Source organism: Urocitellus parryii, chromosome 7, assembly GCF_045843805.1.
Source record: "Urocitellus parryii isolate mUroPar1 chromosome 7, mUroPar1.hap1, whole genome shotgun sequence".
Lineage (NCBI taxonomy): Eukaryota > Metazoa > Chordata > Mammalia > Rodentia > Sciuridae > Urocitellus > Urocitellus parryii.
In genome coordinates, this window is record NC_135537.1 from 122,580,533 (window position 1) to 122,646,266 (window position 65,734).

A 65,734-nucleotide genomic window follows, 5' to 3' on the forward strand; every position below is an offset into this window, starting at 1 on the left:
GAAACTTTGGGGCAAAATGATTTCCAATTCCCGCAAACCCCTCCTTTTGAGCAAAATTGGACTGTGACTCACTTTTTTACTGATAAAATACAACAAAGCCAACATTAGAATCTAATGCTTATCTTGGTGGCAGAATCGTCTTGCTGACTTTGATGAAGAAACTAGTGATATTGGGGAGACCACATGACAAGAAACTGAGAATGGCCTCTAGCCAACAACCAGCAAGAATCTAAAACCCTCGATCCCACAGCCTGCAAGGAACTGAACCTTTCAACATCCTCTTTGTGCTTAAAAAGGAATCCTTCCCTATAGTCTACCCATGAGAACCTGGTCCTATCTGATACCTTGATAGCTGGCTGCTGAGGACCCAAATAAGCTATGCCCAGACCCTCACCTATAGGAGCTGTGAGATAATAAATGTGTGTTATTCTTAGCCATCAGGTACATAGAAATATTATTTTACAGTGAAAAATAATTAATATTTTAATAAGTGGTTATCTCTTTTCTCAAAACCAAATTTTGAGACCCTGAAAAGTGAGGGAGAGGTTATTGGATTGAGAAACTACTGAAAAGTTGATTTGAAACCCAGTAGAAGGGCTGGGGATTGGCTTAGTGGTAGAGTATTTGTCTCACATCTGAAGCTCTGAGTTTAAATCCCAGCACCACAAAAACAAACAAACAAACAAAAACTCTCAAACAACTACAGTTCATCTGTGTATGTAGAGGGATGTCACAGGGTGTTGGTGGGGAGATGTGAGTTTTGTTTTTTCTTGTCTACTTTCCATATTACCCTGGGTAAACTTTGCCCATTCTTTTATCATTGCATGGGATATCCTTGAAAATAGGCTGGGAGAGGAGTGGATACCAATAGATAATAGACCCATCTCAAAGAGTAATGAGCCAAATGATTACTGCAAAGGTGGAGGGCTGGGGTTATGGCTCAGTGGTAGAGTGCCTGCCTAGCACATGTGAGGTTGGGGTTCAATCCTCAGCACCACATAAAAATAAAGGTATTTTATCTAACTACAAATAAGGAAAATATTTTTAAAACAAAGAGGTAGAGATAAAGAGGTTTTCTAAGGTGCAAGGTCACCTAATTGGAATATGCTGATAAATGGAGAGTTATATTGCCCAAATTTTAGTACTATAGATTATCTAAATAGGGAATAATTCATTGCTCCCCCATGTGTACATACAATTCATCATATATACGAACAACTCACCTTTCCTGGTGTGTTGAAGCAAGTGTGAGAAATTCCTGGAGTGAATTACAAAGCTAGAATATGAGGTCAAGGAACTATATTCTTCCTTAGAAGAAAGAAGGGATGAAAAGTTGAAAATGATTGAGCACAGTGGTGCACACCTATAATCCCAGTGGCTCAGGAGGTCAAGGCAGGAGGACCCTAAGTTCAAAGCCAGCCTCAGCAATTTAGCGAGGTCCTAAACAATTCAGTGAGACCCTGTCCCTAAATAAAAATTTTAAAAGGGGTGGGGATGTGGTTCAGTGGTTAAGTGCCCCTGAATTCAAACCCCAGTACCACCCCCCCCAAAAAAAAAGAAAAAAGTTGAAAATGGAGAAAGAATATTAGCAATATGGAGACTGACTAAATTTTATATAATTAGAAATATGGAAGGAAAAAAACAGTGAAAAAGACATTTTTAAAAACAATAACCAAGAATTATAGAGAAATAAGTCAGTGACCTTTATATGAAAATGCTCATTGAGAGTTGAACAAGAAAATTATTAAAAGACATCACACATTATAGTGAGCTCTGATAACATAAATAAAAAATAAATTCTAAAGCTTTCCAGAGAAAAAAATATAAGTCACCTGTAAACAGATCACAACTTTTGAAAAATTGGATCCCTAGTGTCAAAAGCAGTGCCTGGCATGTTGTGGCCTCTCAACAAATAATGATTCAATAAATACATCTGGCTTGCCAGAAGAGGCACAATCTACATGAAGAAAATGTAATAATATTTTAATTTGTAAAATATAAAACTTTGAATCTAGGATTTTACATTTTACCTACATATTATGTAAATGAGTCCAAAATAAAGTGGATTGTAAGTATAAAAGACCACAGGGAAAGTATTTCAGCAAAAAGAAAATTCTAGGAAGATGCTTCAAGACATAAAGGAAGACTAAAAATAATTTACTTTGGAATTTATTATCTTCTTAATAAACATAAGAGAATAAGAGATAGTGAGGCAAAGTGACACCAATTGCCTACATAGTAATCTAACTGTAAATAATTTTAGATGATACCATTGAGGATGAAGGTGAAAAGTAGAAATAAGAAAATGAGTAGGTAATTACTTATCTTGATGAGAGAGAGACTGTACACATCCACAAACTTAAGAAATAAATGGAGGGGGTGATGAAACAGGAATACACTTTAATAGATTAGGTTCAAGCAGCAGGGACTAAAAATTGATTGTATAATGTTAGAGCCCAGAGAAAATAATTGATAATTTGATATAAATGCAGACAAGAGGAAAACAAGAAATAAAAAGACATCTTGATTAGCAGAAAACATGAAATAGGATGTGTTATTATCACTTATCACAATGAATGTGAATGGATAAAATCTACCCATCAAAAGGCAGAGAATTTCAGTTTGAAAGAAAACAAATAAACAATAAAATCAAGACACAAAAATATATTCTTTACAAAATGCAACTTTAGAGCCAATCACTCCGAAAAAAAAGAAAAGAAAAACAACACCAACAACAAAAACAAAAACAATTAAAAACAAAATGATGCCAAAAAGTGGTAGAGCATGTGCTTAGCATGTGTGAGGCCCTAAGTTCAATCCCCAGCACTAAAACAAAAAAATCAAAAACACAGACCAAAACAAAAACTCAAAAACATGCCAGGCAAATATGTGAGCTAGAAGTAAAGTCAAATAACAATTTTATTATTAATAAAATGAAGTTTAAAATGAAAACATAATGGACAAAAGATGTATATTATATATTTGATTAAGGAGAAGGATCATCTATTGTATTTGTCCAAATTTCTATCCTTTCTTGATAGCTCCATGATTAGTTTCCTGTTTGAACAACTTTATCCTTCTTTAAGGGCAAGTCTGTTAGAAGCTGATTATTTTAGTTTCAATTCATCTCAGAATATCTAAATTCCTTCATTCCTGAAGGTTAGCTTCAATAGTTATGCAATGCATGTTTGACAATTCTTTTCCTTGAAGTTGACAGCACTTGAAAAATATTCGGTTTCCATTTTGCCTTCATTATTTCATGTAGCAAACCCACTGTCATTCAAATTGGTGTTCCTCCATAGGAAATGCCATGTTTCTGGTGCTATTAAGATCATTTTCATTGTATTTTATTTACAGCATTTTAATATGCCTCCATAGAAATTTATTTAATTTGGAATTTATTCATCTTCTTGAATCTATAAGGTTATGTATTTCTAAAAATGTGAGATATTACATATTATTCCTTTGAATATGCTGTCAGACTTGCTCTCTTTTTTATTTCTTTCTGAGACTGTGTTGGAGATGACTGGATCTTCTTTCATTGTCCCCATAACAGCTTGAGACTCTTCATCTTTAGTCTATTTTCTTTCTGTTGTTTAGATTGGGTACATTCTATTGATTGATCCTATGTTCATTGATTCTATTATCTGTCATCTTCACTCTACTATCAATGACAGTTTAATCTTTAGTCCTGTTTTGGTCTGTAGCTCCCACTGGTCCATGCTGGTGCTGCCTGAGTGGCTGGAAGGAGTTTTACAGGTTGGTCCAAGGTGGGGAAAGGAATTCTTCAGTCCATGAGGAAGACCCATGTGTTGGGATTCCCAGCTACCATTATTATCCAACTACTTGGTATTTCTAGGTGTGTGTGTGTGTGTGTGTGTGTGTGTGTGTGTGTGTCTAGGAGAGTGGGAATTCCCAGCTATGGCTGAGTCAGTAATTGCTGTGGTAGGATACCCTTTTTTTGATGCTGCTCGTTTACCTGTATTCTGGATGGGAGATATCTTAGTCTTGGTTAGGAAGAAAAATACTTCCTCTGGCTGCTTATTGTCAGCAGGCTTTTCAATTGTCCTCCTCACCAATCCTTGCCAGTTCACCTGGAATTGTCCCTGGGGCTGCAGTACCTTCTACCACTAGGGTTGGGGAAGTAAGATGCTTTGCTATCATAATGTTCCTCCAGTCTTGAATTCTCTTTCTATCTACTCCATCTTCCTTTGTCTATTCTCAGAGTTCCTATATATTATTTCTAATATTTTTACTGTACTTAGCATCTGGATCCATTTGTACTTATAAAAAGAATGAGAGATCAAGAAAGCATTTTAGTGAACTGATAGATAAATCAGTATTCATAATAGAAAACTTTTATATAATTTCTGAGAAACTGATAAAGTAGATAAAAGGATGGAGAATTTTAGACATCCTAATAGTAAGAATTTCAAAGTAATAAATCTATGTCACTTCTCATGAAACAGAGTACATATTCTTTTCTAGCACACATGCATTTTTCAGAAAATGTGACCATATGCTAAAGCGCAGCTGTCTCAATGAATTTAAAATAATTAACATCTAAACCTGTTTCTATATGTATTATAGATTATAGAAACATAATACAAGCCTCATATGCAATTTTAAATTTTTTTGAAGCTATATTTTAAAAATGTATTTACTTAAAATATTTTTATTTTAACTTATATTTTTGTCTTAACTTATTAGTATTAATCAATATTTTTATTTTAACTTAAGATCAATATAAAGCATTGTTTCTTTGATTAAGCCAAAGAAGCAAAAAATATAAAAATAATAAATGGTCAAAACTGGTAAAGTAATGTGCACAAATGCCGCAGTCTGTCTGGGTGATGCACAAAACCAATAGATTCACAAACTCATTCAGTGGATAGATTAATAAGGTATACAAGTCTCAGGTGAAAATGATGAGGCTATACTATAAAAATATCTACCAACCATTCAAGGAATAAAGTTTCTTTATCTCATAAAAGGTTCCCACACTGCCCATGTCCAGGGATTGAACTCAGGGGCACTTTACCACTGAGCTATATTTAGCAAGACTCTAAGCAATGAAACAAGACCCTGTCTCAAAATTTAAAAAAATAAAAAGGGTTGGGGGTGTGGCACAGTGGTTAAGTACCCCTGCGTTCAATCTCTGGTCCCCCCTCCGAAATTAAAGGACACTAAAGGAGAAAAGTCAAATAAAAAACTTGGTAAAAACAAAAATCATTTGATAAACTACGTGATCTTTTAATGACTAACTTTTTAAAATTACCAAGATTACTTTCTCAATTTGATAAACTTTATATACCAAAAGCTTAGAGAAAATGTGAATTTAACAGAGAAGCTTAGGAATGTTCTCTTTAAGCTGCTGTTGTTTAATATAGTACAGGAGGACCCATCCCATACGGTAGCAACAAGCAAACAAAGAAGGGTTGGGGCTAGAAGTCTGAAAGACAATAGACAAAACTTGTATAGCAGTCATTTGACAGGCAATCTCTGTAGATCCTAAAGCAAGGTGACCAGGTTTTAAATTTAAAATTTGGCTCTGTTGCTTGCTCTTTGACCTCCCTAACCTCTCTATACTTGAATTTCTCTCATCTGTAAAGAAGAGACAATAAATAATACCTACTTTATAGAGTAATTGGGAAGATTAAATGAACTATGCAGGTAAGGATCAAGTGGACTCATATTAAATAAACTCGTTATATATGTGTGTATCTACACACATATAAATATGTGGATATATATATATATATATTTTTTAAATTTACTTATGTCCTGGTGATAGACCCTGAGATAATTATCTACCTGAAAAACCTGAAAGAGTCAACAAATAATTAAAACTATAAAAAAAAAGTTTAACAAAGTTTCCATATTAAAAGTCAGTTTACTAATGTCAATAACATTTCTCTCTACACCAACAGAAAGTAATATGCTATCTGTAATATGACACTACTTGGATTATCATCCAAGAAGTGGCTACATGGGCATTTGCTTTATTATTTTTAAGCATTATGTATTCTTTTGCATGTCTGACATTTATATCATAATAAAAAAATTTAAGATGACACTTACATGCTCAACAAAAAGAACTTATAAGTTGCCTAATAAAGGAATACATAGGCAAAACAAGTATTTAGTAAGTGCTTACTTAGGATATATTGATCAAAACAAAAGAGCTTATATTGGGAGTGGAGGTAGAGAAAGAGCAAATAAATATATAAATATATAATGTCAAGTGGAGATAAGTGTTATAAGGAAATTATAAGATGGTGAGTGATATTATATAGCTTTTTTGATAGGGTGTAGGAGGAAAGACATTATGTTCAAGGTGACATTTAAGCAGAGATATGATGAAGATGAAGGAATAAGCTAAGTAAATATATGAGGGTGGAGCATGGCATGTGGAATAGCAAAGAGGCTGGAGTGTATTGAAATATGGGGGAAGAGGAAAGGTGAGTGATAGTACACAAGGGATAGGCTATGAGGTTGGAGACTGGATCATTATAGCAATAATTGACAAACTCCTTTGACCATTACCTGAAGAAACACCTAACCCCCTGCCCACAGACACTTTACATTGCAACCAAGTATACACATGCAAAAAAGCAAAAGTTCATTTAACAACTACTTATTTGCACTACATATAATGCACTCCAGTGTTTTTTCTTCTTTTCTGTTTTATTTCTTTAAAAAATGGTATAACCAGGCTTGGTGGCTCATGCCTGTATTTACAGGGGCTTAGGAGGCTGGGGCAGGAGGATCCTAAGTTCAAAGCCAGCCTCAGCAATGGCAAGGTTCTAAGCAACTCAGTGAGCCCTAAATAAAATTGTACAAAATAGGGCTGGGGGTGTGGCTCAGTGGTCAAGTGCCCCTGAGTTCAATTCCTGGTACCAAAAAAAAAAAAAAAAAGAAAGAAAGAAAAAAAAAAGGTATGTAGCACTAAGTAGATTACATAATTACTCAAATAGTATATACTTTGGATTTCAGCTTGTAAAGGGAAGCAAGTCTAACGAAAACTCTGAGCATAGGAAACGTAGATTCTAACCTGCCTTATTTTTTAATGAACTTTTTATTGTTGAAATTTACTTCATGGAAATTTTCAAACATACACAAAAGGCATAGTGAGTCTTCATTTATCTGTCAGGGTCAACAACTATCAACACTTTGATATTCCTGTTTCATCTACTACTCCAAACATTTTTAATAAATCATTAGACTCCAGAGGACTTTAGGGGCTTTTCTTGTGGTGGAGGGGGGAAGTCCAGCTGGTTGAGTGTCCTTTGGGATTTCCAGCTCCATCACTGAACCCCAAATTGTAGAGGCTTCAGCATTTCTTTTCCTTTGTACTAGGGATTGAATCCAGGGGCACTTAACCACTGAGCCACATCCCCAGTCCTTTTTATTTTTTTACTTTGAGACAGATTCTTGCTAAGTTGCTGAGAGTCTTGTTAAGTTGCTGAGGCTGGCCTGGAATTTACAATACTAGTGCCTCAGTCTTCCAAGCTGCCTGGGGAAGGCTTCTGAATAGACAGAACTGGAGAAGGGCAGATAACAACTGAGGGACAGACTTCACCACCACCAGCCATGGCAAAAGAAACTCCCACATCTACTAGTGGATGACCGGGTCACTCTCTTCTGAGAGGTATCTAGGAGTAACCTTGTCCTATTCCAGGATCAGCAAGAAGGTCCCCGGGACTTCTCTGATTTTGGAGTTACAAGTGTGCATTTGGATTCTGACTGTCATATATCAAATGTATGACATTGGGCCAGTTACTCAATCTCATTTAACTACTGTTTCTGTTCTACAAAACTCTACAGCATAAAGATTATATATACTCACTGCTCAGCACAGTCCCTGCACTGAATGAGTAGTTAGCCATGATGTTGGTGTTGCTGGTGGCAATAGTGGTGGGAGTGGTGGTGGCAGGTTTCAAAGACAGATTGCTCTCAAGTTCAAGAAGATAACATGAAAGAAAATCGCAGCTTGGAAGTTTTGCTTTCCGTACGTAGTATCTTTGTGATGCCCAGAGCATTCTGGCTAGAAAAATGCTTTCAAAGACAGTTATAAAGACAGGATAGACTGAACTCAGGTACAGCTTCACCTCAGGGGTTAAATTGGTGGTGGAGGCTTTTGCAAAGTGTGCCTATTCTAAAAAATTGTACGTGTCCTGCAGATGTCTCCTGATTCCGGAAGAGAAAAAGAAGAGACCAAGAATTCAACCATCTTCATTCTCTTTTCAGTAGAACCATCAAGGGGTTGGATGCGGAATGTATCCTTAATTAACTGAACCTGGGCACACAAAAATCCAATCACTTAGGTATTTGGAGGACTATGATCAATATAAAAGTGTCTAGGAAACAGGACATAACAAATAAGGGAACACTTTTCTGAACAGAGACATAAAACATGGTGGTGCAATGATGGTCTAGGGAAGCCCCACCTCTCCATGAATCAGAACCCAGTTCTTCTGTGACGGAAACCCAGATAGCCATGAAAGGACTGTGTCCTGGGCAAAAGGTGGGATCCGCTGTAGAATGAATGGGCCAGCTGATGTGTGCAATGGCAACCATAACGCGAGAGCTTGGTGCATAATTCCGAGATTGTGGCAGACTCTGAAGGAATGCTGCAGTCCAGCTTATTCTGTGGTCAGCGACCAAAGGGACAAAATCCACAATTTCTGACTTCCTATCTTTTCCTCCTAAAACACTCTGAATTGTCCTTCATGGTTCATTAAACGCTCCCAATGGCTCTAGTCCGCCTTTTCCCGACAGCCAACGACAACCTGTGCTTTCGGGGCCACAGGAGGGCTCCTCTCGGCCTTCAGAGACAGCTGAGGGTTACCGAGGTCTCAATTTAGCGGGGTCGCAGCTGTTCAAGTCCGGCAGCCGAAGGAGCCGGACTACATTTCCCAGGAGCCTCTGCGCCGACTTCCGCTTCCGTTCCCTTTTGCGAGCTGGGCTCTTTCCCGGCAGATACCCTCAGAGTGTCTGGAGCTGGAAGGGGCAGATGCTGGGCTTTTCCGCTGGATCTCTTCCCAGGCCCGCTGATCTGACCATAGTCTCTTCTTCTGGAGCTGGGTTGGTGTCCATGTAGGCTTGGCCACCTTGACCCACCCCTTCTCCTCTGGAGTTTTCTCTGGGTTTTGTGTGTGCCTGACAATGGGGTATGTGTGTTTCACATCCTGAATTACCTCTGGGTCCTTTGCCCAGAAATGGGTTAAGGGTCCATACCGCCTGGCTGGAAGGTGAGGCAGGTGGAGTCCGAGGCTCCCAGTGTTTGGGGGCAGGTCAGAGATCAAGCCGCGCGCACCCATGTGTCCCTGCAGACTACCCTGTGGTGGAACATTTTTTTGTTTGTTTGTTTGGTTTTGTTTTTTAAAGATGTGGGAGGGGCTGAATGTAGGAGAACATTCATAATCATTTGCGGAAAGCGGTGTCTCTTCAGTAGTAGACATCCATCTCATCGTTTGCACATACAAAGAAACTGAAATACAGGAAGGAAAAGTGCCTTGTTCCGGGTCACCCACTGGCACATAGAATACAGGTGCCCTCATTTCCGGCAGGGCATTTTCCATCAGGTCTTCTTACACTTATGTATTAATGGGGCTTGTTGATTACAGTATCTTTACCTTTGTAATTGTTTTATATTCCTAGGTATCTTTCTCTGCAGAGCCCCTGGGTAAAGGTATTGAGGCTTCCTGAAGACTAAGTGGCTTCTATTCGTTCGTTCATTCTTTCTTTTTAAATATTTTTTTTTAGTTGTCCATGGACCTTTATTTTACTTATTTATATGTGGTGCTGAGGATCAAACCCAGTGCCTCATACGTGGTGGGCAAGTGCTGTACCACTGAGCTACAACTCCAGCCTATGAAGTTCTTAAATTTAGCCTTATCTCAAAAGATACTGCTTCAGACTCCCTGTTTGCTTTGAGCAGGATCTCAGAGAATAGAAAAAAAATATATAACGAAAAAGAAAAATTCAGTCCAGAATCTTTTGCCAGGATTTCTGGGAGAATGGTGGAAATTCTCAGAAAGGAAGTGGAAGACTTGGGAATGGTTACTCTATTCAAGTGGTGGTGCAAAGGCTGTGATTGTAGAGGATTGGGCCCACAAACTTCAGAACAGAGGTAAGAAATATGAGAGAGGACTCTACCATTATCTGGGCATCTTACAGGAACACACATAATTTGCTTTTTCTTTACAGCCATTTTGTAAAATGTGTGTGGGTAACTCTGAAATCTTGGACAAGTCACTTCTTTCATAATATATAAAAAGTGATTTATGGAAAACACCTGGTAAATGGTGAGTGCTTGATAATTGGTATTAATTTTCTGATATCATTCCCTTTTCAATTGAAGCTCCAAGAAAATATCTACTTTCTATACTTTCTTTCATTATACTGGCTTCCTCTCTGAAAGATGAGAGAGAGGGCAAGTCACACTCTGGGTGGAGATAAAAAAGTGGACAGGGAGAAGCTGATGATTTTATTTGGCATGGTAGTACATGGGGGAGTTCAGGGCCTTTGAACCTTTCATGAGGGCAGTTATATCTGTATCTGCAGAGTCCATGGCCCTGCTACCTGGTTCTGAAATAATTAGGGACTACTTCCTGGCTGCTTCTCAGTTCCCTCTTAAAAAGTACTCTCTCATTTAAGGAAATACAGTGGGGTGATCCAGATTAGAAGGGCTTCCTTGCCAGGTGTGGTGGCGGATGCCTGTAATCCCAGTGGCTCAGGAGGCTGAGGCAGGAGGATCACAAGTTCAAAGCCAGCCTCAGCAAATTAGTGAGACCCTGTCTCTAAAAAATATTTTTTAAAAAGGGCTAGGGATATGTCTCAGTTGTTAAACACACACACACACACACACACACACACGGCGGGGGGGCTTCCATAGTCTGTCCTTATTCCTGATTATTTCTGGCTTTCCTATAACATCCTGCCCTCAGCCCCTCTGGTTTCTCAAGGCCTTGGGACTTATGAGTTCCTATTTCCACCTTACCTGCTGCTGATTGCCTCTGTCCAGTATAGAGAGCTGGTAGGCATTTTGGGGGGAAGTAGGGGTTTGGGAGTATCACCAAATATTGATTATACTTTTTGTCTTCATAGAACAAGGAATAGAAAAAAGCATAAAGTCTTGATTAATATTGATGTGTAGAAGGTATTGAGAATAAAAATGAACTGATAATTAAATGACTTTTACTGAATATTTACTCTGTACCAAGTACTGGTTTGGACCCTTTATATTAATGCACAATTTTATGTGGTAGGTACCATTATTCCTGCCCACCCCCCACCTTTTTTTTTTTTTTTTTTAAGTGAGGAAACTGAAGCACAGAAGAAACTTTGCTGTGGTCACACAGAGCAAGGATTTGAAAACAGGAAAACTCCAGAGCTAGTGTTGAATGAGAAAGGATTTTAAAAGGCATGGATTTTTCAAAATTGTGAAATACTGTGCTGTTTATGATGACTGAAGGCTACAATGATTCCTCAAACAAATCTACAAGGGGCTTTAACTATTGCTTTTGTGGATAAGAGGTGGGAGTAGAGGAATAGAGTGTGAGGGAAGATTAAAGAAATAAATAAACTGTAGAATATTAGGAAAATACAGAATTATTTTATATTTGTAGAATTAATATATGTAGAATTAAATAGATAGCATGTTACCCTACAACCCAGAAATAAGTTCAAAGAATTGCTTAAAGTTAATATGATCAGCAGTATTTCTCCTTGTAGGCAAAAAACCAAAACGGAGAAATAGACAGTAAACAGAAAATTCCTTGATAGGCATTGAATCAGACATAGGGAATTAGTGGATCATTCATTGATTCATTCACAATGCTTTGGGCCTGCTGTCTGCACAGATACACAGTACTCAGTGCTTAGGATGCAGGATGAGTGAGTTGACACAATGCAACTTTGTGGATCATGTGTGTAGTGGGACAGATAGTGTCTTATTCTATTTTCTGCTTCTCTAACAGAATACCATAGACTGGGTAATTCACATTGAACAGCAATTTATTTGGCTCACAGTTCTAGAAGCTGGGAAGTCCAAGGATTGGCAGCACTATCTCTTCAGCAGCTCATGAGGGTCGCCTTGCCACATACATCATTACATGGAGGAAGGCAGAAAGAAAAGCTAGTACATGAGATAGAGGATGGGGATTGAATTTATCCTCTTACCGGGAGCCTGTTCCTGCAATAACTATCCTATTTCTTTGATAACAACCACATCATCTCTTAAAGGTCCCCTCTTAATACTGTCATCAGAGCATTTAAATTTAAATGTGAGTTTTGAAGAAGATATTAAAATCATAGTAGATGGCCACAGTCTTATCCTGGACCTGGAATACTTAGGATATGGTGGCTGAAGACCTCTGTGATTTTGACTGCTAAAATGGGCACTACTTTTTAAAAAAATATTTATTTTTTAGTTTTAGGAGGACACAATATCTTTATTTTATTTTTATGTGGTGCTGAGAATCGAACCCAGTGCCTCACGCATGCTAGGCAAACACGCTACCACTTGAGCCACACCCTCAGCCCTATTTTTTTTTTTTTGCCTCTGTGGCTTTTCCTTGTTCTAAAAGTTAGACAACTCGTGAGATAATTAAGTTCTAAATTTAGTGAAAGATTCCACAGAAATTTAAACTTTAAAGCTGCTATAAAATTTAAGAGTCATAATGCAAGATAAAAATATAGCCACAATAAAATGAAATATTTACACAGTCTACTTGTGCTGAAATTGCTTTCATATTGTGGAAGAGAAATACACAGACAAAAAAATATGGAACACTTCACAAATTTGCGTGTCATCCTTTAGCAGGGGTCATGTTAATTTTCTCTGTATCTTTCCAATTTGAGTATATGTGCTTTTGAAGTAAGCACAAAATTAAGACAGTTTTTCCATTTTTGAATAAAGGAGTTGAGGCTGCTAGTCTTTAAAGTTTTTTTTTTATTTGACATAGTAATTTATATTTATGGGGTACAGTGTGACATTTCAATACTTCTGTATAACATATAATGATCAGATCAATGTAATTGGCCTGTCACCCCAGAGACTAGAGTTTTTCTCCAGCCCTATTAGTAAGTATTACTTTTTGATCTTATTTGTTTGGTTAATCACAAGGAATCTCATTCTTAGAACAATGGCTCATGCAGATCCTGAACCCCATTAATGCTCATATTGTTTCCTAAATTAACATTCATTCTGCCCTCTGAGATTATCTTTGAAGCTTTAGATATCTGTAAAATCCTTTAAACCATATGACAGCCAATGTCTGAGGCACATATTATCATAAGTATCTGTTTCTAATGCAATAGGTCTGACACACATAAAAATAACTGGATCTTTGTTAAGTTTTTCCTTCAAGCTCTGCCATTTGGGACCCTGCCCTTTACCCAGAAAGGGTAACTTGAGAAAGAAACCATGGCTGCTCTTCACCATACAGGGAAACCCCAGGTAAGTTGTGGGTTTTATTCCCTTACCTGAAATATTATTTTAATTTTGGAAGCAAATAGGTTTCTTACTTTTAGCATGAAGATTGTCAGTAATAGTTTGAAAAGACAGGATCAGATGGGTGGCATGGACTGCCACCAAGATGGTGTTCAGATGTTCCTCACTTGTGTGGAATCAGCAGTGATGATCAGGAGGCTTGGCAGCGTCTCCCATCAGTCTAGAGAGAGGGTGAGGAAGATGAGGCCTCTTTAGCAAATAATTGGGGAGGATAAGTCATAGAATGTGGTGGAGTAAGAATCAAAGTTCCATTTGTTCACTTTGGTATAGATAGGCAAAAGTACAGGAGGCATTTCTTGCTTCCATCTGCTTAGAATCCTATAGGGAGAAAGGATGTACATAGTCTGTGGTACAAATCAGATTTACTAAGGGCTTACTTAATAATAAAGTGCTATAGGAAAATGCAGTATGAATTCAGAGGACAGTGAGAAAGTGTGTGTGATTGGGAGAGATTGGGAAGGCCCTATTCATTCATCTTGCATTTTTAAGTCCTTTTAAGCAGCTTCCTGGTTAATGAAAGTAGTAATATTTGGGCTGTGGTTGTGGCTCAGTGGTAAGAGTGCTTGCCTAGTGCGTGTGAGGCCCTGGGTTCGATCCTCAGCACCACATAAAAATAAATAAATAAAATAAAGGTATTGTGTTCAACTACAACTAAAATATAAATATCTTTTTTAAAATTTTGAATCTCAGAATATCCCAAAGCTATGAAAAGAAATCTATTTGAGAATACCCAGAGGATAGAGATCACTCATTCCACCAAAAAAGAAGCAAGTCAAACTTTAGAAAATTATCATGTAAAGACTTTCTATTGTGATATTTTTGCCCCAAATGGCAAGGGTACTGAGGTCCAGAAATGCTTAGGTAAGTGGTTTTCCATGGTAGCATTGCACCACAAGGTGGCAGCCATGCCTCTTGTGGAGATGCTGAGATCAAAACTTACAGTGAAAGTTCACAGTAGTAGCTGATTTTAATTAATCTGTTTTCTTAACACACACACACACACACACACACTTAAATGTTTTTACACTGCAAAAGTGAAAGTCTTTTTAACATATTCAAATACTATAAAAAGTAAAAAAAGAAGCATAAAGTAAAATATAAGCACTCCTCTTTTCCTCTTCACATTCTACCCTTTAGAACTGTTTGATGTGTATCCATTCACATTCTTTGTGAATGTGTGTGTCGTGTGTGAAATACGTGCATATAACTAGGATTGTACTGTTTTTTTTTCAACTCATTTTAATTTTCAAAATTATCCTGTAGACATCTTTTAAAGTAATTTAGAACTACTTCATTTAAAAAATGGATTAATAGTGTTCTGAGGTATGGATGCTACTATATATTATATATATATATATATATATATATATATATATATATATATATATATATTACATATATATATGTATACATATATATATTCTTTCCATTTTTTTGCTGAAACAAATAATTCTGTGGTCATGTTGTTACTTCTGTAAGATAAAGTTAAATTCCTGGAAACATTTATAATGTATAAACAAAATGTATAAAGAGATACTGCACATTGATAAGAAAGAAAGTAACCCAATGTAAAAATAGGAGATGGAAATGAATAGATCTGTGTTTCTAATGCTATTTTCAAATAAAAGGAACCAGGGATCCTTGGAGAAACAGCTGATTCCAGAATTGTGGTAGAGAATACATAAGATGAATATCTTATACTTGAAAACACCAAACAACAAAATAAAACAAAAAACACATCAAAGAGACACAAGTGAAGGGTTCCCAATGGACAAATCTGGGCAACAAAATAAAGTAGTATTTTAATATAACTCAATGTATAAAGTGAATACCCATGAGTCTATACTGCTGTAAATAAGTGATTGAGTAAATAAATAAATTTGGGATAAATAGACAAATCTCCCATCCTGAAGAATTCCAAAATAATTTTTGTAGATATTTCATCCTCAGGTAAAACATAACTTCTCACTCTTTATATGTGGAGAAACCTGATCACAGGTGATCAAGGTTATCCAGGTGATCAAGGTCAACATCAACTTGCTAAATCATGTTGACTGTGCTTTTTATAAGATGTGGTGAAAATGACACGTTACCTCTGTTTTTCCTCCACAAACACCAAAACCCATAACCCCAGTCTAATAATGAAAACACAATTTTCAATCAAAAGGCATGTGAATTTCCTAACCAGTACGATTCAGAATTGCCAAGGTCATCAAATACAAAACAAACAAACAAAAAAACTGCCTTAAAAAAATGTTGCAAGTCAGAGTTACCTAAAGAGACGGCTGAATTATGATGTGTTCTTGATGGGATCCTGGGACAGAAAAATGACACTAGATTAAAAACCAAGGATATCTAAGCAAGTGTGGAATTTAGTGAGTAACATATTAGTATTGGTTTATAATTGTGACAAGTTTATAATAACATAAGATATTAGTAGTAGGGGAATTTGGGTGTGGGGTATGTGGAAACTGTAAAAAAAAGTTTGATCTATCATGGTAGAGAAATTTGTTCTTCACAAGAAATTATGAAATTCTCATATGAAGAAGTACTCATAGAAACCAGCCAAAAACTATCAGAAAAAGAAAGTGTCCTAGACGTGTATCAGGAAGTTAATTAATAAAAATTAATTAAAAAGAGTTATGTCTGCTTGTGATTCTCCTGCCTCAGCCTCCTGAGTAGTTTATATAACAGGTGTGCACCTCTGCACCTGGCTGCTCGTAACTCTTACAATTATACAAGTACATTTTTGCTAGAAAACCAAAATGTAGTCCCATTTTGCCACCTAGAAAATATAAAGTCATATACACAAGGATGGAGAAATTTAAAAATTAATAATTTTTTTAACATTTCATCAAGCATACTCTTGAATGAAACTGGCTTTTGTTTGCTTTAATGTGAGTGGGGAATAAAATAACATAACTGCTAGTACAGGCTTGGTGTCATTGCTTTGATTTTTGCTGAAGTCCCAGCAGTTTTACCCACTAATGCTTCTGCATTATCAGTGCACATGACAGTTGTGTTAGTCAGTTTTCTGTCACTGTGACAAAATACCTCAGATATCTCCTTAGAAGGAGGAGAGGTTTATTTTGGCTCATGGTTTCAAAAGTTTCAGTCCAGAATTACTTGACCCAATTGCTTTGGGCTTGTGGCAGCACAGAATGTGATGGAGGAGGCTGGTTTACCAAATAGCATCTAAAAACTGAAAAAAAGGGGGAGAGGAAGGGACTGGGATTCCAATATACCCATCAAGGGCATACCCCTAGTGAGTGGACTTCTACTAGGCTTCTCTCTTAAATGTTCTTCCACCTCTCCTTGGCACCATGGACTAGGGATCAAGCTTAAAGGTTTGGTATGTTAAAACATATGGGCCTTGAGGGACACTTACAAGCCATAGTAATAATTGTGAAAAAGGGAAAGAATACTAACACTATCAGGAAAATCACTTTGTCCTCACACAATCCCTAAAGGGTCTTTGTGAAACCTTAGGGCTCCATCAACCACACTTTAAGAACCACTGGGTTAACAGTGGGCATCCAGATTTTAATGGGAGGTGAAGGCAAACCTTTATAAATACTTAATGCTTGTTCTTCTTAACTCATTAATAATTCTATTAGTCCTGTCCCTGGTCTCCAAAGGCAGAGATCATTAGAGTGGATGAAAACAAGACTCACGTGATACTTACAAAGATGCATTTCAAATAACAAGGTCTGGTTGGCTGGTAAAAGGATGGCAAAATGACAATATCAAATACCCCAAATCTGGAACCAATACAAACGTTCATCTACAGTGAAAAGATAAATTTATTGTGGCAAGCAATAAAATTACTGTTTAGCAATCAAAGTGAACAAGCTACTAATGTAGACATTCACATTTTATTGAATGAAATAAATCAGACATACTACCTACTGTTTCCAATTATATGAAATTATATAATAAGTAAAATTAATCCATAGGGATTAAAATATTTATTTTAAAAAATCAAATCTATAGTTTCCTGGAATCAGCAATGACTGAGAGAATGAGCAAAAAGAAATGAGAAACTCCCTAGGGGTGCTGGAAATATTCTCTGCCTTAATTGGGTGGTGATTACATGAATGGAGACCTTTGTCAAAACTCATTGATCTGGACATTAAAAATATGTGAATTTTATTGTGTGTAAATTATACCATAGTAAAGCTGATTTTTAAAAAAGCTTCTCTGGATTTGGTGTGGAGAATGGATTGGAGGAAAAAATTAGTAGATATAGGAGTTATAGTTTGGAGGCCATTGCCATAATCCAGGTGAGAGACAATGGCAGTGGAAATATTAATGTAGCATTAAGCATCAAATACTCGGGATGAAAAATGGTGAAGGAAGGGGGGCATGGGTTGTGAGAGAAAGAAAGGAGTTAGGGATGCTCCTGGGACTTCTGGTTTGTGCATCTGGTTGGGTGCTGGCAGCAAAACCTAAGAACCATGAGGTGGGTCAGGTTTGTTGTGATAGGATCAGGTAAGGTCTTGAGTATAATTTTGCATATGCAAGATTTAAGGTATATTTGAGGAAAGCAATAAGGACATTTCTTATGCAACTCAAAACCTGGAAACAAGCCGTTTTCAAGTTTAGCAATTCAGCAATGTCATTGAAGAGAGGTTCCATTATCCTCAGCTTACTGATCTGGTCCTTGTGTTGGTTCGTATGATTGCAAAACTTTGCTGGAGCCTGAAAGCAGAAAAATGCATGAAGTTGGAAAACAAAGGTGAAGTTCTAGAGATATTATGCATGTAAGACTGGTAACTGCAGGACCCATGTCACATCTTATACTTATTTTGTGACCTCCACCGATTGTAGTATTAAGCATCAAATGGATGCAGAGTAAATAATGAATGCATGGAGCAATCCTTGGTGGAGAGGAGACAGGTCCATAGAAATATCTTCCAAGTTATATATTAGGGCAGACCTGGCTCTGGGACCAATGACACAGTCCAGAGTGTACTTGTTGGTTAGTAAAGGGCTAAATGATAAAAGATGTTTCAGAAGTGAGAGAAAGTTCCAGTTAATTGGAGAAATATCCTATGCCCATTTCCTCCTCTTGAGGAGGAGAAGGCTTCTGAGAAGACAGAATTGGAGAAAGGCAGATAGCAACTGAGGGATGGACTTCACCACCACCAGCCATGGCAAAAGAAACTTTCCCACATCTACTAGTGGATGACCGAGTCACTCTCTTCTGAGAGATATCTAGGAGTAACCCTGTCCTATTCCAGGATCAGCAAGAAGGTCCCCGGGACTTCTTTGGTTTTGGAGTTACAAGTGTGCATTTGGATTCTGACTGTCATATATCAAATGTATGACGTTGGGCCAAGTTACTCAATCTCATTTAACTGCTGTTTCTGTTCTATAAAACCCTACAGCATAAAGATTATATATACTCACTGCTCAGCACAGTCCCTTCACTGAATGAGTAGTTAGCCATGATGTTGGTGTTGCTGGTGGCAATAGTGGTGGGAGTGGTGGTGGCAGGTTTCAAAGACAGATTTGCTCTCAAGTTCAAGAAGATAACATGAAAGAAAATCACAGCTTTGCTCTGTGATTGGGAGGTCAGGCTGAAGTGTTCTAAGAGCCTAATTATATGAAAGATGAAATTTGAGAACCATGCAATCAAGGATGCAAAATAGAATGCATGCAATGTATATAACAGAAAAAGAAAAGACAACAGGTGAATACAAACTAAGAAGTTCAAAGAAATACCAACAAAGCTATGCTAAGGAATCTGGGATTCTTGTGACAACTGGAGGGAACCAGTGCAAAGAGATCATTGGTTTTGATTCAGCCATATCTGAGCTCATCTTAGACTTGGGCCTGGTCCCTCACAACCATTTCTCAATCCAATTCATTTTTAACAAGTATTTATTAGCTTGTTAAAAATGTACATATGCAGGGTCAGAGTTGTGGCTCAGTGGCAGAGCACTTGCCTTGCATGCATGAGGCACTGAGTTCAATCCCCGGAACCACATAAAGAAATAAACAAATAAAATAAAGGTATTTTAAAAAATGCACATATGCTTTATATAGCTTACCAAATACCATAATGTTAGAATAAATGAGAAATGGTAAGGGCAGTGAGGAAAAGGGAAAGTTAATGATTATGAAGTGATTGGGAAGAAAGAAAGAGTAAGAGTAGAATTTGAGCTGAGATATGAAGAATGGATATTTAGAGGGGAAAAAATGGGAGATTGAGAGAAAAATGGTCCTTTAGTTTGAGCTTCAAATCTAGCACCATGTGGTTTATTCAAGAACCTGTCGGGGAAGAAGCTGCATGATAAAGGGATAGGGATGAGACAGAAAGACAATATCTGGAGGAAAGAGAGGTGTCTTCTAAGCCCTTGATAGCTTTCTTAGTTACTGGGTTACTGTTTGCATGCTACTAAATTCTTAAGTAATAATAATCCATGACAGCAGTTAGCCTGTTGAAAATGAAGGTTGCTCGTGAATATGTATGGTTTAAATTAATCCTCTGAACTCCTTTGAGATCAGTATCACTTTTTCTTTTTGGAAAAACAGAGAAGTTAAACTTGACCAAAGCTACCTCTGTAGGTTTGAGCCCAGATGGTATGATTCCAGAGTTGCAGAAATTGGCTAGTCTCCTTATGGAAAGAAGATTGTTTTGGGAAAACTCAGAGTATGAAAACCAGCTGCCAAGCATAGAGGATCTAAGAGGTAGAAGAAAGAGGCAAACAAATCTAGGATTGTATAAAATGCACTTTATTAGGGATTTGTGGACAGAAGGATGTTTTTGATGATAGTAAAGTCAGGAGGATTCCTGTGTCCAAAAGTTGATAAGCTTGGGTTTGAAAGCTAAGATAAATAGACAAAGATGACCCCAAAACAAATGAAATGTACCTGAGATTTTGTTTTTAAAAAGTAATTTGTCAAACATCAGTTAACGTTATGGTTTAGATAGTAGGTATCCCCCAAAAGCTCATATGTGAGACAATCCAAGAAAGTTTAGAGGTGAAATGATGGGAATATAAGAGTCTGAACTTCATCAGTGCATTAATTCCCTGATAGGATAGTAACTGGAGGAGAAGGGATATTGGGGTTGTGCCTTTCCGGGTAAATATTTTGTGCCTGGTCTGCAGTGTCTCCCTCTTTCTGCTTCCTGGTGTCATGTCTCTAGCTATTTCCTCTGCCACACCCTTCCTCCGTGATGTTCTGCCTCATCTTAGGCACAGAGCAATGGAGTCTACCCTCTGTGGACCGAGACTTCTAAAACCATGAGCCTCAAGTGAACTTTTCCTCCTCTAAAAATGTTCTTGTCAGGTATTTTGGTCACAGACATGAAAAAGGTGACTAAGATAGTTAAGAAATAGTCAGGGTGTCAATAGCCAGTATGAAATACTCAGCTGTCTTGACTATTGATTCTAAAGGCTTTAGAATGCAGGCCAGGATCACCTGGTGGGCAAGATGGTGGTTGTGACCAAGTTATATATCAAGCTTGATCCCTTCAAGGGTACAGGGGATACAAATATGGAGGGGAGTCTACATTTCCAGTGCTGGAACCCTCTTGGATGGTCACATCAGAGGTAGGTGGCACAAACTAACTATTGTTTGCAAAAGGAGTAATGTGACTAGCAGAAATTTTGCCTATAAGTGAAAAGGGTCTCTGACTATTGTGGAAAACATTGGATACAAATTCGGTGGTGCTTATAATGAACTTTATGATCCAGGTTTCTTGACAAGTTTTGTTCCTCCCTGAAACAATGCAAACAGAAGCTTAGGGGTATAGCTGGAATTAAGGTCTGTGGCAAAAGAATTCAGGCTGATCTCAGAATGGCTTTTTGAAAGTATTCCTTTGTCAGGGGGTTTCAGACTATCTGAAGATTTGACTGTCTTTAAAAAAAAACAAAACTATAAACCTAAATAATAATTAGATTCTCCAGAATATAATATTTATTTAGGAATAACAAAGCATTTGAGGGAACACACATGCCATAGTAAACTGTGAGAATATTCAAGGAGGTTGAGGCAAAGGGAAGTTTTGAAAGGTAAAAAGGGAGAAATTTGCTTAAGTAACTTGGAACAAAATTCACTGGTCTTGGAAACCTGAGGCAGGAGTTGGCATCTGCTCATTGGCGAAGGTACCCTTGCTGGGAAGATCCAGAACATCTTCTCTCAGTTATTACAAAGTTTATTACATATAAGTTTTGGCCTGGTGCTGTGGCACATGCCTGTAATCCCAGTGAATTGGGAAGCTGAGGCAGGATGATTGCAAGTTTAAGCCCAGCCTGGGCAACTTAGCAAGATCCTGTCTCAAAACAAAACACAAAAAGAATGGGGTGAAGTTCAGTGATAGAGTACTTACTTAGCATCCACAAGCTCTAGGTTCATTCCCCAGTACTGCAAAGATATATTTTGTTACAGAAATCTGTGCCTAAATTGTAGGCAGGCAAATAATAGGGTGCATGTAGAACTAAAAGGAAAGTCCCTGAAATAGTACTTATCTCAGACAGGCAGACATAAGCTCTCTTTCTTCATTACTTTCCAGCTCTAATTTTGACTGGGTCTGGCAAGAACATGCTCATATTCATTTCATCAATGTATACAAAACTAAAATGTTTATCATCTCACAGTTTGAGTCAAGAATCTGAGCGCCAAGGAGTTGCCAACCCAAATGCTTTTTTTTTTTTTTTTAAAGAGAGAGTGAGAGAGAGAGAGGGGAAGAGAGAGAATTTTTAATATTTATTTTTTAGTTCTCGGCAGATACAACATCTTTGTTTGTATGTGGTGCTGAGGATCGAATCCAGGCTGCACGCATGCCAGGCGAGCGCGCTACCGCTTGAGCCACATCCCCAGCCCAACCCAAATGCTTTTAAGCCATAAAGAAATGTATGGAAAGTGGATCAACCTGATTCTGCAGCTCAATGATGTCATCATTAAGGACATGGTCCTTACAGCCTCTGCTTGGCTGTTCACTGTGAAGATCTCATCCTAAGGTCAGTTTCTAGATCCCAGGGTGGTTGTCCATATTCAGAGGAGAAAGAAGCTGGTTTCCCAAGTGTCTCTCTTGAGAGCTAAGAACTTTACAGCAGACTTCTCAAATCATGGATCTAAATTAATATAGACTTGCCCATCTCTGAGGCAGGATTGCAGAGTACAATTTATTTGGGACTTACAGACAGAAATATGTCTTGAGTAGAAACAAAACAGGAAGATACCTGTATCTCAAGGCAAGAGGAAGTGTTCTGTATGTTAAAGTAGACAAAGATGGGTTGTGACCAACCAGAATGCATCTGGTCTCTTTTCAAAAGATACCCTCTGAGCATCAGTCACCAGCATGACACAGTTGAATATCATCTTAACAACTTTAATTGTCCTATAGGGTTTTGGATGTGTACCAGGTTCACCTGGTGGGCAAAATTGTGGTTACAACCAAGATGGCTGTAGTTATGTCAAGCTGGATCCCAGTGGTTTCTTTTGAGCAGACTTGGTGTCACATAATCTTTCTGAGTTTATGCATGAGAGGAGTGATGTCCCTCATCCTAAGAGACATGTAAAATTCCTCCACCCAGACAATCAGGGAACAGAAATAGAGCACTCTTTATCCATCTGTTTTTCAACAATGAGGCAGAAGTAGAAACCATTTGAGCAAATGGGTGTCCCAGGGGAAGTGAAATTAAGAATTGAGCTTTAAGGACTCCTGAAACTTAAGAGATCCCTGGAGGATTTTGGTGAGGCAGATAGTGTATTGTTTATACAGAAAATGATGTATTGTTCTCAGAACCTGACCACAAACAGTCCCTGAAGGGAGGGGCACATTTTGGGTACAGAATGAAAAAGTCTTTTTCCTTCCTTTGAACAGTGTTCTGAGTTTATAGTCCCTACTTATTGTTGAAAAACATGTCTGGGTTTTCTTAATTATAGATGTTGAGGAGAGTAGATATTTCTGAGATTCTTTCCTACTTCAAAGGTCTGTACCTCACTAGTAAAACCAAGAAGTCCCTTACCTTCACTTTGTACCCTAATGTTGCATAAAGACATCTGTCCCTAGGCCCACCTGTGTGCCCAGCAAGGCTCACCTGCCCTGGCTCTTTGGCCTGCTGAGCTGCTGAGGCACATCTCTCTTAGCATGTTAGTGGCTATCACACCCTGGCTGATATGAGATAATTGTGCCCTTTAGGAAGGTGTGTACAGCTTCCTGGAATGTGTGGTATCCTAACAAACAGCTAGATTTTGACTAGGGGCTGGACAACTGCCCAAGTGTTAGAAAACATGCACTGTCAAGACAACAGCTGGTTTAGGACCTTTAGTTGAGCCAAACTTGAAAATCATGTTCTGTCTTAGGACAAGAGAGAACATTTGTTACATATTTTAAGAGATTTATTTCATTTATTAGGTGTGGGTTCTTTTCTATTTTGGTCATAACCTAAAAAGATAACTAAGTTTAATTTCTGTAATTACTTTGGGATATATTATGCCATATTTTGTAGTATTGTTAAAAGGGCTGATATGGTGATTCAAAAAAGCACAGTTCAAATATTCCAACTATTTTGCCCCATAAAATGTCATGCCCTTGTGTTAGGAATTTATAACAATAGTTGGAGAGTGTGGTCAAATTCCTGAGTCATTGCAGGCTCTCCAGTAAGTTCCTGGGTGGTACAGTAGCTAATTCTGGCCTTGTAAGCTTGGGTGGTTTGAGAAGAGGGCATCAAGGCTGTACCTGTGCCTTATGGCCACATCTCATTGGTAGATAAATAGGAACCTGGAGGTAACCCAGGACTAGACCTTTTGTAGCTTAGGGGGTAAATGACCCTGTTGCATTTCCTTAGATAGTGGATGCCCATAGCTGAAGGCATTGTTCAAGCTGACTTCAGCCAGGTTTCTTCATCCTGTGGCAGGCATCCTTTGGGCTCTTTGCTATGTGTTGAGCAAGACAGGCCTTATCTCCTTTTCTGTGCAGTGGGCAGTCTTGCCTTCTGTATATATATATCCTCCTGTCTTTGAAAAGGGAAAGCATGTATGATGCCCTGGGATGCCTCCTCTTTCCTGTGGAGGTCAGTCACTACCCCCATAAAGGAATGTCATATATTGAGTTTAAGAGCAATGATCCCTAAAGTCTTTAATGCTCTTCTGTTCTCTCCATTTTTTTCCATTGTTTTGCCAGCAATATCTAATTACTAAAGCAATTCAAGAAACTGATTTCTTAAATTAGAAGAAAAGTAGGGCTAGAGACCAGTTTGCTGATAGTGACCCCAGGCCAGGGGTCCACAGAGTCTACCCCCAAAAGTTAGCTAGTAAAGTACTGGGCTGGTTCCCAGAAGAATGATGCAACTTCACTCTCGGTGGCTCTCAGACTGGGATTTTACCAGAAAAATTGCAAAATGAATTTGGACAACTGACTCAGAAGTAACTCTTTAAGATACCCTCACTCCTACTACTATTAGTGTTATTTTATATATGATAGGACAAGTTCAGAAAAAGGGAAAGGACACAGCCTAGGTGAAGTACAACATCTTCAATTAATCAAATTCAGTATTGTGACCTATTTATTTTTCTCAGTCTGATGAACTGTTTTTTCTTAATTTCTGCAGTATGATGGATAAATATTATCTATGTTTGTGAATCACAGCTCTGCATGACTCAGGAGAATCACATATGGGAAAAAAATCCAAGGAGATTTTTAAATTTGTGATGCTGGGGATGAAACCCAGGACCTAGCATGCTAGGCAAGGGCTCTACCACTGACCTACACATCCAACTGAGACAGGGATAATGGACAGGTAGTCAGCACAGATAATAAATGTTTGGGTAGGAAAGATGGGGGCTAATTATCAATTCAAAGAAAAGGAAATAGGGTTGCTAAAGCTAACCTCCAGGTAGCACCACCCCTCACCCCTTGTTAAAACCTCCAGGGGAGGGGAAGGAGGAAGGATCCCATTTCCCAGCATAAGCAATTACCCTGTGAGTGACTCTTTTTCTGCTTTGGGGCAGGAAAGAAATAAGGTGGGGGTTGTGTGAAAAAGCGAGACCGTCCCCCAACACTCTCTTGGGTACCAACTATTCTTCTCTGGAGGAGACTACTATCTCTATTCTATCTTTTACATAAAATTTGTTTTCTGTACTTGCCTCAGCATTTCTCAGGTGTTTAATCTTTAATACCCTGGAATGAGGACTTGATGCTGATTCCAAGACCAGTATCACAGCTCTCTAGGGGAGTTTCAAAGAGACAGACCAAAGGCTTGGTATACCCAAGAACCAGCCTACGTGTCCATAAATGGATGAATGGATAAAGAAATATGGTTTATATATACAGTGAAGTTTTATTCATCCATTAATAAGAATGAAACTATGCCATTTGCAGTAAAAGGGATGGAACTTGAGAGTATTATGTTAAGCAAAAGAAGCCAAACTCATAAAGTCAAGAGTGGTATGTTTTTCTCATATGTGGAAGATAGAGAAGGAAAAAGGAAAAGAAAGGTTTATGGGGGGGGTCTCATGAAAATGAAGGAGAGACCAATAGGCTAGAGGAAAGTGACCAGGGGTAGGCAGGAAGGGAGGGAAAGGAGAAAACTGGGTAATGATATTGACCAAGTTATAGTGTTCTATTGTACATGGATATAACATAATAATATGTAACAATAAATCTCACTATTGTGTATAATGATAATGCACCAATGAAAGATATGGGAAGGAAAAGACCTTTTCTCAGAAAATGTTAGCATTAGTGTGATCTAAAGGTGGAGATTTGGCCCTCTGATATCAAAAGATCAGACACCTGTGCAGCCACAAGTGAAGAGTCTATGGTTTCAATAAAAGCAGTCTTCAAGTCCCAGAAAAGTAACCTAGATAACCATGATCATCATGATCCACTTGACAGGGGTATTAGGTATTATCTTTTTTTTTTTTTTTTTTTTTTTTTTTTACTACATCAGAGTCATCACATCCATGTTTCCCAGCCTCCAACCCAGAAAGTGCTCTCAAAGACACTGAGGTTCCACTGGCTCTGGACTTGCCCTTTCCTCTGGGATCCTGGGGCCCTGTTTATTAGGAAGCCACAACAATTCTCAGCACATGGTCTGGCCCTGCTCAGATCCCAGGAGAATCCAGGCATTGTTTCTACTTGTAGTCCATCATGACCCATGACACAATGCCTGGTCACTTGAATCCAGAGTCCTCTAGGCCACCCAGACGGCCCTGCCCCCTGCTCAAGACACATCCTCCAATCAGCAACAGAAACTACCAGGCACAGGGCCTTGGCACACACTGGCCTGCAAAGACCTGAGGCAGGAGGGGACCCATAGGCTGGGTGGGACCCAAGACCCTAGATCCTGGGATCACAGCTGCTCACTGACATGGACAGACAGCTCATGTGCACAGTCACCACTGACTGTCACTCAGAGTCCAATTGAGACCCTGCAGAATTGGCAGTGGACTTGGTATATCCAGGAGTGGGGGTGAACTCCACCCATTGAAAAATTATGGTGTTCAGAGAAAGACAGATTTTTTTTTTTTAAGATTTCACTTATCTCAGATTTCCAATAATCAGCTTCGTAAAAACATAAAGTAGAAGTCTTAGGCCTGGGGAGGGGAGTCGAATTCAGTATTGATGGCAAGAGTATGTCCATGTGAGTTCTGGAGATGCATGGTGGCAATGGCTAGGCAACAACACAAATATGCTTAATGACATTCAACTAAGTGTGCACTTCAAAAATGGTTCAGTTACAAAATAGGTGTTTGGTGTAGACTACCACAATGTAAATATCAGGGAGATTGCTGATTGACTCTCTTGGCATTGTTCGTGTTGTGATGGCAGAATACAAGAGACTAGGTAATTTATAGCATGGATTTTATTTCTCAAACTTGGGAGGCTGGAAGACCAAGATCAGGGACCAACTTCTGAGAACATTTTTGTTGTGTCCTCCTGGAGAAGCAGGTGAAACAGGGACAAGGGCTGCTTTGAAAAGCCCCTTCCCATGGAAGGAGACTCCATGGCCTAAGCACATCTTCAAGTTCCCACCCAGTAACACATCGTAATGCAGAGACAAAATAGAATGACATCCCCTGCTCCCCAGAACATCCAAACTTCTTGGCATGACTCAATTTCTGCAAGATTTCACAAGTCATGCATAATTTTGGATAAGACAAGAGTTAAGCTTCACACATGGAGAGAAGGTTTCCTTCTCTGCTCCTGCTTGTAGTGTTGGATGTGGCCTTACAAGCCATACTGAAGTTCTGCGCAACATTTCCAACTGCCCACCTACCACATCCCCAGGGGGCTGACTCACACTCCAGTCCTGAAGACTCTCAATTCCAGAAATCAGAAATGTCACAGGAAATCCAAGGGGAATTTGTTCACAGACTGCCGAAAACACCACAGTCCACACATGCTCAAGTCTCACAAAAATGACAGAGTAATTGCATCTAAACACTGCATATCTTCTACCTGTATCACTTCCATTTCACTAGATGACTTCTGACACCTTATACAATGAAATGGCATTGTCATTCTCTGTAATACTGTAAGATCCAGGAAACAATGATGAGAGAAGTATCTGTCCATAGAGACACAACTTCTTTCCTGATAGTTTTGATTTCCAGCTGGTGGGGACCATGCATGCAGAACAATGGGTGCAGAGCCAACTGTACTTTCTTGCTTTGCATTACAGGAGGAAATAAGGCAGCCAAGAGGAGGGCTTCTAGGAGCTGATATCCTTCAAGTCAACATGTGGACACATTCATCCGAGGTATTATCTACAGCACAGCTAGTGGGAGACGAATAATATGTTGCTCAGCTTTGTGGCTTTCCAAAATTAGTGATTTTTAAAGTCAACTAAAAGCAAGTATCTTGAAACAAGTGAAGCCAGGTGGTTTGTGGTTGCAGTTGTGGGAAATCCCGCAGTCTTTTGCCTGCTAAGCAAGTATTCTACCACTGAGCTATGCCCCAGTCTAAGTCAGAGGGCTCATTTGGTTTTTCCATGAGTTTCTGCTAGCTGCCTCATGCCCAGTTCTGAGATGTGAAAACACTCAAAGCCACACAGGCTTACGACAGAGCTCAGGAATCTCCAGTGATTCTAGAGCAGCCACAGACACACATGGTCTTCTGCAGAGCCTATGGGGGACGAATGATTCACCTAACAATAGAAGTTTCAGGGTTGGACTTGAGGAGGGATATGAGCTAGCGAGGAGACTTCCTGAGCCAGTGTAATCTAGGCGCCTTGTCACTGCTGCTGGCTGCTATCCAAGCCCGAAGTGCAGTTATGAGTAACTGAGCTTCCTCCTGGAGGCAGTAAACAGTTAAAATCTTGGGGCAGCTGTAATCTTGTAGGCGTGGTTCTCTGGGCTGACTTGGGCTGCCCAGATCCTGGGCCAAGGGGCAGAGGAAAGCCAGCTTAGGCGGCAGAGCCTCCAGGATGACTGAACTGGATCTGATGGCCCCAGGGCCATTGCCTGGCGTCACTGCTCACCCTCTGGCCCCTCTCAGCTCAGATTCCGGGTCTGCCAGCCCCACAGAAGAAGAGGACTTGGGCTCCCCCGGGAGAGCTGTGGAGGAGACAGAGGGAGAGGGCAGCTCCTCTGCAGAGTCAGGGGCACCCGGTGAAGATGGGGAGGAGGACATATTGTGTGACTTCTGCCTTGGAACCAGCAAGGTGAAGGCAGTGAAGTCCTGTCTCACCTGCATGGTGAATTACTGTGAGGAGCACCTGCGTCCTCATCAGGAGAACAGTAAGCTGCACAGTCACCAGCTGACTGAGCCATCAAGGGACCGAGACCTACCCACCTGCTCTGCCCACCACAGCCCTCTGGTTGCCTTCTGCTGCAGTGACCAGCAGTGCATTTGCCAGGAATGTGGCCAGGATGAACACAAGGACCACACTACAGTCTCCCTGGATGCTGCCCGCAGAGATAAGGAGGTGAGTGCTTGGAGTCTGTCCAGCTGCGACAGGGCAATGGGACATGGTGCTCGCCTGGGGAAGCCCAGCCACACCACAATCCTTTGCTCTGCTGATGTCACTTCTGAGCTTTGTATGTACAGAAAAAGGAAATTAGCCATAGCTCCTGGCTGTTCGTGCAGCATAAGAATCTGTTGCCCTTGGATTTGAAAAATGAAGTAGGTCACTCTGTCCTCTCCTTGTCTCCCTGTTGTCATGCTACCTCTGTGTGTCTCTGCTTCTCTCTGCGTTTCCTGCTGTTTTTCATGTAGCTTGTAGAAGTTGTGGGGCTCAGAGGAGATGTTTCTCTCTGGAGGGAATTACATAGCACATATTCTGTTAATTAATAAAACACCCACCTTGGCAGAAATTCAAGAGAAAAGTATAAATCTTTCCCCTAATTTTTCTTTTTCCCTTTATCCTAAACAAAGACTAGTGAAAAGTGTCCTGCTAGAGATAATCAGTGTGAAATCCAAGAGCTTGAAAAAATGCTAAGGTAATAGAATTTGACACTCAGGTCTGGGTGTAATGTCAAGAATGGGTTAACTTACGGAAAATGAAAGTTCCTCACCAGGTAGAGGATCAGGAGGAACTAAGAATACTGTGCTCAGAGCCTGTAATTTTACTTCTATCAGATAAAGGCATTAATTGTGAAATATCTAACTTACCTTTGTCTTAAAGCTGAGGACCTAGAGAAATCCTTGGGAATTGATTCAGCAAGTTTATATGTTCTGTTTCTCCCACTTTGACTTTCCATGAACACTTTTTCTTTCTTTCTTTTTTTTTTTTTTTTTCCTGTAGGGAAGTACAGTTGACTTTTGTCCCACATTTCTTATATTCATACCTGCAGCAACTTCCCAAATGCATGGCTGGCATGTTTACAGTAATTTCTTGGCAAATGCTCCTGGGCAGTAAAGGAAAGAGGTTTCTGGGAAAGAGGGTTTGCACACCAGGACACCCCCTCTATATCTATCCCTAGACACATATTTTATCTAGTGCTAGTGGGAGTTGTTTTGGAGAGCTCTGAATTCCACTTGTCAATGAGTCACTGCTTCCGGCCTGGGAAGTCATTTAATTGTTTCCAGTGTTTCCTGTGACCAAGGATGTCAGACTAAGAGAAAGAGCAACAAATATACACATCAAAGGAAAAATCTTCACATAGTTAAGGAAAATAGTCTTCACTGAGTATTGTCAAAATACTGAGTATTTTTTAAAATGAATTTTTGTGGCTCTTCTCATCCAATTCTCAAATAACTGTGAGATGAAAACTCTTATTATCTCCACCACATTTGTCTCAGTTCATACAGTTGACTAAATGACGCAGTGAGGCATGGAAGTTTCTGGAAAGCCATCCTACTGGAGGGACATGAAGGAAGGACTCCAAAATTACAACAGTGTAACTTTACCTTTTTGATATGTTTTACTCCAAAAACTGGCCATACATATGGTAGAGATTTTAAGACAAAGTGTATTGTTATTTCCTTTGGGTATAATATAGGAATTTTATTCTATTTATTTATTTTGGTACCAGGGATTGAACCTAGGGGCACTTAACCACTGAGCCATATTCCCAGCCCTTTTTTATATTTTATTAGGGAAAGGATCTTGCTGAGTTGCTGAGGCTGGGTTTGAACTCAAGATCCTCCTGCCTCAGCCTCCTGAGCTGCTGGGATTACAGGCTTGAGCCAATGCCTGGCTGGAATTTTATTATTTTTTAACTGGAAAATGTTACACGGAGTTGTTAAATAACAATGTTACCCAAATCGATTTTAGTGGGAAGAGAGGTCTCCGGCCCATCCCCAATCCCTGTATTTGCCTCCTCTTAACTGTACTTTGTTTCCTTCAGAAATGTTCTATGCCTGGTACAACACGGATACAATATAAATGTTAAATGTACGGCATCTAGAATGCCCCAGAGACTTAGGGTGATAGAAATTTGAGCAGGAGAGCTGGGCAGAACTCCAAATGCAGATATCCTAGGAAAGAGCTGGGTAAAGTAAAATAAAGGCAATTGGGTGAGGGGCTCTAAGGTAGTCTGGGGGCTGAAAAGCAGTCATGGCTATAGTTACAGTGTGGCAGCCCTGTAACACAGATCCCTCTGCTTTCTGGTTTGCTACCGAGATCTTATGTCCTTTCTACCCTGTGTCCTCATTTTCAGCTTGGAGAGCAAATTTACTCTGTGAGTGCAGCTACATTCTATGCAATTCCACCAAATCTTAGGACCAAAGGATTTTTTACAAGGAGCCCAAGCAAACAGCCCAGAAGACATGGGACCTTGATGGCTTAAGAAGCTTAAGCTTCTAGCTCCACTGTAATTGTTTTGAAAGAATTAAGTTATCATTAAGGCTCCCCAAACCTAGGGTTCCTTTCAGCTAGCCCAAGCCTACTGCAGTTACTCTCTGAAGGTCACTTTGGAGTGGGCTAATCATTATTCAGGCAGGCATTGTGTACGGGAAATTGTAATGGCAGGTTCATGTAGGGGGACAGAAAGCACTGAGATCCTGCTGGGGATCTACAGAGTGATTGACATTTCTCAGCTGCCAAGTTAGCTTTTTCTGAAGTTCCTGTGGTCAGCAATATCTAGACCATTGGGAAAAACCTGTGGGCTTTGAGAGGTGGATGTTCTTTGATGATGTTTTCTATCCTGCTGGGATTTGAGAGCCCAGCTATACCTAGTGGGGACTTCAGCCCTTCCCTTTGCCCCCAGACCCATTTCCTCTTAAAAGCAGCTGGTCTTGTCTGGCTCCTGCTAACTCCTCTCATCGCTGAATCTCAAACTTGGCACCATGGAAATGAGAGCCCATGTTTATGAGAAGCAGGGTAAAATTTGGACTCCTGTGACTACCTTTCCTGTCTATTCTGTCCCGTGTGGTTCTTTCCTGTTCTTCATGCTTATCATACATTATGAAGTCTGTGGCTAAGTGCTAAGCTGCCCAGTCCACAACCTCCCAGAGTTTGGAATCTAGTCAGGAAGCCAAGGCACATACCATGGCTTCACAGAGTGCTAAAGGGCTGGCGCATTGCAAGTGCTGCATGTTCAAAGGAGGCAGCCATTGCTGGGAATGTTAGGGTAGGGTTCTTGAAGGAGAAGATATGAGTTGAGCTTGGCCTTAGATCTTTGGAGACCCTGCTTGTACCAGGCCACTACCTTCAACCTCAGTTTTGGTTCTAGAAAATTCAGGACTGGATGCTGACCATGGTCACAGTCTCCATGTAGAGTAAGAGCCAAGTATCAGAGAGCCAAAAGTCTTTGTGCTTACCTGGGAGTAGTTAGTCAGCATTGTTCAGAGTCTGATTGCTGGTAGCCAGTAGGTGGATAATAATAATATGCAGACACTCAGGATGAAAATTTATTTTAGAAATTGTAAAGAAGGCCTTGGATTCAGAATATGTAACTTGGTCTTTCTTTCTTCCCTCCCACCCCCAACTTTTTCCGAGAATGAGGATGGAACCTAGGGAGCTCTACCTTTGAGCTATATCCATATATATATATATATATATATATATATATATATATATATATAGAGAGAGAGAGAGAGAGAGAGAGAGAGAGAGAGATTTTAAATTTTGAGACAGGGTATTGCTGAGTTGCCTGGGCTAGCCTCAAATTTGTGATCCTTTTGTTTCAGCCTCCCACACTGCTGGGATTGTGTGTGTGCCACCGTGCTTGATGTAACTTGATTTTTCACAAGTAGTCTACCAGGCTATAAGTCTTCCAAGGACTGATAGTGAGTGTTTCAGTTGACTGAATTGATGTGCAATAGGTCCTGATCAATTAACTGAGGAATGGAATCAATATCCAGGTAAAATTCTCATGATTACAAAGATAAGTCTTTAGAGGGCTAACCTCACATGGTTGGAAATACAAGAGAACTGACTCCATCTGGAATTTTCGTCTCTCTTCTCATTTTCGTCTCTTCTCATTTTCTCAGTTCTTTCCCTTTGCATCTCTAACCTATCCCCAGCCACCAAGCTTTGGATGTTCCCTTTGCTCTGTAGACAGAAGAAGGAAATATTCAGTCAACATATTTCTGTGACCTTGTACCAGAGGAGAATCTAAATGATTTGACAAGATTATACAGCCAGCAAGCAACAGGTCTGCAGACCCCAAATATTGTGCCTTTTGTACATTTTTCCAATACCTTGATGAATCATGCAGGTCTCTTTGTGCCCTTTGCTAGAAGGTCATCTATGCTCATAGGTACCACTGTTCTGCACTTGGGTAGGGTATGGGCAGGGCCCACCCTGGCCATGTGTGCATGGCTGATCTTGGGAAACCCTGAAACCAGAGTCTGAGACAACCCATCATTTTCTAGGAACAGGAATAACTGGATATACGAATCTCCCAACTGGCCCCACCTTTTGTGGTAATTGGGAGTGCCTTCCCTTGGAGTGACTCACTCAGAGAGATCCCGGTTCAGCACTTAGCAGCCCTTTTCTCCTTTTATGGTAGTCTGCAGACATAGAGGAGAAGCCCCTCTTTGGATATCTGGGTGTCTCCTTAGGACATGACTGGGAACAACTGTTTTAACTCACGTTGCTGCTATTAAGGTGCCATGTTGTATGAGCTGGTTGCTAGGGTGTGTTCTGTTGTGTCTTTCAATTCTTTCAAACAAACAGTTCATGTTCTTCTCCTTTCTTCTAGAATGGGTCCCTATATAAGATTCTAGGATTTCCCCCAATATTTCCCCCTGACTCTTTCTCATTCTAGGCATTAGGTTGTACTAGGCATTAGGTTGCAGGTATTAGGGGTGAGAAGCCATGGGGGCTCCCTAGAGACTGGTCAAAGGTTACCAGCCTTCTGCAGAGTGTACTTGTGAAGTGACTGCTCTACCTGCAGCTGTGTTTCCCACTGGGGAGCCTGGAACCCCCAGGCTTCCTTGGAAGAATTAATTTACGCACTTCATTTATGCACTTTGAGATCTGTTGGGGCATAATGACTCACAGCTTTAAATGTAGACAGAAGCTATTAAAAATACTGAAAGCTGCTTATTATTTATTATTATTATTACTTCTTTTTGCTATCTCATGCCCTTGTGGAAGCAGGGAAGTGACAGGGCCTTGGAAGTTGGCAAAGTCTTAGATTTTCTGCCAGGCAGACTTTCTGGCAGAAGTTGTTTAGGGAGTCCCAGGAGGCAAGGTCAAGGCAGGCAAACACTTGTACTTGCTTTGGCTAGAGTGGCAGTGGGGCTGTGGTAAGGGGAGGGAGGGAGGATTTGGGGGAGGGTTTGGAGTGGCGAGGGCTGGCTCTAACTGTCTCTACCTGCCTCCAGGAGCAAACATAGAGTATGAAGGGAAATCAGCCATAGTAGTAAGATGGATGATAATGAGGAGGAGGAGGATCTCAAAGACAACCACTGACATTTAGGGTGCACTTTCAACATGCCTGGTACTGTACCAAGCTCTTATTATACTTGATCTTAGCCAAAAGGCCAAGAAGCAATCCAAGTTCTTATTAACATACATTATCTCGTTTAATTCATCATCTTACAATCTTAGGAAGCAGGCACTTTATTTATCTCCATTTCATAGAGTGAAGATATGAAAATTTAGAGGCATTAAGTTCTGAAATAATAATAAATACATGCTTGATCTTTGGCCACATTTCTTGACACATATATAGCTCTTAAAACCCTTGCAAGGCTGGGGATGTGGCTCAACGATAGAATGCTTGCTTGGGATGCATGGTCTGGGTTCATTCTTTTATTCTTTTCTTTCCTTTCTTTTCTCAGGAGGTGCTTAACCACTGAGTCACATCCCCAGTACTTTTTATCTTCTATTTTGAGACAGGGTCTCACTGAGTTGCTTAGGGCCTGGCTAAGTTGCTGAGGCTGGATTCGAACTGGAAATCCTCCTGCTTCAGCCTCCAGGGCCACTAGGATTACAGGTGTGTGCCATGGAGCCTGGCCTAAGGAATCTCTGAAGTGATCTGTGTCTTTTGTATGCTAATGAGATGACTGCTGGCTGGAGCTCCTGGACAGCCCGTGGATGGGGACAACTTGCCAAGGGAACCCACCACTTGGTTAGGCGTTTGGGACTTTCAGCCCCATCTCCCAACCTCTGGGGAAGGAAAGGGGCTGAAGGTTGAGTTGTTGACTGGTGGCCATGAATTTCATCAATCGTGTCTATATATAATAAAGTGTCCATAAAAACCTAAGGAACCGAGTTCTGAGAGCTTCCATATTGTTGAACATGTAAGTGCCTAAAGATGACATGGAAGCTCTGTGCTTCTTCCCATATGCCTTGCCCCATGCATCTTCCATCTATATGACTTGTATTCTTTCATCATAAACAGGTAACATAAGTAAAATGTTTCCTTAATTTATGAGCCATTCTAGCAAATAACCGAACCTGAGGAGCAGGTGGTGGAACCTCTGATTTCTAGCTGGTTGGTCACCATCTGGACTTGGATTGGCATCTGAAGTGGTGGTAGGGGGTTGCAGTCTTATGGGACCTGATCATGTGGATCTGACATGATCAGAATTAACTCAGAATTGAATTAAATTGAAGAAAACCCAGCTAGTATGTGAGAACTGCTACGTGTGGGGAAAACACACACACACACACACACACACACACACTCATTTTGGTCACTAAAGTTTTCTGTGTTGAGTGTGAGTATAAGGAAAAAAATGTCTTTTTCATCCATAAGTAAATTTTTCCAAAGTTTTTGCTGCTAAGTAAAAGAGCTGGACTCCCTACCTGGCTGTCTGGCTCCAAGGCTCACTCTCCTTGTTAGGCTGTTCTGGGGTCAGAAGGTCTAGACTCAACTGCACTAATGAGCTGCTAACCTTGGGTAAATGGTTCAATTTTATCATCTACATAATGAAGATAATAATTTTTACCTTATATGGGTATAGAAAGCATGGTAAGAGGTAATCTAGCACTGTATGAACCAGGTACATTTTAACTGATTCATGCTGCGTTCAGTCCCAGAACAGCCTTGGCACACAGCCCACGCTTCACACCTCTAGGCTGGCTTCTGAGATCAGCTTCAGAGGTCAAACTTTCCCTTTCATGGAAGAAAGGCAGGGACCTAAGGAATAAAAAGCGTCATTGCCCTTGTGGACTTTTGAGTACAACTGGGCCCCTTCCTTCTTAACTCTCTCCTTTCTGTTTCTCAGGCTGAACTTCGGTACACCCAGTTAGACTTGGAGCAGAAACTCAAGTTGAACGAAAATGCCATTGCCAGGCTTCAAGCCAATCACAAGTCTGTTTTGGTAAGATGGGTGTGGGTCACCTGTTATATTTCAGCATGTCTGGCTGCTGCTTCAGGGTCAGTCAGGCTATAGAGGGTTGTGGGATATGGGTTGTAGGTCCAGTGGGGTTTTTCTGCTAGGAGAATTGTAGGTATAGTTGGCTAAACTATGAGGCAGCCTCACTTTGATGTCAGGATTTGTTATGAAATTTGCTTAAGTTTTAAAGCTGTCGAGTGGTTTGCTTTTTAATAATATAGAGTAGAACCAAGATCAGTCATGGTATAACAGCATTATTTTTACATGTGCATTCTTGATCAGCAGAAAAGTGTATGAATGTGCCTGTGTGTATAGAAGGGAGGTATTTAGTTAGAGCTCCAGGAATTATAAAAAATCTTGGCTTCTTCCATCAAGGGAGGATGTTCTGAATGTGTGTTACCAGTCTGATGTCCTGGCATCCAGAAAAAAAGATTTTAGAACTGCGAGATAAATGGATATACTTGATAAGGCCAATGGTGTACCAGGCTGCTTGGCTTTAGTTTCTCTAGTAGTGGCTACTTTCCAAATAGACTCTATAAGTGGACCCAAGCAATTCTACAAATAGCTTTCATTGGTGGCAAGCCAATAACCACTACTTAGAAAAGATTGCTGAACACTTACTCTATGACAATGAGTCAGCCGTATCATTTCATATGCTGAGAATGAATAATTTCATCCATCCATTCACCTATCCATACATCCATCCATCCTTCCATTCATTTATTTACCCACAAATCCACTCACTTGCCTACTTATATACATGTCCATTCATCTGTCTACCTATCCACCCATCCACCCAATGTAATACATATATCCATTTTAACTTATTTTAAACAAATTTTTATACCTTTAATTAATTAATTAATTAATTAATTAATATATGGTGCTGAGGATCTAACCCAGCACCTTGCACATGCTAGGCAAGCGCTGTACTGCTGAGCCACAACCCCAGCCCATAATTTCCACCTCTTGTGTTTATAACTAATTAGTTGTTGAAGAATGAAACCTCTTTCTTGCCCACAATATTTTATTAAAGGAAGAAAGATAATTACTCTTTTAAATCCTTATAAACTTTCAGAGATAGTTGATTTTCAGGATTCAAATGACTTAGAGAATCACATTTTAGCTTTTTTCCGGCTTTTCAATGTTTAGACACTTTGATCCCTACTCAGTTCTCATAATGGCATGGTAACCAGGGGAGGTAATTTTACAATGACCTTCATGCACAAGGGATGTAATAAGGCTTGTCTGGGGTCCTTTAGATTGGTGGGACAAGATAACCTGGGAATGTTGCTCTCTCAACCTAAGAATGACTCATACACTGATAGGCATGTGCACCATCCTCAAATATAAAGCACTAACTGTTGACTACTTCGATATGTTTGTAGCCCCTCCTATCTGCACTATTTATTTGTCATCATTTGGGTAGTAAATAATATCCTTCACACTTTCCATTTACATGCAAAACAGAAGTGTTTCTCAATGGGAAGGTTTAGGAAGGAGAGGCTACAGTAGGAGCCAATCACCAATATCATTCAAGGCCCTCTTTATACTATCTCTCCTCACTGGTAGCAGGGAAGGGATGTGGATCATGAATTTTGTCTTCAGATTTATGCCTCTTAGCTCACAGTATGGTACTTCTATGAGGAAACTACATGTTGGAATTACAGAGAGTAAATGGATTTGGGTTGTTTACCCACCTCATGTGACTACCCGTATCTAGTCCTCCTCCTGTTTTATGGTAGTGATCAGGAGTAGGCAGGGCAGGGAGCCTCTGCTGATCTCTATGATTCATGGAGTCTGGATACCTGAGCCTGATAGGGTTGGAAGGGCAGTAAGCCAGGGATCTAGAACATGTTCCTTAATGTGGAGCTTGTGCCGCAGCTGCCCGGGCCGGGTCGAGCGAGCTGGCTGAGCCCCGTTCCTGCCGCTCGCCGATCACTGCCTGCGGCACCCCTGCTGAGCGATCCCCTGCTGAGCTATCAGTGCACGCCGGCTTGCAATCTTACAGCCCGGTTGGGCACAAAAACACAAGCCAGTCAAACTGAGACAAAGTTTTATTTAGAGAGAGGCCATGTGCGTCCCCTAACAAGTGGGTCCACACGTGTGTGTTCTACCTGAGCCGGGGGGTTTCCCCTTCCCCCGGAACACCCTCCTACCATCCTTTCCCAACCAATGGGAACTCTCCCATTACAAGAGTGACATGAGTAACCTGAGTCCTGAAAATGGGCCCAGCTGGACAGCATGAGTCCAATTACCATATGAATGTGAATTGCTGGCTGGCAGTCAATAAAATCCAAAGGTGCCTGTATCAATATTTTTGCTGTGGCTCCTAACAGCTTGGATAAGACATCAACAGCTATCCCACCCCTCCTCCACAAAAGGTAATGAGTAATCTCACCTCTCTTCTAAGGTAGATTTCTCCATCTTTGCTTTCATATTTATAATATGAAGACATATTTTGACATTTAGATTTAAATCCAGTTATGATTAATTGTCTCAGAATTCACAGTATTTATAATGACAAGGAGGCAACATCTGTAAACTGTTGCTTCATAAACTGCTGAGTAGGTTTGGCATCTTGTTTTGGTCACCTGCTCAATGACAGCTTCTGTATTTAGTCCATTAGGGATATAGGTGGTGCTCCTGACCTAGTGCCCACAGTGACCAAAGGGCTAAGACCTGTTCCCTTTCCAAACTGAGAGGGAATCAGTTTAATATGCTAATAAGATGACTGCTGGCTGGAGCTCCTGGATAGCCTGCTGCTCTTCCTTCTCCCCAGAGTGAGGCTCAGCCTGAACATCCCAGAGCTCCAAAGGGAGCCTGAACAATAGATTTCCTCTGAGTTTCCTAAACTACCTCTGGTGCTACCCTTGCTTCTCAATACAGCCATCTGTCTGAAGCCTTTTCTTGGTTTGGGCTTGAGGAATTTAGAGAAAATCTGCCATCTAGTCTCTTCTTCCTCCTACCAGCTCTGTCCAGCTGCCCTAGCCTAATAAGCCAACAAGTGATAGAAACATTGGCATAAAAATGAGAATGGAGGGAGTGTCTACATACCTTCCCGTCTTCCAGGAACATCCCAATTGCTTCCTTTTCCCTGCTTATTCCTCCTTGGCCACTGGATCAAAGGCTGATCAGAGACCATGAATTCTCTTGGGATTGCATTCCTGAGTCTTGGTCTGAGGCAGGGTCCCCAGCCGACAGAAGTCCTCCTACCTAATATCATCATTTCTTTTTCTCATCTTCCTTCAAACGTCCAGGATCTCACGTGTGCTGGGACCACAGGCCCTTGTTTTCTGATTTCTTCTCTTATTGAGTTTCACTTTTTGGGTCTGAGTCTTATTCTCCCTGCCTTCCAGGATAGAGAGGTGCCCCTGCAGCACCCATCCTAAGGGCATCTATTGTTTTGATTCCCTTTAGAGGCCTGGAACTTACCCTTGGGATCAGGAACAGAAAACAGCACCTGGAGAGGATGCTCAGAAGATCTCAGATGGGATAGGATGGTGGGGACAATGGGAGAGTCTTGAGATAGGTAGGGAATGGACTTGGGGTTGTGGGGTTGGGTCAGGGAATATCCAAGATCTATGAAATTTAAGAGCATTATACAGTATGGACAGATGCAGAAGGAGCTGTCTACATACTTAAGAACTATTAAAGAGAAGAAGACAGCATTTAGAACTCAGATTTATGTTGTAAATGTGCTAGAAATTGAAGGCATTCAGAAGGGATGTTCATGAAAGAGTTCCACAAGCATGCATGTCAACATGCAAACCCTTAATATGGATTTTGTTTTATAGTTTGATTGCAGCATTCTATTTTGCATTGATAATGCTCATCCTGTAATTGCTTGGGTACCACGGTCATCTACACATACTTTAAACATTTCTTGGGGACTGTGTGCTTTGCAGAGACACCATGATCTTAGATGTGCTTTTGGCTCAGACTGTTCAGTGATCATTTTAACCAGGTGTAATAAAATGCTGAGAAAGCTGATTCACACTATCTATTTGTGCAAAAAGGTCAAGTTATTCATTTACCTCTTGAAGTATACTATCAAATATATTGAATACAGACATTTCTCTTGTAGAAAAAATTGGTTTCATAAACTTGATTAACGGACCCAGACTGTCAGAGCTTAAAGAAATCCCACAAGTCACAAAGCAATCTCATCAAATGGATAAGGAGACTAAGTTAACAATCAGCAAAGAAGCACTTACATTTCAGGAGAGTAAATCTTTTCTCCAGGAATAAAGGTTTCCTTTTACTGTAGAACATTGTTCCCTCGTTTATGGGTTTCTTGAGTTTGTTTATTTATTTATTTATATTTTATGTTGAGCTTCCATGAAATTGAATGCCTCACTAACGAATTGTTGAATGCCTTTCACTCCATCCCTGCCAGGTGTCGGTGTCAGAGGTGAAGGTGGTAGCTGAAGAGCAGTTTGGGGAACTGCTTGCTGCTGTGAGGAAGGCCCAGGCAGATGTGATGCTCTTCTTGGAGGAGAAAGAACAAGCTGCTCTGAACCAGGCTAATGGCATCAAGACCCATCTGGAATACAGGAGTGTAGAGATGGAGAAAAGCAAGCAGGAGCTGGAGAGGTTGGCAGCCATCAGCAACACTGTCCTCTTTTTGGAGGTACAGAAATGGGGGGTGGGGCAAGGGAAGAGGTGGAGGTATCCATGCAGCTGTACCACAGAGAATCCTTTTTCTACTAAGCCTGAGGCACATCTATGAATGTGACTGCATTTTAGTAAAACCCCATTGGAATCAGAGACACAGGTCTTGATTCAGCAGAGTACAGCAGTGGTAGGGGTAGGAAGGATTGCTCAGAGCAGGGAAGGTCCTAGAAGGTAAGTCATGTTCAAGGTGCAGTATGTTCCAAGTAGAGGGAACAGCATGTGCGAAAGCACAGAGGATTGAGAAAGCATGGCTGGTTTGGGGAACCAAGGCATTTCACAGAGATGGAGCACAAGATGCTGGGCTCATAGTGGTGGACGATGAGGCTGGTGAGGCCAAGCAGGCATCTGACTGTGAAGGACTTTGGGAGGGGGAGTGAGGAAGGCAGGTGAAAGCAGTTGTGTGGAAACTTACCTGGCAGGGATGAAACTGGACACCTGCTGTTTTTCAGACAGAGCTGTGTCTATTGGGTCATTGAGGACTGCTCAGTAGAGGGAAGGAACTTTCCACTGTAATGTATCATTATATGTTACGAGATGTGCCTTTTGAACCAGATCTAAAGAACATGTCATTTTGCAGGAAAGGAACAGTAGGTTGGGGGTAAATTTCATCATCCTTGATCTATCATAAATAAGCTGTGGAGCTTTTAGTAAGATATTCAACCTCTCTGGGTCTCAAATTTCTCACTTATCCAAATAGAAGATTGGAATAAATAATTTGCAAGTCTTCTTCCAAAAGACAAAATAATTTTTATTGCTTGCATTTTTGAAAAATAAAAATCCTTCTAGGTGCAATAAACTATTTATTGTGAAAAAATTGGGGAAGTACAAAAAATATGAAGGACAAAAAATTACTCAGAGTCCCAGTACCCAAAGACAGCCATAGTTAATCTTTTATGGTTAACTCTCATAATAAGTAAAAGAAAGAGAAACATACAAAGAAAGATAGTAAAAATATGAATAGTGTCTCTCTCTTTTTAAAATGTTTTTTTAGTTTAAACATGGACACAATATCTTTGTTTATTCATTTTTATATGGTGCTGAGGCTAGAACCCAGTGCCTCACATGTGTGAAGCAAGCACTCTGCCACTGAGCCACAACCCCAGCCCCTGAAGAGTGTCTCCTTTTTCATTTGTGTCTCTACTTTTCAATATCAAAATGCAGCAAATGAATATGGATAAAAATTTGACTTTCTGTCACAAGTTTCTTCCAAGATCTCCTGCCCAAAGAGTATAAAAATCACTTTTTCTTGTTTTCTTTTCTCCTTTTGTAACTTGTTTTTTACATTAAAACTTTAAGATGTATAAGATCTAAAGATCTATTTTAGCATAACAGTTATTAATTTTGGTAAAAGATAAGTTATTTTTGCCCAAACTGTTGGTCAATTGAAATGACAGTTTATTTATTGAATAATTTATTCTTTCCCCACACTGAGAGAAAATTCTACTTTTATTGAGTATAGTAACCAAATCTTTTTACAATATTAAAATATTTATGTGCCTTCCTATCAACTTTCTGATTTGTACTTTTTCTTCTATTCCTTGGCTCTGTCATAGCCATGTTCATGGTTAAGTGTTCTTCTGCATTCATTCTGCTCTTCAATGTTCATTTGCCTGTGAGTTTTGATAATGTATTATATCTGAAATCAATCTTTCCTGTTTCCCGTGTTGTTTTGGAACTTAAATGACTTAATGTGATCATCTATATGAAAACACTTCAAACTGGAAAGCACAGTGAAAGAATTTTTTATAGAAAAAATGTTTATAGAAAACTACACATTGGACTGAATTGACAAGGAGAAGGTAGCATTCCTGTTTGAGGGATGGTTTGTGGATCTTTAGAATACTGCAACTAGTTCCTCCTGCCCTACCATGGCTAGAATATTCTCATTCTTATGACTCCCGGTCTGGGCTGTGTATTAGAGCTGTTCATGGATATTAGGTCCCTCTTGATTTTAAAAGCTCATGTTCTCACTTGATTTTTAAAAGGCCCACTTTTTAAAGTCTAGCAGCGTTAAAAAAGTTATTTTTATGTTTTTTAGACCTGAGATGGACACTATATACACATTTTCTCCTTGAAGTATGTAATCAACTCATTTTAAAGATGCAGAAAGAAGAACAATCCAATTTAAGAAACAATTTAAGACGCAAATTCTTCGTTTCCTTTTTGTAGGAGTACTGCAAGTTCAAGAACACGGAAGACACTGCTTTCCCTAGTGTTTACATAGGGCTGAAGGATAAACTGTCAGGCATCCGCAAGGTCATCACAGACTCCACCCTACACTTAATCCAGCTGTTGGAGAACTACAAGGAAAAACTCCAGGAGTTCTCCAAAGAAGGTGAGGAGTTTTCTGGGCCATGGGCTATAATTGTTTTGTCTTTAGGAATGGTCTGTGGGGAAATAGAGAGCCAGGCAAGGAAGAGTAAATTGGGGAATGCTTATTTTTCCATGCCATCCTTTAGCTAGATCATGTGACTAATGGAACCATATCTTAACTTTATTTTTATAATTATACTTCATGTATGCTTTATTTTATAATTAAGATCTGGAGAAGGTAAGTTAGTCACATTGTGCAGTGGGCTGCATTTCTGTGACTAGCTTCTCACATTGCTGCTGCTTGTGCTAGGAGGTAAAAATTCAAGTCAGTGTGGGATCTTTTTCTGGTGATTGTATCTCATCCGTGAAAGTGGTATGGTCCATTAAGTGTGTTCCATGTTAGTAGGCATCAGCCCTCCCTCTCTAGCCTCAGGAAGCTCAGGGAAGGGTGCACTTTTCTTAAGTCTCTTGACTACCCAAGAAGATGTGCATTCACAACTCTCTGATTTTCTAGAGGAGTATGACATCAAAACTCAAGTTTCTGCCATCATTCAGCACAAGTATCGGACCTCAAAACCTGAGCCCAAAACCAGGAAAGAGTTCCTCCAATGTAAGTTGTGAACAGCTTCCCCTTCCCCAGGTGCTGGGTCAGTGTAATGCTTTGCTCAAGTGAGAACCACCATCTTTCATATAGGATTCAGGTTCTTGTAAACTCTTGATTATCCCTAAACAATACACCATTTAAAATTGAATTAAATAATTATTATTCTGAAATAATTTAAAACTTATAAAAAATTGCAAAAATAGGGCAAAGAATTCTGTATACCTTCACTCAGTTTTTCTAAATGTTGTATGTAGCCATAATACATTGATCAAAACTAATAAATTAACATTGTTGCAATACTATTAACTAATCCATAGAATTTATTTAGGTTTCATTCATTTTTCACCATTTTTTCTGGTCCAGATTCCAACCTAGGAATACAAATGTTTCCATCTCCTTAGTCTTCTCCAGTCTAGGTCAGCCCTCTGTATCTCTGTGTCTTTAATAATCTTGGCACTTTTAAGAGTTTTGGCCAGATACCAAATGGTTCACTTTTAAGTCTCGCTTGGCCAGAATTGCACAACACATTGTTTTGTCATTCTAAGAAATCAACCTGTTCTGTTAACATTGTTAAAAGCACTGTATTTTTTATTGATTTTTTAAAAAAATAGATGACAGTGGAATACATTACAATTCTTATTGCACATATACAGCACAATTTTTCATATCTCTGGTTATATATAAAGTATGTTGACACCAATTCGTGTCTTCATCCATCTACTTTTTAAAAATAATTTTATTTTTAGTTGTTGATGGACCTATATTTTATTTATTTATTTATTTATTTATTTATTTATTTCATATGGTGCTGAGAATCAAACCCAGTGCCTCACACATGCTAGGCAAGTGCGCTACCACAAAGCCACCACCCCAGCCCCATTATACATGTACTTTGGATAATGATGTCCATCGCATTCCACCATCATTGCTAATCCCCTGCCCCCTCCCTTTCCTTCCCACCCCTCTGCCCTACCTAGAGTTTATCTATTCCTCCCATGCTCCCCCTCCCTACCCAGCTATGAATCAGCCTCCTTGTATCTGAGAAAACATTCAGCATTTATTTTTTGGGGATTGGCTAACTTCACTTAGCATTATCTTCTCCAGCGTCATCCATTTACCTGCAAATGCCATGATTTTATTCTCTTTTATTGCTGAGTAAAATTCCATTGTGTATATATGCCACTTTTTTTTATCCATTCATCCACTGAAGGACATCTAGGTTGGCTCCACAGTTTAGCTATTGTGAATTGAAGCACTGTATTTCTAATCAATACTTCATGTTAGAATGAGTTCAAGAGCTTGTTGTACACATGGTGACTGTAATTAATCACAATGCATTATGAACTCAAAAATTGCTAAGAGAATGGACTTAAAGTGTTCTCACCACACACACACACACACACATACACACACACACACACACACATGCAAAGAAAGAAATGCATATGGCATATGTTAGGTAGCACATATGTTAATTAGATGTTAACTAGTTTGGTTTAGCCATCCCACAATATATATATATTTTGGGACATCATGTTGTACACTGTAAAGATGTACAATTTTTGTCAACTAAACCAGTTAAATTGAAAAATAAAAAACACTCGATGATGGTTAACCAGTTCATCAGATCTCATCTGCTAGCAGAGGAAAAATTACGCTATGTGGCCAATGCTTATTTTTATAACTTCTTTTTGGAACATGCCATTGAACCTTGCTTCTGATTATTCTTTGAGGGTGACCACTGGTGGAGAAATTCATGGACAGCCTTTTTCTCTGGTTTTTACTTATGATGATGACTATCTCCTGTTCTTGCCACAGCTCCTATTTATTTCCCAGGAAATGGTTTCCATGTGGTTTTCTTTGTTCTTTCCTGCTTCCTGACGGAAGCAAAGTTATATTTTATAAGCAGACCCATTTTAATAAAAGAACCCAAATACCCTTTATTCTTCTTTTTGTGTGTGTGTGTGTGTGTGTGTGTGTGTGTGGTTCTGAGGATTGAGCTGAGGGGCAGTCAGTTGTAGCCCTTTCTCTTTTAATTTTTTTTTTTTTTAATTTTGAGACAGGGTCTCACTAAGTTTCTTAGACTGGCCTCAAACTTACAATCCTCCTGCCTCCTCAAACACTGGGATTACAGGGATGTGCCACTATACCTGGCTCAAAAATCCTTTATTCATTACATTAAATTAAAAATTAAACATATGCTATTATAATTCAGGTTTTTCTGCCTTAAAAATATTTTATACATATTAACTTTTCCCCTTTTTGAACATTACTATGAGTATTATTCATAGTATTATCTTTTGAATTATTATGGGCAGCCAGTGAGGAGCCTATGGCACTGGTATAGGTGAGATTTGGTGGTGGCTAACATGGGAGTTGAAGCAGAGGGCTGGAGAGAAGTGTGGAGATCTACAGAATTTTCTGTTGTCTGTGTGGAGGGATAGGGCTTAAGAATAAGGGCAAAAGACATGTCAAGAATGACTTGAATCTGCAACTGTGTGCAGGAAGGTGCTATTATTCTCTGGGATTAGAAATAGAATATATTTGGGGAATTATTTGACAGTTCACCATGCTGATTATTAGTCAAATAGTTTTAAAAATGAGTGAACGTGGGGCTGGGGCTGGGGCTTGGGCTCAGTGGCAGAGCGCTCGCCTTGCATGTGTGAGGCACTGAGTTCGATCCTCAGCACCACATAAAAGCAAACAAATAAAATAAAAGTAGGCTGTCTATCTATAACTACAAAGATTTTTTTTTAATGAGTGAAGGTATAGAATGTAGCTATACCCATATCCCCAAACCTTTGCTAACACTGATAGAATAGTGCCTGGCTTTCTTCACAGAATTGTCGAATGAATGAGTAAATTCAGTTTCTTGATTCACTTCACCAAATAATACAGTGAATGCTGAGCAACTTGATTTTCAGAAAGGAATGAAGTAGAGTGACTTGTGTTCTCCCTGGTTTTCTATCTTTATCCTCCTTTTTTTCCTAAGGGAATAGCAGCTGGGTCAAGGGACAACAGGGGGTGGGTGTTTTCCCAGACATGCTTTGGAGGCCATCTGGGTTTAAAGCATTCTGTCGGAATCAGCTGTCATTTCCTGAAACAGCCTTCTTGCCTTCTGTGTTTCTTCAGATGCTCACGATATCACATTTGACCCGGACACAGCACATAGGTATCTCCGACTGCAAGAGGACAACCGAAAAGTCACCAACACCACACCCTGGGAACATCCCTACCCGGACCTCCCCAGCAGATTCCTGCACTGGAGGCAGGTGCTGTCCCAACAGAGTCTGTACCTGCACAGGTACTATTTTGAGATAGAGATCTCTGGGGCAGGCACTTACTTTGGCCTGACCTGCAAAGGAATTGACCGGAAAGGGGAGGAACGCAACAGTTGCATTTCTGGAAACAACTTCTCCTGGAGCCTCCATTGGAACGGGAAGGAGTTCACAGCCTGGCACAGTGACACAGAGACCCCCCTCAAAGCTGGCCCTTTCCAGAGGCTTGGGATCTATGTCAACTTCCCGGGAGGGACCCTTTCCTTCTATGGCGTAGAATATGATTCCATGACTCTGGTTCACAAGTTTGACTGCAAATTTTCAGAGCCAGTCTATGCGGCCTTCTGGCTTTCCAAGAAAGAAAATGCCATCCGGATTGTGGATCTGGGAGAGGAACCTGAGAAGCCAGCTCTGTCCTCAGTGGAGCCTGCTTCTTAGTTTCCAGGATCCATATCCCACAGGCCTTTGCTAAAACTATGATGGGACAGCAACTTTCATTGTAAGGGCGACTTGGGGGACAGGAATATCTGCCAGTGGTAGCTGGTTTTAGAAATCATGTAGGTCTGAGAATGAGAAGTTTGTCCAGCTGTTCTCTTTGCTGCATGTAGCACTGTTCTCTATATGTTTGCAATATTCTAAAGTGCTAAAGTCTCAGGTGAACATCACACTTTGCCTAGAATTGTAATCAGGACTCTTTAGAGTACTAAAATGGTTGTAGAGGGATCATAATAAACTGCAAACTTTGTTGTGTATTTTCTGTGTGCCAGACTCTGTTATGGGACTTCCTGTGTATTAACTTGTTTAATCTTCACAGCAGACCCATGGGGTAAATGCTTACATTCTCATTTTTCAAATGGGGGAAAGGTGGTAGGTAGTGCAGTCCAGAGCAGTTCGCTAGCTTGCTCAAGCTCACACTGGTCACCTGATGAGAGGCAGAGCTGGGATTCAAATCTGGGTGGGTGGTTGTTAAATTTTTAACCACCATGAAATATTGCCTTCTTCATTAGATCATAGACATTATATATATAAGGGAATAAACCATATGATGAAGTACACAGCAGAGAAACAGAGTGTCTTAACTCACTTGTTAAGAGTTTACACATCTTTTTTGCATATACCATTTCTTTTAGCCAAAATCTGGCCAAGAGATTACCAGCTCATTCTGGTTTTGGACAGCAAGGATTAGAAGGAATGCCTTAATGGAGTCCAAGCCTTAGTTCCTGTGAACTCTGGGGAGGGATTCTCTCCTCTCTTCTAAAGACACCTGGACTTTGTGAATTTGTCTGCTTTCTCATCTGAATGACAATTCTTCACATATTTGTGGACAGCTCTCATATCCTCTCCTCCCTGGAGCTATTCATGTTTTTACACTAAACTTCCCACTTTTTCTCATGGTTCCCAGTCTTTCACACATACATACACCCCTCAGGTATTCTCATTTTGACAGATAAGAACCCTAAGATTAATGACATTAACTCATCAAGCCTTTAAGAAAATGAAAAAAACTGCCTTTAAACGAATTTCTGAAGACATAACTTGAAGCTCTTAGTGAGATTTACCAGAAATATTATTTCCGGATCTTTTCCTTTGACCTGTGTCAAAGCCAATGTCTTCCTGATAGACCAGTTGGGTGAGCCTATCTCCATAGTATATATATATATTTTTTACCATTTCTTGGCTTGTTTCCAAAGATTCTGTCATATATTTTTACTTGAGGATTCATACAGTGTAGGATTTAAATATTTTTACTTTAATTTCTTCACATCACTGCTGTGTGCTGAGTTGGTTTAGTGATTTTGCATCCAGTGTATTTGCTCTCCTTCCCAGTCTGGTGTCACCTGCAGAATTAATGACTTTACTTCTTAAGTCTCAATGATGTTCACAAATGTATGGATTAGGGTAGGACTGAATCCAGAATCTTGCAGCAGTCAGCCAATACCTCTGAGTTCAGTAATACATAAATTATTCATTGGTAGAACTGCACAATAGTGTATTCTATCTTTTCCCTCTTTCTCCACTATACATAATGACGGACATTTTCAGCAGCATAAATCAATATATGTATGGTACTTTGAATTTTTTTTTTATCTATTTGTCATGTAATGCTCTTAAAAGCAGCTTGGCCTACTTTAATTTTTTTCCTGTTTTCCTTTGCTTTTTTAAAAAAAATTTTACTTGGTACATAATAATTGCACATATTTATTGGGTACAGGGTGATATTTCAATATATTTATACAATGTGTAATGATCCAATAAGGGTAATTAGCATACCCATTGCCTCCAATGTTTATTTCTTTGTAAATGAAAACATTCAAAATCTTATCTTCTAGCTATTTTGAAATGGCCCTGCCTTGCATGTACTAAACATGTGGGTTGCTGATGCTTGTCGCTTTCTTTTCAAATTTTCACAGATAAACCCTTTTAGAATTCTGCTGTGGGTTAATGTCAAGTTTTCTAGTCTGTCGTTTCCAGGATCTACCTTATTTTTCTTTTTAAAAAATCAAGACTATTTTGTCTGTCCCCATTCTCTACCATTCTCTTTAATTTCTCAAAGATTCCTGCCTGATTGATAGGCACATAGGTAAATTGTCTCAGTGTCCTGGGATATAATTTGGTTAGGTCAGAACACTCAGGCTCGGGCTGGGTTTGTAGCTCAGTGGTAAAGTGCTTGCCTAGCATTTGTGAGGCACTGGGTTCAATTCTCAGCACTGCTTATAAATAAATAAAATAAAGGTCCACTGACAACTTAAAAAAAGTCAAAGTGAATGTATCTAGTAACAAAAAAAAGAAAATTAAAAAAAATTTAGAATACTCAAGCTCATAAAAAAGGAGCCATTTAGGTATCTCCTTACCTTGTTTGAATTTTGTTTCTCTATTAGTTCATTTTGTCTATTAGTTTTTAGGTTCAAGGCCCCCTTTTTTTTGATATAAAGGATCAAAGCAAAATTAAGAGTTAGGCATATCTGTTTTCTGTCATTGCTTCAAGTGATAGATATACCATGTTTATTTTTTTCTTGGTGTGTAAACTAAAAACTGCCTAAAACAAATAAAAACAAGAGAGAGGAGGGGATATGAATGCAGGCCTATATTATATTCTCCGGCATTTTGCCCAAGCCGTGGTGTGTACCACTTGTTTGTATTTATCCACCCTTATTTCCTCTTCCATATATAGATTTATCTAAAACAAAAATAGAAACAAAACAAAACCCTGAACTCAAGGAGAGCTCACTTTGTTTGCCAGATCATTTTGTTCCATTACTAGATGAGTCAGAATATAATTTTAGCCACCATCTAATTTTATTTTTTTTCTTTTAGTGCTGGGGATTAAACTCAGGACCTCATACATTCTAGGCAAATGCTCTATTACTGAGCTACACCTCAGACTCTAATCTATTCTTGTTTTAATTTTTTTTTGGGGGGGAATCAAGTGCCTAGGATATTCTCTTCTAGGAATCTTGTGAATTCTGAGTAAATACCTATATTCTTCCAAGATTCAGGATGAAATGATGAGCTATCAGGATTTGTCCCATCAAGGATTCCTTATCTCTTTGTCTGCATTTTATGTGCTGTAACAGAATACCACAGACTGGATAAAGAAAATAAATTGATTTTTTTTATAATTCTTTAAGTTGGGAAGTCCAAGCTTTTAGGAGCCTGCATCTGGTAAGGGCCTTTTTGCTGTGTGATCCCATGATAAAAAGTGGTAGAGAAAGAAAGCACTTGTGAGACAGATTGAACTCAAGAGCAGATGCAAGTCAATCTATAATCCCAGCGATTCAAGAGGTTGAGGCAGGAGGATCAGGAGGCTGAGGAGGAACACAGTTTTGAGGCCAGACCTGTTTTAAAATTAAAAGGGCTTGGGTATAGCTTAGTGGCTTAGTGGTAAAGTGCCCTGGATTCAATTTCCAGTACCACCCCCTATCCTCCCACTGAGAGTGAAAGAGAGAGAGAGAGAGAGAGAGAGAGAGAGAGAGAGAGAGAGAGAGAGAGACAGGCAGACAGACACAGAACGGCCCTTCAGACCCTTTTATAACTGGCATCAATGCATTCATGAGAGTGGAGTCCCCATGAAGGCCCTACCTCCCAATGCTGTTGCACTGGGCATTAAGTTTCCAGCGTATGCTTTTTTGGGGAAATGCATTCAAACCATACTCTTCAACCTGGCTCAGCATCTTTTTGGAATGAATATCCTCAAATCAAATCCATTCAATATCTGCTGCTATGTTAGATATCGTGATAGAGTAACCAAGAAGATAACTGTCTTTTGGTGACAAGAAACTGATTTAAATTAAAATGAGAAGAATTCATAAGTGAAGAGTTAAATAGAAATGAATTATTCAAAATAATAATAGATGTGTATTCCTTATTTCTGTGTCTGAATGTGCTTTCTTATTTATCATTTTTCTTAGTCTGTCTTCAGGGACTGAATTCTATCTTGTGTTGGGGACTGACCAGCTTCCTGGTTGACCCCCCATCCCTAGAGCCAACTGCCTCCATTCAGAGGCCACCACTCTACCCCATTAACCTCAGATAGAAAATGGAAAGAAACATGTGTTCATTTCCTGCTTCTCTTAGATCCCTCAGATTTGGGCAATGACTCCCCTTCTGCATCTGAGACTAGATATCGTGGTGGCAGGGCAGGAGGTCCCAGCAGGGCGGTTCTCCACAGCAGATGCATCCCATATCCACATTCAGGGCACAGACTGTGTGGCTCAGGTAGAGGGCTGGCCATTTAGGCTTTGCAAACTTGCCTCATTTTTATCTCTATTTCTGCCTTGCTCAGTTGTCCTGTTGAGAAAAATTCCCTCATCTTCTAGAAACAAGACTGGGTACTGGAAAAGAAGGAGGTGAACGAGACATTTAGCAAACACCGAGGCTCAGTATAGCAATAGTCGGTCATTCAAGGTTAAAATCCTTCTCCCCATATTAATAATTTATGTAATGACTCTGATGATTACCTGAAAAATGTGTGTGTGTGTGCATGCACAAATTCATATTTTATCTTATGTAAAAAATACTTTCCAAAAATCTCACCAAAGTATTACAGCCAAACAACAGCTAATCCCTTAAACATTTCAGGGACATTTTTTTTTCTCTAAGTGTTCACTGTTTGGAGACTTATCAAATTGAAATATGTTCGTAAGAATCCTTAAGATTCTTTCTTCTGACACCTCCTTCCCTCCTCCTATCTCCTTCTTCATCTTCCATCAGGTCAGTTAGAAGATTTTTTTTTAAATTTTGGTCCTGGTTATGATGAAATGATAAGTATGACAAATTTTTCACTGTGTGTACTAGCAATATGAAATGATAAGTATGACAAATTTTTCACTGTGTGTACTAGCAATATGAAATGATAAGTATGACAAATTTTTCACTGTGTATTAGCAATATGAACACACATGCCAATGTATCCTAACAGATCTACTTGGTTATATCTCCGGGAGTCTTAATCTTGATTCATGTATGGAGAAATGACCTGGATGACATAATGCCTGCTTATTATATAAGAAAGTTATGTCCATGACTCTGAGCTCTTTACTTTAAAAGTTTTTCCTCCTGGCTTCTCTGTGTTCTCTTTTTATCCTGAAATGCATTTTTTTTTTAGGTTGTGAGGTATGTTTAAGTAGTGGAAGCCAGTGGTATACTCGAGGCATTTGCTACTTCCAAAAGTCAACCGCATCTCTGGTCTTTCGTGGAATTTGAACTAAATCTATGAACCTTATTCAATATCTACAATTCTATTATATTTTTTAATTATAGGAAATTAATAGAAGATGTTTACATGAGTAATGTTTGCCCTTACTGTGTTTTGAATGAAGTTTCGGAGTGTGTCTGGGTGCATGGGCAAGAGAGTAGGAAAACTGTTTCTTTTTTTTTTTTTTTTTTTTATTGTTGGTCGTTCAAAACATTACATAGTTCCTCATACATCATATTTCACAGTTTGATTCAAATGAGTTATGAACTCCCAATTTTATCCCGTATACAGATTGCTGCATCACATCAGTTACCCTTCCATTGATTGACATATTGCCTTTCTAGTGTCTGATGTATTCTGCTGTCTATATTATTCTCTACTATCCCCCCTCCCCTCCCCTCCCCTCCCCTTTTCTCTCTCTACCCCTTCTACTGTAAATCACTTCTTCCATTTGAATTATCTTGTCTTACCCCTCCTTTCCTCTTATATGTCATTTTGTATAACCCTGAGGATCGCCTTCCATTTCCATGCGATTCCCCTTCTCGTTTCCTTTCCCTCCCACCTCTCAACCCTGTTAATGAAAATCTTCGTCTCAAGCTCTTCGTCCCTACCCTGTCCTTGTTTCCTCCCCTTATATCAGAGGAGTCATTTGGTATTTGTTTTTTAAAGATTGACTAGCTTCACTTAGCATAATCTGCTCTAATGCCATCCATTTCCCTCCAAATTCTATGATTTTGTCATTTTTAAATGCAGAGTAATACTCCATTGTGTATAAATGCCACATTTTTTTAATCCATTCATCTATTGAAGGGCATCTAGGCTGATTCCACAATCTTGCTATCGTGAATTGTGCTGCTATGAACATCGATGTAGCAGTGTCCCTGTAGCATGCTCTTATTAGGTCTTTAGGGAATAGACCGAGAAGGGGAATAGCTGGGTCAAATGGTGGTTCCATTCCCAGCTTTCCAAGAAATCTCCATACTGCTTTCCAAATTGGCTGCACCAATTTGCAGTCCCACCAGCAATGAACAAGAGTGCCCTTTTCCCCACATCCTCTCCAGCACTTATTGTTGTTTGACTTCCTAATGGCTGCCAATCTTACTGGAGTGAGATGGTATCTTAGGGTAGTTTTGATTTGCATTTCTCTGACTGCTAGCGATGGTGAGCATTTTTTCATGTACTTATTGATTGATTGTATGTCCTCTTCTGAGAAGTGTCTGTTCAGGTCCTTTGCCCATTTATTGATTGGGTTACTTGTTGTCTTATTGTCTAATTTTTTGAGTTCTTTATATATTCTGGTTATTAGGGCTCTATCTGAAGTGTGTGGAGTAAAGATTTGTTCCCAGGATGTAGGCTCCCTGTTTATCTCTCTTATTGTTTCTTTTGCTGAGAAAAAACTTTTTAGTTTGAGTAAGTCCCATTTGTTGATTCTAGTTGTTAACTCTTGCGCTATGGGTGTCCTATTGAGGAATTTGGAGCCTGCTCCCACAGTATGTAGATCATAACCAACTTTTTCTTCTATCAGATGCCGTGTCTCTGATTTAATATCAAGCTCCTTGATCCATTTTGAGTTAACTTTTGTGCAAGGCGAGAGATAGGGATTCAGATTCATTTTGATGCAAATGGATTTCCAGTTTTCCCAGCACCATTTGTTGAAGATGCTATCCTTCCTCCATTGCATGCTTTTAGCCCCTTTATCAAATATAAGATAGTTGTAGTTTTGTGGATTGGTTACTGTGTCCTCTATTCTATACCATTGGTCCACCCGCCTGTTTTGGTACCAGTACCATGCTGTTTTCGTTACTATTGCTCTGTAGTATAGTTTGAAGTCTGGTATCGCTATACCGCCTGATTCACACTTCCTGCTTAGTATTGTTTTTGCTATTCTGGGTCTTTTATTATTCCATATGAATTTCATGATTCTTTTATCGATTTCTACAAGAAATGCAGCTGGGATTTTGATTGGCATTGCATTGAACTTATAGAGAACTTTTGGTAATATCGCCATTTTGATGATGTTGGATCTGCCTATCCATGAGCAGGGTATATTTTTCCATCTTCTAAGGTCTTCTTCTATGTCTTTCTTTAGGGTTTTGTAATTTTCATTGTATAAATCTTTCACCTCTTTTGTTAGGTTGATTCCCAAGTATTTTATTTTTTGGGGGGATATTGTGAATGGAGTAGTTGTCCTCATTTCCGTTTCAGAGGATTTGTCGCTGATATACAGGAATGCCTTTGATTTATGCGTGTTGATTTTATATCCTGCCACTTTGCTGAATTCATTTATTAGCTCTAATAGCTTCTCTGTAGACCCTTTTGGGTCTGCTAGGTATAGAATCATATCATCTGCAAATAGTGATAATTTAAGTTCTTCTTTTCCAATTTTTATCCCTTTAATTTCTTTCGTCTGTCTAATTGCTCTTGCCAGTGTTTCAAGGACTATGTTGAACAGAAGTGGTGAGAGAGGGCATCCCTGTCTTGTACCAGATCTTAGAGGGAATGCCTTCAATTTTTCGTTCTCGGCGGACACAACATTTTTGTTGGTATGTGGTGCTGAGGATCGAACCTGGGCCGCACGCATGCCAGGCGAGCGCGCTACCGCTGAGCCACATCTCCAGCCCCGCCTTCAATTTTTCTCCATTCAGAATGATGCTGGCCTGTGGCTTATCATATATTGCTTTTACAATGTTGAGGTATGATCCTGTTATCCCTAATTTTTCTAGAGTTTTCTGAACATAAAGGGATGCTGTACTTTGTCGAATGCTTTTTCTGCGTCTATCGAGACTATCATATGGTTCTTATTTTTTAGTCTATTGATGTGGTGGATAACATTTATTGATTTCCGTATATTAAACCAGCCTTGCATCCCATGGATGAATCCTACTTGATCATGGTGTATAATTTTTTTGATATGTATTTGAATCCGGTTCGCCAGAATTTTATTGAGAATTTTTGCGTCAAGGTTCATTAGAGATATTGGTCTGTAGTTTTCTTTCTTTGAAGTGTCTTTGTCTGGTTTCGGAATCAGGGTGATGTTGGCCTCGTAGAATGAATTTGGAAGTTCTCCCTCTTTTTCTATTTCCTGAAATAGCTTGAAAAGTATTGGTGTTAGTTCCTCTTTAAAGGTTTTGTAAAACTCTGCTGTATACCCATCCGGTCCTGGGCTTTTCTTAGTTGGTAGTCTTTTGATGGTTTCTTCTATTTCTTCTATTGTTATTGGTCTGTTTAGGTTGTCTATATCCTCCTGGTTCAATCTGGGCAGATCGTAAGACTTAAGGAATTTATCTATGCCTTCACTATCTTCTATTTTATTGGAGTATAAGGCTTCAAAATAGTCTCTGATTATCTTCTGTATTTCTGAAGTGTCTGTTGTGATATTGCCTTTTTCATCCCGTATGCTAGTAATCTGGGTTCTCTCTCTTCTTCTCTTCGTTAGCATGGCTAAGGGTCTGTCAATTTTATTTATTTTTTCAAAGAACCAGCTTTTAGTTTTGTCAATTTTTTCAATTGTTTCTTTTGTTTCAATTTCATTAATTTCAGCTCTGATTTTGATTATTTCTTGCCTTCTACTTCTTTTGCTGTTGTTTTGCTCCTCTTTTTCTAGGATTTTGAGATGAAGTATGAGATCATTTATTTGTTGGTTTTTTCTTTTTTTGAGGAATGAACTCCAAGCAATGAATTTTCCTCTTAGGACTGCTTTCAATGTGTCCCATAGATTCCGATATGTTGTGTCCGTGTTTTCATTTAACTCTAGGAATTTTTTAATTTCCTCCTTGATGTCTTCAATAACCCATATGTCACTCAGCAACCTGTTGTTCATTCTCCAAGTGATGCTTGATTTTTCCTTTCTTCTTTTATCATTGATTTTCAGTTTCATTCCATTATGATCAGATAAGATGCATGGTATTATCTCTACCCCTTTATATTGTCTAAGAGTTGCCCTGTGACATAATATATGGTCTATTTTTGAGAAGGTTCCATGTGCTGCTGAAAAAAAAGTGTAACTACTTGATGTTGGGTGGTAAAGTCTATATATGTCAATTAAGTCTAGGTTATTAATTGTGTTGTTGAGTTCTATAGTTTCCTTGTTTAACTTTTGTTTGGAAGATCTGTCCAGTGGTGAGAGAGGTGTGTTGAAGTCTCCCATGATGATTGTATGGTGGTCTATCAGACTCTTGAACTTGAGAAGAGTTTGCTTGATGAACACCGCTGCACCATTATTTGGGGCATATATATTTATGATTGTTATGTCTTGTTGGTTTATGGTTCCCTTGAGCAGTATGAAGTGTCCTTCTTTATCCCTTTTGATTAGCTTTGGCTTGAAATCTATTTTATTAGATATGAGTATGGACACGCCTGCTTGTTTCCGCTGTCCATATGAGTGGTATGATTTTTCCCAACCTTTCACCTTCAGTCTATGGATATCTTTTTCTATCAGATGCGTCTCCTGTAGACAGCATATTGTTGGGTCTTGTTTTGTGATCCATTCTACTAGCCTGTGTCTCTTAATTGGTGAGTTTAAGCCATTGACATTTAGGGTTATTATTGAGATATGGTTTGTACTTCTATCCATATTTGTTTGTTGATGTTACTAAACCTGATTTGTTATCCTCTTTGACTACTTTCCCCCCTTTACTGTCCTACCTCCCATTGTTGGTTTTCAATGTTATTTTCCATTTCCTCTTCCTGCAATGTTTTGCCAAGGATTTTTTGAAGAGATGGTTTTCTAGCTGCGAATTCTTTTAACTTTTGTTTATCATGGAAGGTTTTAATTTCATCTTCTAACCTGAAGCTTAATTTCGCCGGATACACGATTCTTGGTTGGAACCCATTTTCTTTCAGTGTTTGAAATATGTTATTCCAGGATCTTCTAGCTTTCAGAGTCTGTGTTGAGAGATCAGCTGTTATCCTGATTGGTTTACCCCTAAATGTAATCTGCTTCCTTTCCCTTGTAGCTTTTAAAATTCTTTCCTTATTCTGTATGTTGGACATCTTCACTATAATGTGTCTAGGTGTGGATCTCTTATGGTTTTGTACATTCGGCGTCCTGTAGGCTTCTAGGATTTGGGATTCTGTCTCATTCTTCAAGTCTGGGAAGTTTTCTCGTATTATTTCATTGAATAGGCTGTGTATTCCTCTGGTTTGGAGCTCTGTGCCTTCCTGTATCCCAATGACTCTTAAATTTGGTCTTTTGATATTGTCCCATATTTCTTGGATGTTCTGTTCATGGTTTCTTAGCAGACTTGCTGAGCTGTCTATGTTCTTTTCCAGTTGAAATACTTTGTCTTCATTGTCTGATGTTCTCTCTTCTAAGTGATCTACTCTGCTGGTAGTATTCTCAATTGAGTTTTTAAGTTGGTTTATTTTTTCCTGCAATTCTAGTATTTCTATTTGTTTGTTTTTTATTTCCTCTATCTCCCTGTGAAATTGATCTTTTACTTCCTGGATTTGTTTGTCAATGTGATCTTTCATTATCTGATTTTGCTGTCTCATGTCTTCCTTGAGACTCCAGATCATCTGAAGCATGTATATCCTGATCTCTCTATCTGACATTCCATCTGTTGCACCTATTACCTCTTCTAAAGTTGAGTTGACCTGCATTGCCTGTGGTCCTTTCTTTCCTTGTCTTTTCATACTGCTGGCGTTTCTTTCTGCTTGGTGAAACTGTTGTGTTTTGAAATTTTCCCTCTATTTATTTATATTGCTCTTGTATAGTTGAATAATCACCCTTGCAGGGCATGTAGTGGCTGTGATCCTCCTCCAATTGGTGTGATCCGTCTACCACGCTGGGAGGCCCTAGGTCTGCTCTGCTGGTCGGTCAAAGGTCCGCCTACCCAGCAGGCACGAGGGGCACCTCTATCACTCCGCAGGTTGCTGGGCCTAACCTCCCGATGGGTCAAAGGTTCGCCTAGCTTGCAGGGGGCTGCTCCCGGATCGAGAGCTAGGCCTCCCGGGGGAGCCCGGATGGTGGAGGCCGACTGCCGGTTCAGGCGGGGTGGGCCAAGCTGCACTGGGTGCCGGCGGCTTGCAAACGCGGCTGGTATCAGCAGGACTTAACTCCTGCACCCGCTGCGGGGGCACCTTTATCGCCGAGTAGCTGTGGTCGCGTGGTTGGGACCCGGGCGGGTGGGGCCGCTTCTCCCAGGGCGAGAGCTGGGCCTCCCGGGGGAGCCCGGATGGCGGAGGACTGCCGGTTCAGGCGGGGCGGGCCAAGCCGCTCCGGGATCCCGCGGGTTGCAAAGGTGGCTGGCGTCTGCAGGACTTAACTTCTGCACCCGCCCCCGGTTCGGGCGGGGCGGGCCAAGCCGCTCAGGGATCCCGCTGGTTGCAAAGGCGGTTGGCGTCTGCAGGACTTAACTTCTGCACCCGCCCCCGGTTCGGGCGGGGCGGGCCAAGCCGTTCAGGGTTCCCGCGAGTTGCAAAGGTGGCTGGCGTCTGCAGGACTTAACTTCTGCACCCGCCACGTGGGCACCTTTATTGTCGAGTAGCTATGGCTGCCTGGTTAGGAACCGGGCGGGTGGGGCCGCTTTTCCCAGGGCGAGAGCTAGGCCTCCCGGGGGAGCCTGTATGTCGGAGGACTGCCGGTTCCGGCGGGGCGGGCCAAGCCGCTCAGGGATCCCGCGGGTTGCAAAGGTGGCTGGCGTCTGCAGGACTTAACTTCTGCACCCACCATGAGGGCACCTTTATCTCCAAGTAGCTGAGGCCACCTGGTTAGAAACCGGGCGGGTGGGACCGCTTCTCCCAGGGCGAGAGCTAGGCCTCCCGGGGGAGCCCGTATGGCGGAGGACTGCCGGTTCGGGCGGGGCGGGCCAAGCCACTCAGGGTTCCCGGGGGTTGCAAAGGTGGCTGGCGTCTGCAGGACTTAACTTCTGCACCCGCCACGTGGGCACCTTTATCGCTGAGTAGCTGTGGCCGCCTGGTTAGGAAGCGGGCGGGTGGGGCCGCTTCTCCCAGGGCGAGAGCTAGGCCTCCAGGGGGAGCCGCCTGCCGGAGCGGCTGATGGTTGGGGGACTAGACCTCTGTGCCCGCGTGGCCTTCCAAGATCCACTTCTCTGGGGCAACCTGTCACTTCGAGTAAACCTACCAGTTCACGGCAGCTCTCCTCTTAAGGAAGTTATGCTAGAAGTTCCTCCGTAGCTAGGCTGCAGCTGTTTCGATGAGTCTTTCATATCCCGTTAAAGTGGAGACGTTGGAGTCGCTGCTTCCTCACCGGCCGCCATGTTGGATCCCTCGGAAAACTGTTTCTGAAACAAACTTTGACATATTTGTAATGAAAAGTAAATTTAAAGATTGCTATGATTGTGATATAGAAACAATGCAAGTATTAAACAAAATACACAACCAAAAAAAAAAAAAAAAACAACAACAACAAAGAAGATTATTTTGAAGTGAAATTTTATTTTCCGGCAGGAGGCGCTAATCTTTTTTTTTTTTTTTAAAGAGAGAGTGAGAGAGGAGAGAGAGAGAGAGAAAGTTTTTAATATTTATTTTTTAGTTCTCTGCAGACACAACATCTTTGTTGGTATGTGGTGCTGAGGATCGAACCCGGGCCGCACGCATGCCAGGCAAGCGCGCTACCGCTTGAGCCACATCCCGAGCCCCAGGCGCTAATCTTTATGTTGTGCTATCAAAGAACTACAATTGTTTTTTGTGAAGGTTGCTAAACTGTGACCTGAAACTCCAGCCCTCACTGGAGTAAGTGTGGGAGGGGCCCCAGGAGCTGGGGGGAGGCAGGTGAGGTGGGAGATGGGGATTGGTTTATGGTACCCATGAGTAGGTAGATGTTCATTCAGAGGAAGGTTCTTAGTCTGTGCAAAACTTCCCTTTAGGGGAAGAATAGAATGTAACCAGCCTGTATGTCCCATTAGTACTTACGTAAATTTAGAGGAGAACAATTACCCCTAAAGTATGGAGCCTGTTTATTGGTAGTTTTGCTTACTCTTAAATGAACCATGTTTCCATTTGGCAATACAGTAGTTCCTCCATATTTGTGGGGGTTATATTCCAAGAGTCCCAGTAGATGCCTGAAACTGCAGACAGTCCTGATCCCGACTGTTGTCATTGAGACATGTTTCTGTTCATGTCTTGTGGCCACAGGTTCAATGCCTTTTCCATCTTAACACTTTTCACATATTGTGGCCAGAACTTTTGCACTTTGAGGTGTAACATGAATTTCTAGCATGAATTTTTTTTCCTTCTTTTATTTCACATTCAGAAGGTATGTTCTTAACTGTGGATCTTAGCAACTTCAGCATGTGATTTTTTTTTCTTTCTTTATTAAGTCTAGAACTTTGATCTTTCACTTAAAGGAAGCACTTTATGGCATCTCTTGGGCATATCCAAATTGCAAGCATCATTACCCTTGCTCTTTGGAGCTACTACAAAGTTAAATCAGGGTTACTTTCACACAAGCACTGTGATACTCTGACAGTCAATCTGAAAACTGAGATGACTACTAAATGACTAATAAGTGGGTAAGTGTATACAACATAGATATAATATACAAAGGGATGATTCATGTCTTGGGCAGGATGGGATATTACGAGATTTCATCACACTATTCAGAATTATGCACAATTGAAAATTAATAAATTGTGTCTTTGTAATATTTGCCACTTAATATTTTTGGACTGTGGTTGACCATGGGTAACTGAAACCAAGGGAGCAAAACTATGTAGTGCATTATTTATTTAATTTAGTTTTCCTTTTTTTTTGGTCAAATTCTGTGCTTCCCTCGGTATACTTCCCTCAGCATCCCATTCTGAATCCCAGTTGGAAAGATTAAGGTGAAAGATCCAGGAAAAAAGTACATCTGGACATCTAGTCTTTTATTTTCTCACTTTGTTTCTAGTTTCTATTTTGCCACCTTTTCTCTTCTTTGTTTACATTCTCATTTCTATGATTTATGCTCTTCTTGACCTGCTCTTCAAACCAGGTGCTAGAACTCCAAAGTTTCTTTCTTTCTATCTCAGGGAAGTGAAAAATCTGTCTACCTTTATGCAGGAAAGCCAAATCCTACTTTCCTTGAAATACATTATTTGTTCATCTCTTTTTCATTATTGCAGTTTAAGCTTAGCTCTAGTTCTATGAGGGATATTTGGCTATCTTGCTTAATTATTATGGACCTCAGTTTCCCCATCTGAACAACTGGGGGGATGAGATTCCCCACATGATCTCTCAGAGTGCAACCAGCTCCATAATAAGCCTTTCCTCATTTATAGAACATCAGGGATCACTTCTATACCCTTAACCAACCAATCATTCATCAACACTAAACAGGTAGCTAGACCTTATACAAAGCTACAAAAGCCACCATTGCATAATTTTAAGTATGTATTTAACTATAAGCCAGGAAACCATCATACAGAAGGCTTCGTGGTCTTTAGAAACACCTTTAGCACACATAAGAACTTTTAAATAGTAGATTCATTTGGCCAGACAATGAAAAGTTCTGGGTCCTTTTTCTATCTTCAAATCCACCTTTGCTGAGGTTCTGATGAGGTCCCCAGATATCCTCTAAAAATCTTAGATTTTATAAAGATGGATAAGAAGTAGAAAAGAAATTGCATTTTGAGTACCAGTTTCAAATGCCATTTTCCATCTCTTATCTCATTTAATCTCAGCAACCTCGGAATGTAGATACTACTTTCCCTATTTTATGGAATGAAGATGAAAAGTGTAACATCTCAGATAGGTTAAGTAGCTTGCTCCAGGAGATTCGGTAATAAATCATGGAAGAATTAAATAACTCATGATTATTTCTGAAATGAAATCACTTGCACAGATTTTGAGACAGGAGCTTAGCTTACTTCAGTGCTTCTCAAAAAGTGGTCTCTTCACCAGTAGCATTGGCTCACCTGGAAACTTGAATGAAATGCAACATCTTAGGACCTCAGTGCAGACCTCCTGACTCAGAAACTCCCCAAACCAGGAGTTTTAAAAAGGACCCTCTATTTTAAGAAGGACTCCTGGGGATTCTGATGCACCCTTAGATTTAAGAACCACTCCTTTTCATCTATTCTCTTGAGACGGTTCTCTCTTCACTACCAATAGCAAGTGCCTGTGCTATGAGTTCAGTACAATCAGGAAGATGTTTTTGGCCACCCCAGGAGTATGCAAGCTACCTCCTTGGGGTTCAGCTAAGTTGAGAACATTTATGTGTGCTCTTAGTTCTCATCTTTGTGCTAATAAAAGTTTTCTAGCCAGTGCCCTTTGCTATGGATTGGACAGTGTTCCTGAAGGTCCATGTGTTAAAGGCTTGGTCCCCAGGTTGGCATCTTGGGGAAGTGGTGGAATCTTTAGTAGGGGGTCTGTAAGGGCACCTTAGGTCATTGGTACGTGTCCTTGAAGGGGGTTATGGGAACCTGGCTCCTTCCTCTCTTCCTCTTGTTCTGCTGGTCCATGAGGTAAGCAGTTTGCTCTGCCACATGCTTCCCATCGTAGCTATCTATCTGGCACCCTCACCGAGGCTTAAAGCAATGGGTCTGCCCAGTCTTAAACTTGAACCTTTGAAACCATGAGCCAAATAACCTCCTCTCTTTTTTAAAAGTTAATTGTTAATTGTCTCAGGCATTAAGTTATAGTGATAGAAAACTAACACCTACATGTTTCTCCATTTACTCCTTTTTAAGCCAAAAGACAAGTTAATGACTCGGAAACACTAACTTCTCACAAACAAAAGCTTTTTTCTTATTTAACTTTGGCAACAAGTTTCATACAGGTTGAATAAGCCTTGTCTCAAACTTAAAGTGTGTCAGATTTTCAGATTTTTTCCCCTGGGTTCCACAATGTTTACATATATAATGAGATATCTTGTAGATGGGTCCAAGTCAAACAAGAAATGAATTGATTTCATCTATACCTGATACATGCATCCTGAAAGCAATTTTATACACTATTTTAAATAATATAGTGCATGAAACAAAGTATCATGGTGTGGAATTTTCCACTTGAGACATAATGTCAGCACTCAAAAGTTTTGGATTTTGGAATATTTCTAATTTTGGTGTTTTGGATTAGGGATGCTCAGTCTGTACCATATAATAAGAAGGTGATGGATGAGACAATACTATTTCCCTGTGTTCGATAATGACAATAACCATACTTACCCGGCTCTTGACACTGTGCAAAAGTTCCTTCATTTAACACTGTGTGCCAGATGAGTCCATGATTTTCATTTCAAGGAAGGAGACAGTGAGCCTAGAGAGGCAAGTGAATTATCCTGAGGTATACAGCTCCTTGTGGCAGAGAGTGGTTGAAGTTCATGCTCCGTATTCTGAAGCAGTGCTCTTTCCTGAGCCCCTGCTGGCTGACCTGGGCAGGTAGCTATGAAGGAGGTTGTGGACCAGGTCCTCTGGGGCAGTATATGCTCATGGATTTATCTCTAATGGCCCAAGTCATTGCTCCTGAATGAGTCATAAGCTAGAGCCAAAGGGTAAAGATGTCAGAAAACTGGTAAGACTTACACCTTCATGTCATTTTAATTTTAAAAGCTAAACACACATTATTTTCTTACATGCATCTCAATGTAGGATGGACACACACATATAAACATGATAAGGACATCAATTGTTTGCCCCAAACAACAATCTCAATGAGAACACATAGTTCTCTCTTATCTACAGTTTTGTTTTCTGAGGCTTCAGTTATGCTCAGTCAATCTCTGTCTGAACTATTGGCAACTTCATCACAAAAAGAAGGGTAAACCAGGTGTGGTGGCACATGCCTGTAATCCCATCGACACTAGAAGCAAAGACAAGAAGATCCCTAGTTTGAGGGCTGCCTCAGCAACTTAGCAAGGCCTTCAGCAACTTAATGAGACTCTGTCTCAAAATTTAAAAAAGAAAAATAAAAGAACTGGGATGCAGCTCAGTGGTGAGTACAGTCCAATAAAATATTTTGAAAGAGAAAGACCACATTCACACACTTTTATTATATTATATTATTATAATTTTTCTATTTTTTATTAGTTACCATTATTTTCTTACTGTGCCTCATTTATTTAATTTTGGCATATAATTATATATTATAATTATTAGCACATATTAATTGTACAAAATAATGGGTTTCATTGTGACATTTTCATACATGCATAAGGTATGCTTTGATCATATCTTCCATCCCTATTACTCCTTCTTACCCTCCCCACCATGGGCCCTTTCCTTTCCCAATAGTGCCCCCTTCTTTTTTCATATTGTCTCCCCCACCCCAGATTCTACATATGAGAGAAAACATGAGTTACTTGTCTTTCTGTGTCTAATTTATTTTGCTGTGCCTAATTTATAAATCGAACTTTTTCATAGCTATATATGTATAGGAAAAAGCATAATACATGTAAGGATTGTTACTATCTGTGGTTTTAGGTGTCCACTGGGAATTTGGATGTATCACCATGGCTAAGTGGGGACGACAGTAATCATGATGGCAATACCATACAGTTTAGCATGTATTAAGGGCTACACAGGTACCAGGCCATCTTCTAAGCGCTTTGCATGTAGACTCTCACTGA

At 40.0% G+C, this 65,734-nt stretch overlaps 1 protein-coding gene, 1 long non-coding RNA gene and 1 other non-coding gene across 3 annotated transcripts; 2 read left to right on the forward strand and 1 right to left on the reverse strand.

The window, feature by feature from the left end:
• Nucleotides 1-10,230: 10,230 nt before the first annotated feature.
• Nucleotides 10,231-28,235, forward strand: LOC113197190 (uncharacterized). Its single transcript, XR_003302655.2, has 3 exons — nucleotides 10,231-10,310; nucleotides 13,364-13,465; nucleotides 28,162-28,235. It is a non-coding gene; the product is annotated as an uncharacterized LOC113197190 (long non-coding RNA).
• On the reverse strand, nucleotides 12,785-12,891 carry LOC113197199 (U6 spliceosomal RNA). Its single transcript, XR_003302656.1, has one exon. It is a non-coding gene; the product is annotated as a U6 spliceosomal RNA (small nuclear RNA).
• Nucleotides 28,236-28,834: 599 nt separating the features above from the next.
• On the forward strand, nucleotides 28,835-48,283 carry Trim16 (tripartite motif containing 16). The gene is made up of 6 exons (XM_026409417.2): nucleotides 28,835-29,406; nucleotides 36,549-36,644; nucleotides 41,059-41,292; nucleotides 43,506-43,671; nucleotides 44,164-44,259; nucleotides 47,386-48,283. The coding sequence occupies exons 1-6, from the start codon at nucleotides 28,906-28,908 to the stop codon at nucleotides 47,967-47,969; spliced, it is 1,677 nt and encodes a 558-aa protein (XP_026265202.2). The 5' UTR covers nucleotides 28,835-28,905; the 3' UTR covers nucleotides 47,970-48,283.
• Nucleotides 48,284-65,734: the final 17,451 nt, after the last annotated feature.

Bases quoted from the DNA above. Each gene is read 5' to 3' on its own strand.
- Trim16 (XM_026409417.2), top strand. From the start codon at position 28,906: ATGACTGAACTGGATCTGATGGCCCCAGGGCCATTGCCTGGCGTCACT. The intron at 41,293-43,505 runs GTACAGAAATGG...TCCTTTTTGTAG, and splicing joins ACACTGTCCTCTTTTTGGAG to GAGTACTGCAAGTTCAAGAA. The intron at 44,260-47,385 runs GTAAGTTGTGAA...GTGTTTCTTCAG, and splicing joins CAGGAAAGAGTTCCTCCAAT to ATGCTCACGATATCACATTT.